Genomic DNA, 64,572 nt, shown 5'->3' with positions numbered 1-64,572 from the left:
GATATACGAGACAACGAGAGACGATGAAGAGGTAGAAAGGGAAGAGGAGAGAAATGAGGAGAAAGAGGAAGAAGAAGAAGAATGCGAAGAAGGAGAAGACGATGACGAAGAAAAGGATGACGAAGAAGGGCAAATAGAAGAAGAGAAGAATGGGGAATAGAAGGGAGAAAGGGCGTCGAGGGCGGCACCGGTTCTTTTTTAGGGGGGTGCATGGACTAGGGGTTCACAGGACCTCAGGGACGAGGAGAAGGGTCTCACGGTGGTTTCCGAAGCTTAGTCAGAGGCAGTTGCTGATTTGGGAAGAGAACATAGTGTACAAGGTTGTCAGACTACTACGACATCACTGAGACACATCGTCCTAGTACATCGGTCACGCTCGTTCATGTACTTTGATGCCCGCGCATTTTCCACAGCCATTAATGACATCACCAAACGACCCGTGACCAGTTTATATTTTGTATAGCAAGCCGCAGCTTAGGCCTAGGCCAAGCCGAGCCTAGCCTGAGCCGTCAAGGAAGGCCCGGACTGTGATCTCAGTGAGCCTGAGCCCCATCAAGCCGAGCCGTGGCCCCGGCTTTTGAGCCGAGCTGGGCTGTGCACATCACTAATCTCCACGCATCCACGCATCTCTGCATCTCCTCGCATACCCAGCTGTTCTGTCTTTAGCGCATCACTTCCTTCTTCACTGTTCCCCTCGCTCATACTTGAGGAACTGCTCTCAGAGCTATCCCCTTGGGTCGACTACTATTCTCGCACCCAGCAGGATCGGTACACTATCACTATAGCGGACTTCTACGATTTCTCCCACACCAATACACCCCCCCCTCGAACGAGCTCATGTACAGATCAGGAATAACTCAGAGACAGCATAAGTGTGAATGAGGTGATATACCCCTCGAACAAGCTCGCATGTGGTATGGCAATAGCTCGGAGACAGTGGGGTGCAGTGAACTATCGGTCCACATCACGTCTGGTGCGGTTGGAAAACCCTCGGGCTTGGAGGAAGGCTGAACTTCATGTAGCACGGTGTAAAAATTGACCGAAGCAATTATGCAGAGAGGGGCAAGCTGAGCGGGTGTGAGGGGAGAGGGATGTGCACTGAGGAAATGTGTGATGGAAAAAGTGGAGAGTTGGTTACATGCGGTATGGTATCAGCTGGGGGTGTTGGTGGCAGATCCACTGCCATTGGGGTATCTTGGTTGTATTTTCTAGGGCCTTGGGGGGAAGGATGAGTCTAACTTAGTGTGCCGTCTGTGAGTTGTTTGAAGATTGTTTGACAGTGATGATGCCTGCTGCACCTGTTAATGCTGATTCAGATAAGTATGTACCTATTACGTACCATCGAACTGGCCAGCACGATGGAGTGCAGCATCTAATGTAAGATGAAGCGTTTTGCACGCGTGTGGCAGAAGGATGCCCGTCAAACTCAATCTTCATTCCCTTTGTGTTTCAAGGTTTTGTTGTCTATTGCAGCGGTTGTTTCTCTTGCACTTGGCTTGTTTCAAGATTTTGGCACACCACAGCCTGCAGGTGAACCTCCAGTCGATTGGGTGCTGTGCGCACAGGAAGTCGTAGTCGGCGACATAGCATTATTAGAACCCGGGGAAATTGTCCCCTGCGACGACATCTTCTTATCCAGGCACAATGTCAAGTGTGGTGAATCAGCGGCAACTGGCGAGTCGGATGCTATTAAAAAGGTGTCCTATGCAGATTGTCTGGTGCTGAAGCAGGCACTGAAACGGGTCGTCCGAAATATGGCGGTCGTCGCACATCTAGATAAGATTAAGGCTGTAACAAACGCATGGGAGTCGAGTCGTGAGTGAAGTCCTGGACCCTGGACCAAGCTTGTGGTAGGTGTCGGTGCTTCTATTGTCAATGCGGCTGTCAAAAATTCTCAATTAGTCAGACTTCACATAATAATGAGCATTCAGACATGATGATCAACGGACCTGCTCTTGATTCTGAATCAGACAATGGCAGCCGAGATATTATAATAGTTAGTAATAAGTTTGGGCAAGATTGAAGGGAGACAGATTCAACAATCATTATGATGAAGTTGACATTGGAGTTTGAAAGAGAAAAAAAGAGCTGAAAAGTGTGCTTCAAAGCCTTGCAATGCTGACATAATTACCACACACAGATTGCAAAGTCTTTTGTAGGGCGGCGGCATGAACTTTGTATTTTATTTGTAGTATACTAGCTAGGAGCAGACAATTTGATGTTGTTACGCTGAAAGCGTAGACTCAGGTAATAACTCTGTACTAAGTCTCAGCGTGAGACAAAGATAATGCAGAGGTTCGTTATCGTTATCGTTTGGTATCAAGACTTGGTGACAAGAGTCGTCAAGTAATGATAAGGCTGATGGTATCGATCGAGTAAGACACTAAGACGAAGAGTCTTAAGTGAAATCGTATACGAGAGCGATCCTGCTCAAGGAAGGTCTATCAGAATACTGAGTAGATTCAAGTTAGAGAATACAGGACAAGGTGATCAACTACTTATAGGTAAAGGTCACTTCAGGGTAAGGCTACCGAGGCAATGGTAAGGGTACAGGGTACAAGATAAGAGATACAAGATAAGACAGTGATCAAGGATGCTGTACAAGAAGATGATAGGACGTCATAAGGCAGTACAAGATAAGAGAAAAAGATAGGGGGTATGGTCCGAAGTATGTTATCGTAACAGACGTCGGGATAAGAAAATGTAAAAAAAAATCTAGCATAGTGGGACACTTCATATCATTATGATACCTATTTCTTCGAACGGCCGCGTCGCTGGGGGACAGATTCACCTGGACCATTATCCCCTTCCCACACCACCTTCGACTTTTTGGGCCGACCTGCTTTAGACTTCATCTTCTGAATATCAGTCTCTTCAATTACTATCACCTCTGTTTCCGCTACTGGTTTGTGAAAAACCGGCTGACTGCTGCTGACTGATGAAGAGTGGCTTGCTGTAGTGAGGGCTGACACTGTGGTGATAGTCGATGGTCAAGTAGTAGGAAGTCCTGGACCAGGAGCCCCGTCCGATTCACCTATAGTTATCATTCCCGCAGCTTTAGCGAGGACATCGATACTCGTGTCCAGGTCAGGGTCAGATGGGTCCTCTTCTGCATCTGCCGCCAATCCAAGTTGAGCAAAGTGCATCTCTTCTTGAAGATCATCAGTGGAATCCCTGCTATTAAGATCGTGAGAGGGGCGAGAAGCATGTTCAAAAACGAAGGTATTGATATGCTTTGTAATCTCCTTTAGGTGAGGCTTCTCCCAGTCGCAGACCAGAAGTTCTTTAAAGAACGCAAAGACCGTGCTGTAGTTAATTCTCGAGGTCTTCCCCTTGCCTTCTTGGGGAAATTCCTGGTCAGGTGATAACATAAAGATGTTCTATAGAAGTGTGCATTGAAGATCAAATCAGCCAAGATGAGCAGGGTGAAAAAGAGCCTGGACTTACTGCAACGAGCGCCCAAGCCATAGCCCCGGGCGTTACCGCCATAACACCCCACTTGACTGCATTGGGTGGAGCACCGCCCTGTTGTCTGCTCCCATTAGAGAGTGATGTCCTGCCCTTGAGGCAGCAGGCCAGTGTCTGTTAATTTAAATATTAGTGTAGTTTAGATTTGAAAAAATTAAATGATGGCGCACCTTAGCTATAGGTTGCCAGTTACCAAACAGTGTTTTACGACTGCGATCAATAATATTCCCTGGAAACAATAGAGGTGGCAAAAGGGGATATGACTTGCCGGCCTTGCCAGTGATACCAAGGAGCTGCTGGATCTCAGGTTCTGTGTCATGAGTGTGTGAGATGGCAAAGTAATGTTGGGGAAGTTCAAAAATCTGGCCAGTGACACTCCTGAGCTGTTTAAGCTCGGAGGCGCGGCCAGCACAGACTGCCTTGGAGAACTGTAGATAAAGTTAAGTAAGATGTGGCATGTTAATTACGAATAAATAGATTATTACCACATTGAAAAAATGATTCATCGGCACCAGATGATGCAGGTGCTGAGGGAGCATGTTGTACAATTCCGCCAGAACTGCGATCTCCTGCGAACCTTTCGTGGTGTACCGAGCAGCTGTATTGAATGGCAGTGCAGGGTTGGGAAGTGTCGTTTTGAGCAGGGCTGCTGGTGGAGGGAACATGTTGACTGTGAGACCATATCGTTTTGCGCAGACCTTGAGTTCCACTTCAAAGGCTAGAATATCTTCGGAAACAGAAATGTCCTTCTTGCGGCGACCCTTATTGGCCAATAGTACCGTATTCTGTTCCTCCACAGCGCGCAGTCTTTCCTTCAGCGCCTGGTTTTCAAGCTGTGCATTCTTGACCCCCTGCAGACATCAACAGCGCTTCAGTTAGCAACACGAGATGGGATCATGTACTTTCACACTCACTTCCACTTTGTGAGTGGAATGGCACAGTCTTGGTTCAGTCGCACTGGTAGCCTGACATTGAATAGGATTAGAAATTGACCCTTGAATGACACTGCGCGTGGATCCAGTCCTCTCATCAGATGAAGATTCATCAGTGCGGTGTTGAGTTGCTTCGAGTTGAGACATGATGACAAGTCTAAAGGGAGGCAACAAGATCAGCAACACTTATGATCAATGTGGTGCTCGTACCGACAGCACAACACCAGCTACAATTTATACTATGCAGTTGGGATGACAGTCAGAACATCTTGGACCGGCATGGAGGACATGTTGTGAACACATGACTATCATTGTAGTCATACAAACTGCATGTTGATGGCAACTTCGGGACCTTGACGAGCTGCTGGAGATGTAATTAGAGCAAGAGTAAGCGCTTCTAATGAGTATCAGCCAACACCACATAATGCACGTAAAATCGACCAACCTTGATATGTGCTCAATGACATCAGATGACCGGCTGTGGACTCAGACCATGAGAATGGACTCATTTGAATGGTTAATTTAAAACAAGGACGCTGCAATATTACTCTCATCTGCACCAAAACCAGTGTTAGCGGCGCAAGTGCGGTTGATGGTAGGAGCAATTAAACTCAATGTGCGATGTGAAGGGTCTTGGTCTTGGTGTGGATAGGGTGCTATGATGAAACAGTAGTGTCGCGGCATTTACGTGGTTGTGTTGTGAACAGGCCCTCAAGCACAACATGCGTAACAGGCTGTGGTTGGTGCCGAGAGGCGGCCCTGTTGAAGATAGATATTTGAGTGGGATATATGGTAGGTAATAGAACTAGATGAGACTCACCTGGGGGCTGTGGTTGGTGCCGAGAGGCGGCCCTGTTGAAGATAGACATTTGAGTGGGATATACGGTAGGTAATAGAACTAGATGAGACTCACCTGGAGGCTGTGGTTGGTGCCGAGAGGCAGCCCTGTTGAAGATAGACATTTGAGTGGGATATGTGGTAGGTAGAACTAAATGAGACTCACCTGGGCTGTGGTTGGTGCGGAGAGGCGACCATGCTGAAGATAGACATTTGAGTGGAATATGTGGTAGGTGTTACGACAATGGTCGTAGTCGGACTGGGATTGGTAAGCGAAGGACAACGGTCCTAAGCTATCATGTCATGTATCGTTTGAACATCAATATACCTGGTAGCCTAAGCCATCAGATTGTGACAGAACGGGAAAGGGAGGTAAGCTTCTAAGGCAATGGCTGAAGATGGGTTTCGTGTTCGACGGTTAAGTCTAGACGAGGGATCAGTATCGACTCAAAGACAAACGGTCTAAGAGAAGATGTATCGACTCAAGGATAGCGATCCAAGAGTATAGAGGGTTCGTGATCAGACTCAAGAGAGTTAACTCAAGAGAATATACAAGTCAAGGTTAAACCCAGTAGAATCAAGTTAAGGAATAATAGTACAAGTGGATTGACTATATATAGGTAAAGATCACAGTGTTTAGGGCAGGTCTGGTAATCGTACAAGAGTCAAGAAAGATATATCGGGTAGGCAAGATCAGGCAGGAGTCCATGAGGTCAGGGTCAGGGTTCAGTGGGAACATCAAGGGAAAAGGAAGTAAGGCCATGAGGCCATAGATCAAGGGTCCAGATGGAAGCATCTAGCTTCTATCACAGAAGGTCAGGGTCGGCGGGGATCAGGAAGTGCGTCAAGCATCATGGTGAATCGTGAAAAGGTGAAGGTGTGATGTCGTGATGAGGTGAAGAAGTGATAGGGTCAGAAAAAAGATAGGGGCTTCATGTTACTGTAACAGTAGGTAGAACTTAACAAGACTCACCTAATAGGCTGTTGGTGACACCCCCCCCCCCTTCAAAGCTGGTCACAACCTTCCTTTGACAGCAAGCGTTCAGCACTCAGCTTTGTTGCTGAACAGATTGACCTGGAGTAACCGTTGACAATTTGACGTCACGAAGGCAGATCTGAATAACGTGATACCACCCCCCCTCCCCCCAAGCGCTTGGCTTTGTTTCTGAACAGATTGACCTGGAGTTACCATTGATGGTTTTGCAGCAAGCGCTCAGTATTGTTGCTGAACAGATTGACCTGGAGTAACCATTGATGGTTTTGCAGCAAGCGCTCAGCTTTGTTGCTGAACAGATTGACCTGGAGTAACCATCGACGATTTTGCAGTGTTGCTGAACAGATTGACCTGGAGTAACCATGGACGATTTGGTGCCATCCTCAGGTGAATCCCATCCTTAAAACAAGTTAGAAATACGAGTGAGATAGTATCATGAGATAGGATAATGATACAAGGATCAGTGCCCGGCTGCAAGGTGCATTTGCTTCATGCGCAGAAAAATGTCGCTGTCTACTGTGTCCATAATGAGAAAGTCACCAGGTGTAGTGGGATCAGGAGTGAGAGCAACTCCTCGGATGATTGATTCTGCTAGTATGAACTCGCTAGCGGTTTCTCTTGGTTGCGATCTAACACGCCAAAGCTTTAGGTGTCTGTCCTTCTGGTAACACCTCCCGATTGGTGCATCGTATGGATGTATAAGGGCAATGGGATAGGATGTGTCATGAACAACACATGTAAAGAGGAAGAGGAGGTGTGAAAAAAAATGCCAGTTGTGGTGTTAATGATGGCACAGTCATATCGGGGATAATTGTGGAAGCTCGGGCTGCAATGAAGATAGTCTGTGGCCTAGCAGAAATCAACTAGTGACTCATAGTTAACCTTGAGGAATTGAAACTCTGTTATCTGCTCAAAATCAGTCATGTGTGAGCGCTGACATTTACATTTGACTTACTGTATCCAAAGGTAACATGTTCACCTGCTGCGTAACTGCCGGTAAGGCGTTTAAAAATGCATTGAGCTTTGTGTGGAACCGCCTGAAGGAAGGATTGTCAATATGTTGTTCCTCGATGGTCTCAAGCGGCTTTTTCGGTTGCTTCAATCCGAATCTGATGTGAAAGTTGGACGGGAGGTCATTATCGGGGTTGTGTTACGATAACATGCTTCGGACTGTACCCCCCTATCTTTTTCTCCTATCATGTACTGCCTTATGACGTCTCATCGCCTTCTTGTACAGCATCCTTGATCCCCGTCTTATCTCGTACTTCTTATCTTGTGCCCTGTACCCTTACCTTTGCCTCGGTAGCCCTGCCCTGAACTGACCTTTACCTATAAGTAGTCGATTGTCTTGTCCTGTATTCTTTAACTTGAATCTACTCAGTATTCTGATAGACCTTCCTTGAGCAAGACAGCTCTTGTATATGATTTCACTAAAGACTCTTCGTCTTAGTGTCCTTACTCGATTGATACCATTAGTCTTGTCTTCACTTGCCGACTCTTGTCACCAAGCTTTGACCTCAACGATAACGATAAACGAACCTCTGCATTATCTTCGTCTTACGTTAAGACTTAGTACAGAGCTCTTACCTGAGTCTACGCTTTCAGTGTAACAGGTTGGTCTCATTGGTCCCATCTTCGGCCATCTGAGCATTGTATGCGTCCAGTGCATCCAGTCGGTCACGAATGAACTCAGAAACAAGAGACCAATGGTCTGCACGTAAAATCTGTATGTAATAACCTAGATTAAAACAACAATATCAAAAATAGGATGACGAACCTGTGGTGCAACATCTTTGAAATTAGTCCGTCGTTGATATGACTCCTTTAGGGGACCGTGACACTTCTCATTCGGCTTCGTGTTGTAGTTCTGGGTCGCTCCCTTGGCCTTGATGTCGTCAAACAGGTGGGCGGCTAGATGGTTTTTTGGGAATGACCAGTTCTTGTCTGGCCGCACAGCTTGTGACTTTCGAATATATTTCTAACAAATCAATCTGAAAGTGAAAGGGTCGTCAAGAAAGTCTACTATAATGTACATTCATTAGAGTTTAAAAGTCCGGTTAAGTCCGGTCTTTTGCCTTATTTGGAGGCAACCGGACCAGGACCGGTCTTTTTATTCCTACGATATCAGCGAACCATAAAGACCGATGTTTGTGGTCTTTTGCAGTCCTGCAACCGGTTTTAGACCGGTTGCCACCACAACTGGTCCTGTGGCAGTGTAGTACCCCTTCCCACGATTCCAACGGTCTAATTCTTGTAGTAAACGGTTAAGATCTGAGCAAGATATGAGCATTATAAAAAAGGGTTCCTAAACTCCGCCCTGCATGTGAGTCAAATATGAAATGTCATTACTATGCTTAAGTTTCTTGACGAAATATGTGCTGCTAGTCAAGGCGATACTATAGCTAGTCTTATCTTGTCAATAGGGTAAGATATAAGCAAGATATAAGCTTGACAAAAAATCGTTATCAGGCTTGTCTTTGAAAAATAAAAGTTGTTATAAGGGTTAGGTGTCTTGACAAAATATGTGCTGCTAGTCAAGGCGATACTATAGCTACTCGTACCTTGTCAAACACTCAAGATTTGGGTAAGTTATGAGCCAATCAGTGATTTTGACTGACTTTGACTCGCCATTCTAACATGTCTGATCTTTGTGCTAGTCTTGGAGCATGATAAATCATCAAGAGTTATCTAAATTTGATGTTCCATACCATTTTTGAGGTCTACGAACACACTGGTAAAGGTTTTTAAGCTTGGAAATCAATCCCTGGTTCAGTGCCAACAAGCCTAAAAACACGCCCCACAGATTTATACGAGCCATTCTTAAAATGCTTGTAACTTTCCCAAATCTCAACCGATTTTGAAGGTCAGACCACCGATAGAATTGCCTAGATGAGTACTACCCATATATAGGCAACCGGTCCCACAATGGACCGGTCTTTCATTTTTCACAAAAGTTAGGCAACTGCAACCGGACTTTTCTGGACCTGAGGCAACTGGCAACCAAGGTCTGGTCTTTTTTGGTCCGGTTTTGGTCTGGTTGCGGTCTTTTTTTGGTCTTGCAACTGGACTTTTAAACTCTAACATTCATAAGCTCTGAGAAGTCCTGAAGTGCTTCTCGTCCTGCAGCAATCGTTGTCGTGGTATGTACCTCTAATGCTGCATACAGGTCCACCTCGAGATAGGCATGGATACATCGAAGGAGAAGGTAGGTGATTTTAGTTTCACCAGCGTTCAGAAGAACATTGTGAGCTGCAAACGTGATCAGCTGATTCAACAGCGTATAGCCCTAATATTAGTAGAAGACACTCGACTTAATAGATAATAGATCAATTACCTTGAAAATGTCTTTGTATTTACTTCCATCAGTGAATGTTATAGCCATCACAGCATCAAAGTGATTCAGATTGCGCCAATGTGGCAGTGCATCAAAACTATTAGATATAGAGTGAAAAGTGAGACTGGATTGTGTTGTGAAACTTAACAAGCTTACTTCTCGTCAATTTTCGCAACCAAGTTGCGTCCCAAAGGGCCAATTAGTAGCTGCATTTCCGGCCATATGTGGTCCCCAAAAAGACCTCGGAGGACAACATAGAGGTGGTCATAGCATAGTGCGCGGTGAACATCAGTAGTCTTGGGGTTCATATTGTGAAATGTGTTCTAAAAGTCAAGTGAGAGACAATAAATTAAATTGAATGCTATCATACATCAACCTCGCAAATTGACTGGCTCTTAAGTATCACCTCCCACTGTCCTTTACGGTGCTCTGCCCTTGCCTCGATCAAAAGGGTTGCCGTTGCCTGGCTTGTGCGAAGAGTATAGTTGTGGGGCATGACAGAAGACAATTTGTCCTTGGGGATCAGACAGATCGGGCATGGAAAGTTGCTCATGATGCCTCGAGTGAGTGACATTACACTCCTAAAACATCAAAAGTTAAATAATGTATCTATAAACATAAAATGAAAGCCTACTGCTCCTCATAGTCCGCAGACAGTATCAACACCAGCATATAGAAGAGTCTCGCAATATTGTCCCAACAATTCACCCATTGGCCATCTTTCGAAGGTGGTATAATCGATGCAAGCACCTTCTTGATAGCTGTGTGCCATACAGCGACTTTGAAGTTGGTGAATTGTGGTGTGCCTTTGTATTTTGGGTCATCTTTGGCCTAGGGAGTGATGGTTAGCGCTCAATGTAAATTTGTAATAAATGATGTTGAAACGTACCAATGGGAGCCATCCAACTACCCGTCCCCCACCAACCCCATTTCCATTTCTGATGGCAATGGGGAGGTTTGCTAAGCGAGCAATTACAGGATATCCTTTATCGCGCCCAAATGATGACAACTTCGACTTGTCGGCGTACAAGATGAATGCTAATGGTTTCGTGTCCAGAGGGATCTGGGACTATGAAATATTCATTAAATCAATAGTATGTCATGATACAGCATGAAAATACATACCTGGCATTCCCAGAATGCATCTGTGGTCCATGGTTCATCAATGAACCTAACGAATGAGTCTCCATCGAATTTTGATAGTCGCTGGGCATCGAAAACGCAATGAGGGCCGAGGTTAGGGTGTCGCAGGAGATCTACCCCCCAATCCCAAAGGGAGCGAAAGTACACCGTGTATTCCATGTTGTTGCCATTTAGCGGCACCATAATAGTATCCTTTTCGAACTGGACAAATCAGATGACGTGCAACAGCAAGCATAGATACTTACCGGTGTCAAGCAATGTGATGCTGCTTCCCAAGTATTCCGAACATCAGCATAATTCTTAAGTGTGAAGTCTTCAGTTCTACCGCGCCGAACCAATGAGATGAGGCGTGTCGTTTGCTCGTGGGTGAGTGCAGCTTCATGTGCCAACTCTGCAACCTTGAAGTCAAGTTGACATCGAAACGGGAGCCAAGGCTGGCGATCTGGGCGGGGTGGCTCATAGTGGCGCTGTCGTGTGAAATTGGAGAATGCTTCAATGCGCGTTGTGATCCTTGCGTGCGGGTGAAACTCAGTGCGAATATCATCCACAGCACATTCAGGGACATTATCAAACTCGGAGCGATCTAAGCAACATAGTCAAGATCTCAGCACACCATATACTGACTGACTAATGGAAACTTACCTGATGACATATCAACATCAGCGTTATCTTGATTGTGGTCATTATCATCATCATAGCCGTGGTCAATCCAGGCTTGTTCTATTGTAGGCCATGCCGCAGCAACCTTGAATTAGTTTTAAAATGTCCAAATTGAGATAGAAAACTCACCATCAATGTTTGCGATTTGTACAGACAGGGCCAGCACAGCAGCTGTAAAAAGCAGAGTTACATTAGTATTAGTAGAATTGTATTAGTATTGATCCACTCACCTTGTACAGGTGGGATCGAAGCCCATAGGTCCATGTCTTCTTCTGACTCTCTCGCTCGTTGCTCGCAGGCTCTTCGGTGACTGTTGAAGCCTTTGGGCCTAAAACTGCATCCACAGGTATCACATACTTGCTGTTTGTCATCCAGCACATATTGCAAGCGGGCAGACATGCTGCAGTGGTGCTCCGTGCAATGCTCACAAGAGTTTGCAATGTTAGGCACGTAGAGTACTGGTAGAGTACAGTGAGAACAATGTGAGAGGTGTTTAAATTATGGAACTCACACACGATTACAATGCGTCAATCTGCCTGCATGACTGCATCATAATAAGACACGTGGATGAGACTAATAATCTGCCACTGTTGACCCGACCTGACAGAGGCACATTTGGAGGCCAGAGGGATACATGCGACAATGATGTGTTGATGGCGGCTCAGAACAAGATGGAACATAATGATGGTGCAGGTGCTATTACATTCAAACTCAATAGATTGTGTTTGCGCCCTAAATGATTAAAATAGACCACACTTACGTTGGAATAACATATCAATCTTATCATATCTGTGGCGAAAATATGGTCATGTGAAGGGGCCAGCACGCCGCAGGCGCGCAGGAAGCTGCGAAGGGGTCGCTCTGTCGGAACTCGGAGATCTCACGAAGGGGTTGTTTGAAGCGCAATCTCCAGGTATGTATGCTCTCTTGTTTATTCTCTATTTGACGAATATTCAGACCTCCAATGGACTAAGGAGAAAGGCTACTCTATGATGCTCTCCAGTCTTCCAGGTGGGTGAATTCCAATATCTGCAAGGATCCCTTCCTTTTCCTGCCTGTTCAACGACATTCTCGTCATTGCTAAACCTCGCCCTGAGGATTCCAATATGTTCCTCGAGGTGATGAAGCCTAATCCTGCTGATTGGAAGTTCACCGTCAAGAATGTGGTTTTGCTGACAACTCTTCTTCACCAGTGAGCGTGAGGAGCTGTGTTCAAGAACCATCCCAAGAACCCCTGTGGTGCAAGCATTTGTCGAGCAGTTCTCAACAGACCTGGATAATGCAGTCGCATTGCTCTTCCAGCAGCATGACGACCCTCGGTGATTATTTGTTGCAGCATTCAAGTCGTGTTGTGCTCAAGCATTGCCTTGACGCCTTCAGATTCATTGGACTGAGGGTGAACAAAGCCCTTTGGTTGTTCCTTCAGTCCGTTCACATCCCAGAACGGGGCAAGCATGGTGTCACTCCTCTCGATGTTCTCCTCGAGTGAGTCGTTTGCAAATCGGTGGTATGAGGCTAATTCAGTTGCCTGCGCTGGGCATGATTGAGTTATTGATGCCTGGGGTTGTTCCTTCAGTCCATTCACATCCTGGAATGGGGAAACCATGGTGTCACTCCTCTCGATGTTCTCCTTGAGTGAGTCGTTCGCAAATTGGTGGTATGAGGCTAATCCAGTTGCCTGTGCTGGGCATGATTGAGTTATTGATGCCTGTGCTGTTGATTGAGTTATTGATGCCTGCGCTTGGAGGAGCCATTGTGCAGCTGAACGACGTCCTGCACGGTGCTATCTCTCATGAGCCGGGTCAAATGGGGCATCCCAAAAGAAACATTACTGCCAGAGACTTCCTTGAAGCTTTCCGATGTCATGATAATTGCTTGTCGGACGAGTTATCGGGGGATGTCTATGATTCCATTCGTCGCGAGCATCTGTGTCAAGCGCACACCCCAACGTCTGGTGGCCCACCAGAGATCACTGTCAACTTCAAACACCCACTCCCTCCATGGCTTACCTATTGAGTCCAGTCAGAGCCGGCCGTCATCCATATCCCACAACCAGATCCACATTCCATGGCTTACCTATCGAGTCCAGTCAGAGCCGGTCGTCATCCGCATCCCACGACCAGATCCACATTTCAGTATCAAGTTATTTGGACACGGTCTGGTGTTTGACCCACCTGTGCTGTCATTTGCGGAGTCAGCAGAAGCTTCTTTCCGGGTGACAGGGCGCTTTTTTGGACATCACAAGGCGGTTAACTTGTTCGTCAAATCCAAACTACACACACTAATATCCTTGGTGTGAATCTGTGGGTCCAGGTGAGCTCTGACAGATACAGCATCTGCATTGTTGCTAATGGAGTTGGATCTGATAGTTGTGGGTTGCCCCCCAGTTGGTAGTAGACTTTGACGGATGGACTTGGTGGAGACGCGGAGCCACTTAGTAGTTTTGAACTACATAGTATGCGGTAGTACCATTTCTTAGTTTTGAGCCTTAATTGAATTTGTTCATCTCACCAATCACGCTTGATGAAATAATTGATTTTGACGGCGACTTGGCACAGCAGTTACACAAATATAGAGTGAACTCAAGTTCGGACACTAGTGTGGTGGAAGTAGTCAAGCGCAAAGAGCATCCGCCTCCTAATTGCGAAAAAAATTATTGTCATTGCCCTTCCATTACCATCACAGTACTAGTTACATTTTCTATCTTCCAACGCACGCAGAGCCTCGCAGACTTTGAGATAATCATGTCTGTCTATGAACCGGACGGGGTACGCAAACTGCTGTCAATGCTGGAGCCAAAAGACATGCAGAAAAAATTCGAGGCAAACTGGAAAGATGTGGTATGCACTGGCATACAGAACTTCACATATTGACATTGACCTGTTGCGCTATAGGTGAAAAAATGTGTTGGGTCGTGGACAGGACATACCGAGTGCATGACCCATCCAAGACCCAGGCGCCAGTGTGAATGGGAAGCTGAAGTCATTGAGTACATCAACTATATCTCAGAGAAGACACGAATACAATCAGCGAAATCACTCATGCGACCATGCCTGGACAGCAGGATTCCAATACTTGGCCCTCACTTTTTGCCACCATCCTATCTCCATGCCCAAAAGCGCAATCAGTCCGAGCCTCCAGTTAACCCAGAGGTCTTGTACTTGAAGCCTCTTCGTGTCGTACATCCATTCTACCACCCCGAGCTTGCAAGATGTCCACAGTGCAATTGTACAGATGGTGTTTCGTGGGATGGGTGGACTGGGACCGGTCCTCGAGATGTCCATGGATTAATGCTTGATGAGGCAGCGATAGGCATGCAGCTCCGCTGCGAGACTTGCAAAAATGATGCGTCAAGCAAGAAGGGTCTGGAAAGCGAGTGTGAGCGTGACGACAGGAAGACGATCAAAGGACACTGCTTCGCAACAACAAGCCAAGACTTCTGGCGCAATTGGTCCCACTGGTCCATTCCAGGTGAGCTTGATCAAGTTTGGCTGGTGATTGTTCAGCGGCTGAGTCACATTCATTGCGGCAGCCAACGTACCAATATTTTTCTACAGATGTGCTGTTACTTGCGAGTTGTTTGATCTAGTTATCGAGTTACGCCCATCATCTACAGTGGGAACTCTCACTGAAAACATCCAACATGAGTAGCACTATCTACTTCTCAAGCACAGGTGTAACATACCTTTCAAAAAGAACTTCATTTGCTTGAGTACCACAGGCAGAAGCTGGATTACCTTCAAGCTTGGAAATCACGTCGAATGACACAACATGGGATGGATTTCTTCAGCCCAAATCCACTTTGGGCGTTCTTGGGTCCTTACGACGTAAAAGAGTACAATGCGAGGCCGATCTCGCATGACATGGTCAGCGAGATCTTCCAGGAGTTTGTGTCAGTAACGCGGGAAAGGGAGTCTGAGGAATATCTTCGCACACTCTCTGGTAAGACTTGGGAATTGCTCTGCTATCGGCAATTGACGCTCACCATGAATGCTGAACAGGCATAAGTATTTTGTTCGATAACACATTCCGTGCCACCACAAAAGCAATCATAACCAGCCGAGAGAAACAGAAGTTGAAGGTCCTGAAGGGAGGGATCATAAGTCTGATGAATGAGAATGGTGAGATTGTGGGCTGGGTAGGCTATTTTCGCAAAGTGTGAATGCGACGGTGCTGATTACTAACTACATCAGCGCTTCTGTCATGGCCAGTCAAATGCCGAGATAAGCGAGCTTCTCAAAGGCCTCAAGACACGATGTGAGGCCCTTGATGTCCCTCCGCCTGAAGTATTTGTTGCCGACAACTGCTGCCATGTGCACAGCGCTGTGGATATTGTTTTTCCTGATGCTACAATGAAACTGGATGTCTGGCATTTCATTATGAGGCGAGTACATCTTCCTTTGTCTAATAATCTACAAGCTAATCCTAAAAGCAAGATACGCGACTGTGATCCTTAATCCCTCCAAGAATCCCCACCAGAAGGAAGTAGTCGCGGAGATTTCTGCCTGTATCCTGAAGAAACATGCTGAGGGTGGGAATCCCGCAAAGTACTGGGAACGAAACAAGCAGGAGACGAGACTCACCTCGACATTTGAGAAATGGGCACGCGAAGGTACAGTTTGGTCAGTGGGGGCATGCAGAGTGAGTACTTATCCCTGGAACAGCCTGTTTCACACTAAAATCAATTTTAGGTTCATGACGAACAGCTCAAACACGTACGGAAAGGCTGCCTTGAACGTCAGCGGCAGGACATACAAACAGATGGAAGCCGTGTGGAGGGGTCCCACAAAGGCTGGAACTCCCTCCAGCGTGCGCACACCAGCGGAATCATGACCTTCACAGGCCTTTGCCACGACTTCGTTCTTCGACAAAATGTTTGTGTTGCCTTTTCAAGGGCAAGCAAATCGGACTTTATCACATCAACTCACAGTTCTCATCACATTCACCTTGTCGACAGGATCGCGAAGCAATTCAACAACCTCCGACTCGAAGAGAAGACCACTAGCACATGCTGCCTACCAGACCTCCAAGATGTCCCATCGAATGAGCACTTTGGGCTTGTTGAATCAAGCTTCGCCTCCACATTTGGTGGGCTACTGGACATCAAGGCCGAAGACACGCCTGTCGATCTCAACATGTCTGGAAACAAGATGCTTGAGGCACTCAGCGATGATGGTGATGCTGTAGACCTTGTCCTGCGGTTGACGAGGGCTGAAATCCTCGAAGAATTTGATATTGACCCACAACTCCTTTCTATGCCGGAGGCACCTGTATCTGAGTCTTCGCCTCATATTCCAGCCCTCATCACACCACTGCCTCACCCTCCTCATCCTGCTACTGCCAATGTCAGTGACACCACTTCTGCCAGTTCAGCCAACGTCGGAACCAATACTCAGCCACATGCAATGAAGAAGCGCAAGGCAGATGACACCATTGTCATCTCCGACAGCGAACCCGACGACTCAGATTCTGGCCAACCAAAGGGGAGTATGGCATGCAAGCTGCCGCCCCGCAAAATCATGCGGCATTTGACATCTCCGAGTCAGGTAAGTTCTCTGCCGCTTACTTCACTTACCTCGCATATCCACAGCATATCCACATATTCCCCTCTCCAATTCATCATCGCACGAAAACCGCTTCCTTTCTTTACTGACCCGCATTGCAGGGGATTCCACCAGCCACATTGGACTGCTACCTCAAGCCCAGGAGCAGGTTGCCATACTGCAAAGCTCCTCTCTCGCGGCCGCTGATGGCCATCAGCACCGGCACTCCCAGCCAACCTCAACCCAAGGTCACATCCAACTCCACTCCACAGATTGCAGTGACCAGCCCTGCCACAAACGATCTCGCACCCATTGCAGTGACAAGCCCTGCCGCAAACAATCTCACACCCATCCCGAGGCCTCCGGGGATGACACGTTCTCAGCATTTCTTCACGATTGCATCAAGAATTGATGCCCATGCCATGCAAATCTCTGGCGACATCGAGTTTCATTTGTTTATGGACATGAGGGCCGAGTTTGTGTGGATCTCTTTCAAGATGACACCAAAACAGTGGGCTGTAGCTACCGAGTCCTATAACTACCGTCTCGAGGAGAAGAACCGCGCTAACAGGTTCGAAACAGTGAGGAAGAACCCCAGGCCCTTCTCCGAAAGCTCGGCGAGATCGAAGTGGCTGTCATGAACCGTGTGGCAAAGAACGACTTCAAGTGTGAGTTCAGCTGCTCTTCAGGCCTGCGTTTTTTCACGCACTAACTACTTGCTCCAATTCACAATACAGCTTGTTCCAGCTCAGAAACATTCTGGAGAAGGCACTGTCACACTATCAAGCTCATCAAGGCCGAGCCTGGGAAGAAGGTGCGCAATTCTTTCTCAAAAATTTTGTGTTCACTCACTCTCTACTACCCTTTGCTTTCCCAGATCTGCAAGGCACACACATGCTCCCGCTGCAAGACAATCATGTACCCCGGTCCCAAGAACTCGGGGTACAACCACAGATGGGGCTTTTGCGCCGACGGCGCCAAGCAGGTGTCCAAAAACGAGCCGCCTCCACCCTGGCCACAGCCACCAGGCATATTCTCTGAAGGCAAGCGCTTCCATCCGCGTGCGTTCCTCGAAATCGTCAAGCAAATATACGAGCAAGTATTCCTCCGGCCATCTGGTGAAAGCCCTGCACTCGAGCAGGAGGCATTTGCAATGATGCTTCTCGACCAGTCGATGACACTCGAATCAGGGACTGTGCTGTTCAAGCTGTATGAGGAGCTCGAGATTGACGAATCGACGCCGGACGCACTGCTGATTGTGCACAATGGTGTCAAGCACCTTCGCGTCGAGTATCTCCAGGAGCATTGGGCCTCGTAGTAATTCCGATCTTTCAATTCAAGTGCTCTTGTGCTCGTCTTTTTAAGTACCTCGCAGTCTCCTTTCCCCCTCGCTACTAATGGTTCAGATTTTGTGTATATTACATTATCACGCTTCTATCAAGCCCCGCCGTTGCTTCGCATCATTCTCCTTCCCCCCCCTTCCACATGTTAGTCTCATTCTTCCATCCCTCTGTTTTTTTAACATATATCACGTGACTTACGATTGGTCTCGCAATGGTCGTTCACGTGCACGACCATTTTGGCGTCACGTGAGACCAAAAATGGTCCACCCCTTCGCATGTCGATGTTGCCTCTGCGGCTGCATTTGCAAAGGATTAAGCTGTGTTGCAATTCGGTCACGTGCATTGCATTGTTCAAATCAAATCTAATCTCAATCGCTGGTCATTGCAATGAGGGTGGGAAATTTCCGACAGGAGTGGTGGGCGGGTGCGAAAAGAACGAGTGCTACGACTATGAGTCGTCGAGTATTGAGAGTTTGCGCGTAGTAGTACAAAGCAAAGAAGAGATGTCCCAAAAAGGACATCTGCCGCGTAGACGACATTCTACGTTCGTCCTCGTTCCTCGGACTCACTTAGAATACAATTCTACACTGTTGGTTGATGAGCATCACATGAAAGGTCCTAGCGGAGTTCCAAACCACCCGGACTGTTCCAGCTGCCACTGGCAATATTACTAATCAACGTCCAATCTCCATAATCCGTGTTGTGGAATTATCGATATCTGACCCGCTCGGCAGAAGTGTGCTGTCCGCATAGATATGCATACAGCTCACCCCTGGAGAACGGCCCTAATTTTTTTTCACAATCCCCGTCTCAACTTTCAGCGCCGGATGATCACTAGCAGTGATCGTTGATATTGCCATGCCCGTATTTCCGCTTTCCAAAAATCCCGCCTTCCCCAATCACCTTACCTGCCTGGAAGTCCCATTGTGGAGCAGTCTTTCCCTAAGACCCGCCAATCACTCACTGGCCGTCGGGAAAATTGTTGGAAGTAACCAAGCGTGCGCTGCGTCTAGCAACGCCAGGACAATCTACTTTTGTTCTATTTATCGTTCGTTCTCTACATTGTCCGCTCTTGTGATATGTTTCACTTATTATGTCAACTGAATCTTTTGCTGGCTTTGGCCAGCGCGATATCCCATTGTCTCGTTCTGACTAATATAATCGCAGTGCCCGGCCTGCACACCTCAGACGTTTGCGTTATCGTGGCCCAAGATATTTTTTGGATACGTTCGGAGGAGCTGTGGTGAGCTGTCCTCGTACGCTGTAGGCCTGACGCAGAGAGTTATTATAGCATTTTCCCTGCTGAACCTGATGGTCACTTCGTCCGCGCTGGCAGTTTAGATGGGAGTTCGCCATTCGTTGCAGTTCTGCTTTCGGCGCTAGCTGATGAGTTTCCTCATATCATCGTCTCAACCGTCCTCGAATATATGCTCACATTCTCTGCACTTCAGACCAACCCATCCACCATTGTAGATGCGTGTGGGGACGAGTACAAAACCTCGCACTCCTTATCAGCCCGCATCGATGTCCACCCCAGCGTCAAAAATCCAATCCGTCACTTTCATCGACTTGTAACTACACATCCAGCTCGACTGCTTTCGTCTCGACATTCACCACGCAAAACGTAGTGGACAATTCCGGAAGCCTGAGACCCTCACCAAATCACACCGAACGCATACTTCCTCCACTTGAACACAAACAGATACATCCAATTTATCAAGATGCAAAATACGTGAGCAGAGACCATGATACAATATATCACAGCACAACGATAATCGATCAGAAGCAGCAGCACATGAATCCAACAGCGCTATACACCTCTGTCAGCACAAGACTTACGTCAGTGCATGAACGACCGCTCTGCGCCCGCACTAGAATTCCCAGCAGACTCCCGCAAGAGCAGCACAAAGACGCCAGTGATGCCATACACAAAGACGCCCGCCCACACCGGGAACGCGCGGTTCAAGACAAGAAGTGCGCCGCCAACTAGAGGAGCGATCATCCCCCCTCTGACGTGAAATTAAGTCAATGGTATTTTGGTATTAATGAGACGACGTACATTCGTGATAGCGCGGATGCGATGCCACATGCTGTTCCCCGAACCTTTGTCCCGAATATTTCTGGCGTCCAGCTAGGAAGAATTAGATATGTGACACTGGGATGTGATTCACTGGGGCATACCCATATAGTACTGCGTACATGGTCTGTATGGCCTTTTAAGAAAGACAAAATACGTCTTTGAGGAGAGTCACGCACCGTGGCACTAAGGCTGATCCCAACCGAACTTATGCGCACCAAAAACGCGCTTCTGACGAGCACAAACACGATACAAAAGAATGCTGTGATGAACGTGGTCGCAGCCAGCGAGCCTCTCCGGCCAAGAGGACTTTCGACCATATAGGCTCCGAGCTGCAGTCAGCCATCAACATCACCATCAACACATGAAACAAAACAGGAAAGACATACGATAGCACCAGGACACCCTCCCATAGTAAATATTAAAACATCCCACAAGCTAGCTTCTAGAGACTTCGTCGAGGTATCATCACTCGATCCAGTTTCGAGCAGCTTGGGGAGGTAGACATTAAACATCGTATACGCTGGGTAGATCCCAATGAGCCTCTCGTACCCTGCAAGACACGAGACAACCCACCTAATGACATGAAGAACCACACGCCCCACATGAGTATCGTCGTCCGGAACCATTCAGGAGCCAAGACCATGCCGACACGGTCTAGCCAAGCAAGCAGCGGCCGGCGCACCCATCGCGGAAGCACGCTTCCAACACGCTGTTTCATCTCAAAAGAGACGACAGATGACGTCCGCGGGTGTATGGTACCTTGGCAAGGCCGTGGGCGCGCCTCAGGGATCGAGAAAAGGTGTTTAGAATCGGACTCCCAGTCTCGAGAGGAAGGACGAGAGTTATGTCCACGTGCAAGGCTTTGCCCACGTGGAGGTACTTCTCCTACGGGCGTTATGAACGAGTGTCCATCTAGTGCACCATGAGAGGCTTCGTCCATAGATTGGTAGACTTTTGTTCCATTCTGATTCGGATCGCTTGATGTGCTACTGTTATCTGCACCTGCGTCGAATAGTGTCTCCCCATTTGTTCGAGGATCTTTGGAGTTGGAGTTAGGGAGGAATGGTACACGCTCCCCTGCAGATCCATGTGCTTCGGAGACGGGCGGAGGCCTGTCATCGACGTCTTCTAGCTCTAGTGGTAGCTCGGAGCCATTGAATCTAGAGATGAGCTGGAGACTTTCTAGTGCTTCTTGGTGTCGCCCAGCGTGTACGAGATACCGCGGGGACTCATGCAAACGGAAGAAGACCATACGTGCGAGGAACATTGAAAGTGTCTGTAATGATCAAGGTCGGAGATAGTTATAAATCATCTGAGGAGTGGACGTACAATGATACCGAGGCATACGAGCATGTATTTCCAGCCTGTATTCTGGGTAGCGACATCGCAGGGCTCGTTAGGGGGACATGAGCGGGAAGGAATGACTATCAACGCAACGCCCGCGGATAGAACAGAGCCTAGGGAGAAAAATACGGAAAGCGCAGTGACAAGATATTGCTTCCCGTTAGGCATATGTTCGAGGAGAAGGGTGCCGTCAGTTGGCATTGAACCCTAAACCGAAGACGCCCAATAAGCACAGGAAATCTACAAGACGGGATATTAACGTACACCAACTGCGCTACCGAGGAAAAATAGCAGGATGCATAATGACCAAAACGACCATGCGAAAGATGCAAGAATGCCGAATATTGCAGTGAAAAAGAGAGTTGCGTTAAACGCAGCACTGCGCCCCAGGAGGTCGGAGCAGGTTCCCCAGCCCACAGCGCCGAACATCATGCCAGCGAACATGGACGATGAAAGAGTCCCACTGTAGGTGTCAGAAACTGGGAGAGGGTTATATTATAACGCACTGTGAGCGTAAAGGGAACGTACCTGAATAATGTTGTTGTACTCTAGGGAGAATTATTGCAACAGCTTGAATCCACATCTGAGCGATATGTCAGGGAAATCGGGAGTGTTTCCGTGAGCTACTCACATTATCCGCCATCCATCCTGATGGAACATACCATAGTCAGTCATGATTGACAAGATTGTCAACTGACGAGGAGATGGTACTCACCAAACCCGCATAATGACAGCAGCGTCCATTGATAACTCCCTGCTTGACGTAAGTACCAAATCAGAAACGCGAGCCTGAGAATACGACGTACCCATCCCGATTCTATCAATAGTTTTGTCCAACGGCGTCCTTTTATCATACTCAATGTCCAAATCCACCTCAACATCGTCCATGCCCTGTTCCGTATCCCCAAAGTAGCTCATCCTATCCGCCCAGAAACCGGATGCGCGGTAGGTGACAGAAGCCATCTTTGACTGCAGGTTGCGACCGCTTATATATCTGGGACTGACAGATTACGCGAGTAAGACGCCAGCAAGTCAATGAAGCACTGCTTGCAGATTCAGATGCGTTGCTATGTTCGTTAGCGGACGGCTTGTATTAACTGGACTCGATGGAGCAGAGACCAGTAGCTGATAAGGATAAAGTTGGATGAAAAGATTGGACAAGTAGAAAAGGGTGTACTTTGTACTTTTACGCCGTGCCAAGACTGCAGGTTCGAAACATGATTTCATTTCATAACTGACTGCAACAACCGATAGGGTTTCAATCTGGTACTATCACTTTTAAACACAAGTCCGTTTCGTCTATCTGTCTAGGCTGACAGTCCAAGAAATGTACTAGCGTGCACTGTACGCCGGCAGTTCCTCCTGCTCTCCAACATCATCTCCAAGCTTTCTCACCTGCCTATCAACCCTCCATCTCCACTCATTTCCTTCCAGCCACTTGAAAGAGCTACCACCAAAATTTACAGAAACGTCACACTCCCCAGACACACCCACAGCGGCGTACACATCAATCTCGCAGCGGTTCTGCAAATATACCCCGGTAAACGCATCTGGCAGGCGTTGACCGTCGATTGTGAAGAACATTGTACCTGTGTGGAAAGAATATCCGCAACCGATTGTGTGGCCAACGACAGACGTAATGGGTGGGGAGCCTGGGAAGTAGGGGCGTCCGCCCTCTGGATCCTCAAAGAATTTGTGGAAGTCGTCGAGGTGAAGCCCTGCACTCAATCGATTCCAGCCAGGGAGCCTCCACGAGGGGTACGGTCTGCAAGCAGTGCCTGACGGACAAAGAATGAGATGTGGTGGAAGGAGCGACACCGTGCATACCAATTGCGATTACGCCTCCTTTGTTTGGGTCTGTCATTTTGTTTACAGTGATCTCAAAGTACACTCCACCATCGTTGGGAAAGTGATATTGACCAGCGACTATTGGCAGGTTGCTGAGGAGACATGTATCTGGGCAGCCTGTCCTTGAACGTATTTGCGAGAGTCCGCCCTTCCCGTCTGAATTATGGACTACGGCGACAGGGGAAGAGTCGTGAACTTGGATTCGCCATTCTGAGCATCCATTGCTATCGATGTCCGCGATGGTCCAAGAGGGTAGAATTGTTGACGATTCAACAGGATGTCTCTCACAGAATTCCAGGGCTTTCTCGTAACTTTCATCTGAAGCTTCGTTCTGAAGACCGTACGTGCATGATTGCTCTACTGCAGGTGCCCATCCAGGGGGAGCACCTGGCGGAGCCTCATGCTGCTGGTCAGGATGCCGCTGACGGTGTTTTTTGAACCAGTCCATGGGGAGTTGGACGTTCACGATTTGGAGTTGGAAGTACGCACAATAGGAGTGGCCTTCTTCTGCCACAATACAGCATCTGAACATAACGGAGTTTGAAAGTGACATCTCAACATCGCTCCAGCTGTAGGTTCAATTTGAATTTGCCAGAGTATTACTACGATGATCCAAGATGCATGTATACTCTTCTGCCCGACATCCGCCAATATCAATATGAAGATATCCATCCTCGGAAAAAGGGTGGAATACGTGCCAGACGGCCCGTCAAGATCCAGAGTCTTGTTTGTCATTACCTTTTCAATCGCATTCGACCGTTATCATGATAACGCAACTCGCTGTGTTTGGTTTACACATATCTAGGGCCTGCCAGCGGACACGGGGTGCTGGCAAACGGAAACCGAACTGTTGTTTTGTGGGCTAACAGCACCTGGCAGGGGCAGTGATCCCATCCCGTGTCATGTTTGTAAAGCTAATTTCCGTTCAATTTTAATACCGAGGGCGGTACTTGCCGCTGAGATAGCGGGTGTCCACAGCAGGCTTGTAACTTCAACGTAGCTCTGCTGTCCTCGACAGAGCGTTTGCTATCATCGTGAATTGATCGTAGTTCTATATATATACAGATTTACATGCGAGCATGAAGACAAGCCTATCTACATTGGCAGGGCGCTGAATTTGAATCAAACGGGAATGAAGCCAACGCTGCGCCAGTATCCAATCCATTTAGCTACATCCTTCGCTCCCAGCGGGTTTGAAACAATTGATCGCATCGTCGGAGATTCTCGCAATGACTTAGCACACGAGAGCTCCGGCCCCGAGAAAACCTCGGTATTCGTAGCGAGATTCTTTCTGCGAGCAGTAAACTTGAAAAAGTCAAGCAGTCTCAGCGCAGGATTGTCCTGCGACGTTGTTGCCGTTTGTGACGACGCCTGTTTCTCCAAAGAAGCGAGCCACTGAGCGTACGGGACCAGAGGAACATTCATGATGCGAGCAGCTTCCTGCATCAGAGTAGTCCATGAAACAGGACTTGGATGAATCAAGTGATACACGCCAGGGGGTGAATTGAACATCTCCACCATCGATGCCGCAGCCACATCAATCGGAAGCCAATTAATAGTCTACAAAGGTCAGCGACAGTCGGACGGCAATGAAGAAAACTCACATCAGAACGATTAGGCAAAGAACCAAGGGGGAGGCCTGAACTGATCATGGATGGGATCCATTCCGTTGTCTTCCAGTTGCCATTGCGCCCCCCAGTGAGTTGCCCCACGCGAATAATAGTTGGCTTCAGTCGCGTGGCATCAGCAGCAGCCGCCAAGACGTGCTCTGCAACCCATTTGCTTTCGATATATCCTGTGCCAACAGATATACTGGGGTCATGTGTAAGAGCCTCCTCTACGGCACTCGATGACGCCATACCTACCAAAACGTCAGCGATTTAGTGCAAATTACTCCCGAAGTACCTCACCATTCAGTACACCGAATGAGCTTGTGAAAAGCAGTTGAGGCGGAACTTGCCAGGGCGAGGAGATGGCGAAGTCCACCAAATTCCGCAGACCGTGAAGAGCGTGATCAAATGCGGAGAGGGGAATGGTGAAGTCCACTGGCCAAGCTACAAGCCTTTCAGTATGAATAATAATTACCGTAAGAAAATTCCCACCAACGTGCACAATGTGGGTGACGTTTTGCGCCATCTAAGACAAGATGAACCTCACGAAATTCTCATTTTGAAAAGGTAACTGCTCACGTCGTTGAACGTTTCAAGTGACAATCCAAGGTAATCTTTGTCCAAAATGCCTTCCAAATACACGACCTTGTCTGTGTTCAGTCCCGTCGGGTCGAGAGACTGTGCCTGAAAAATCTCTTGATGACGTTCCAACATGGTCGGAGTTCCGGACTTGGCACGGTTGAGAAGAAATATGCGACTGATTTCTGGTGCGCGGAGCAAGCATTCCAGAAGGTGTGCGCCCACGATGCCTGTGGTACCGGTAATAAGAACGACGCAGTCTCGTGAGCTCAGAGAGGAAGGCAGCAGCGTCTTGGGGCTCTTGAATCCAGACGTGTACTTGGAAACCAAGGACCTCATCTCAGATACCTTGTGAAGCAAAGATGCACTGCTTTGCTCTGCTTCAGAGAGGGAAGACGGCCGCTGGTCCTCTAACCGGGCTTCTAGACTCCGAAGGGTCACGTTTGCAAGGAGTTGGGTTTGGCTGATGGCAAAGAAGCGGTTCAAGGCAAAGGATAGCCTCGCAGCTGATAGCGAATCCAAACCATACACCGTTAAAGGAACGTCGGGAGATAAGTCTTCGCGCGCAATGTCCAGGGTGGCACACAGTACGTCACTGATCGAAACACTATCCTTTGAGGTCGACGTTCCGTATTCTGCGACCGTCCGCTCGGGCAATAAGTGAGTATACATCTGTTCATTTCCCAGCGTGGCGCGGACCGCTTCCCAGTCGAATTCCGGAATATAGAGCCAGAAAGGGCCGTCAGCGAGCTTTTGGATACCTTCCCCGATGAATTGAACAATCCCTGAGGAAATATAAAGTGGAGTCCCGTATCATGGTAAGGGGACAACTCACTCTGAGACGACATCCCCCAATCTGCCAAGCGTTTCAGCTTTGTGGGATTCAATGTAGCGACGAATGAGTCTGTGACTGCGGGAGTCACAATAGAGAACGCGTTGGGCATGGCGCGCAGTCTGCCATCCAACACGGTGTTCGCTCTGAGGAATGTGAGCCGTCGATTTACGCACACAACTCAAAAGACCTACGCAGCATAATTAGTTTGGCCCGCATTCCCGAAAAGTGCCGACACCGAGGAGATCGAAATCAAGAAATCCAGCTTGCTTGTGTCAATGGTGTTGCATAGCACCTCGAATCCTCTAATCTTTCCGTTGAATGGCGCATCAAAGTTCTCAGTGGACAGACCAGAAAAGAGGCCATCCGCCAAAACCACGGAGAGTAACACACATCCCCCGAGCGGATTCTGGAGTTCTTGCACCAACGCTTTCATACCATCCTCGCAGAGGGCATCGACTGCCTCGATGCGTAAATTCAAATCTGGTAGGCTGTCGAGATATGCAATGATGCGCTGAGACGCAGTGTCTCCCCTGCGCAGAATTCCAGCGCGCCCAGACCGAGAAGTCAGAGCGATTTCCCGAGCCCCATTCTAATCAGTCGACTTAGCATATTAAGTGAGTTCGGTGAAAACGGACGTCCTGACCTTGTACATCCACTGGGCAATCTGAAGTCCAAGGCTGCCGACGCCTCCCACCAGTATATAAGCTTTCTTGTCGCTGAAAAGATGCTTCTTCACAGGGACGAGATCGCCGGGCTTTGTAGTAATAACATTGCTGAGGTTGCGCATGGGAATCTTAAGCTCGTTGCCAGCTATGCTTAATCCAAGACAAATGGCGTGACCGACCAACCACGGGTCGCAGGCGAGCACCGATTGCAAGCCTTTCGTAGAATGCTTCCACGGGAAGGTCCTCCCGTTAGCCGTCAAGAGGCGCGATAATAGATGAAGCGTTCCCGCGTCTCTGTATTCAGAGACGATGATGCTAAAATGACCATTTGGGAGACGGCTGATTTCGGAGGCCGTAGCATGTTGCGTTAGAGTAACGACGGAAAAGCCTCGGAGAAGGTAGACTTGAGCAATCAGCATGCCAGTCTGAGTATCTGCATGTGTCACAAGGATCTCTCCACGGAACCTTCCCGGGTTCTCAATATATGCAGGGCCAACAGCAAGGACTGCTATAGCAAGAGCGAGAACCGGAGGACCCGTCGACGCATCAACATCCACGGACGCAGGGGCATCCACCAGGCTATCAAGCGGCGAGGTGATGATGTTTCCAATGGGAGAAGCGGATATCCCCATGACACCTTTGCGGGAACTGCCCAGGGAGCCAACGAAAGTCCATATCTGATCGTCCGACCGGCTGACAGTGTGCACATGCACGACAGCCGAACGACAATCCACAGGAGGCGACGAGCAATGAACGACTTCCGACTTCTCGAGCTGCCATGGTTCGTGGAAGTCGAAAGGAGAGACGTTCTTCGGACCCTCGCACAATGTTATTCTTGGGACATGCACCGATCCCGATGCGTCCACCACAAGTTCCGTCTCCGCCTCGGGCATCGTGGATACCACTTCAACAGCCCGTCTTATGCTTTCGTCGTCCCAAGCCGGGTCGAACACCATGACGCGAATTGTCCATGAAAGATATTCCTTCCGTAATGCACGCACGAACCCGACAGCTTCGTCTCCGTCCACACCAGCGAGTGCCGTGAAAAAGATGGTGCGAGGAGCAGCAGTGTCCTGTGCGGATAATATCGGCTGAAGTTCTATCCCTTTTCCGTGCTCGTAAACGATGACATCGAACGGAGCCGGCAATGTCGTTCCGGCATCTGCCTCGACGAGTTTACGGGAGCTATCTCTGTTCTCGTCATCCCCTGGCAATTCTTCCCGGGTTGACTGACGACACGAAGACAGGTCGAGTAGCATGGGTTCATACGCCAAGTCGAAGCGACGTCCCGGCTCGTATAGAGAGGACTCTCCGTGAAGGGCAACTTCGAATGATTCCATCGTGCAGAGACGATTTCCGTCCTCATCCAGGAGGGTGACATCATATGTCAGAGATTCTTCTTTTTATCAGTCACCGATCAAACTGTCCATCATAAGAGAACTCACGAGGCGTCCACTGGCGGAAAACAACATGAGTATAGAGAGACCGCGGGAATGGGGACGTAACAAGTGTTTCATGGATCGTCAGATTTTGCAGATGAGACGGAAGATAATACAACGATTTGTCTGCGAGACAGGTGAACATCGGATGGACCAGAGCATGTATTGCGGAGTCGAAGATGACGGGGTGGATCTTGAACTTCTCCAGTCTGTCATTTTGTCGCATGAACACCTCGCCAGGAAAAAAAACAAACAATCGCACCCTGGAAGGTCCCCAACATCCCCACGGATCTGTATCAATGCTTCGTCATGCCCTCCATCAGTGCCTCGGTAGCAATCCAACATTCTTTGGTAATCTGGTCCATATTGAGCGAAGTGCTCGAACCCCTCGTAAAACCCTGTGACAGTCAGGTGAGTGACGAAGCCCAACAACGACTTGTGACGGACCTTCAACGCTGACTTGCTTGCAACGTGCCTTGATCGCCTGGATGTCAACTGCCGGCAAGGTTGACCACTGAGAACCCAGAGATAGGTAGCCATCAGCATGCAGACGATCAAACTAAACCGTCGGTGAGTCATACAGCGAAGACGGGAACACCCGTTTCACGTACTTGGGGCGGTGCACCGGACAATTGCGATGGATTTACTAAAGCAGAGCGCACCGACCAACGAGGTCCTTCGATGGTAACATCAACCGGCACCGGTTGATCCCCAGATAGAGAGAGCATGAATAAGAAGTTGATGTCCCATAATTGTCGTGCGCCAAATTCTAATGCCTGGAAAATACAGGTTTAGTGTACTACTCTGGGGTCGCGCGGGTGAATGCCTACCATTTCAATAAAACCTGTAGCAGGCATGATGGGCTCGCCTTGGATCACATGTTGAGCCAGGTAAGGGTGCGTCTGCGAGTTGATACGAAGCGGAGAGTAATTCAACGGCCCGTTGCGAGGCTGACGAATTCTCTGCATGGAAGAAGAATTTGGGTACAAGAAGAGCTTCTTGCGGGAAAAGGGGTAGGCGGGTAGTTTTGGGACGTCTGCTGCGGTGCATCCATTGAGGACATTGAAGTCGATACAGCAATGTCCAGCAACCGCCAGCTTCCCCAATGCTTCGAGAAAAGAAACCACTTCCCCTTGATTGCCCTTGGGTCTCCGCAGAGGACAGACAACAGTGGCTGTCTCGCCCCCGAGAGTGACCAGATAACCAGCGAGAGCTGGGTGAGGGCCTATTTCCAAAAAGCTCGGAGTACCGATGTCGTGAATCATACGCTGGATTGCTCCTGTGAACTGCACTGGGCCACGCGTGGTGGACCAGTAATATTCTGCGCTGAATCGGTCGTGTTTCAGCATGCCGCGTTCGGTGGAATATGTTGGGATTTTAGGAGGCTGCGAGGGATAGCGATCGAATATGTCTGTCACTAGGCGCAGAAACTCGTCGCGACAAGCGTCCATCAGTTTGGAATGCACAGGAATGGTAGTATTTAATCGCTTGGCCAAAAATCCTGCAGCCTTCGCGCGTTTCACTGCGAGGTCGATATCGGCAGATGATCCCGACAGAGTGATGGCGTCAGGAGTATTATAGCAGGCAAGATCCAAAATGACATTCCCCCGCTCGGCGCACACCTCAGATATAACTTTCTGGGCCTGTTCGGGGGAGCATGCAACTGCCGCCATCGCGCCTTCGACGATTGACATAGCCCGTCCGCGCGCAATTGCAAGCTCCACAGCCATAGCTTTGGAACCTGACCCAGATGCATATAGCAACGCGGTCTCTCCTGCAGAGTGACCCACGATCGCAGCAGGCTTCATCCCCAGACTCACAAGAGCGTCGAAGGTCGCTATCTGAAGCATGGTAAGAGCAGGAAGTGTCAATGAAATAGGCCAGACGTCCCCGAGTGCTTCTGCACAAGGAGCGTATTGAGTGAAAAGACCAGTCCGTGCGATGAGCGAAAATCCAGTTGTACGCTTGTGCACTTCGTCCATTTCAAGAATGCTCCTATTGAAGACAGTGCAGGAGCTGAAGAACTCTCTGCCCACTGACGAAAATCAGCATCAATTCATGAAACACTTGGGATCATGTCTCACTCTCAAAGTGCTGAGGACCTTGTCCCGAAAACACAAACACGAGCGGGGGAGTGCGGGGAGCGAGCACCGGCTCAGTGAAACGAGGGGGAGAATTTGACGAAGTGACCGCATAAGAACGCCAAGGCGTGGACCTGGATCGACGTCCGAAGGTCGCTGCTACAGAAGATAATGTTTCGCTGTCCATGGCTTGTATAGATTCTCCTATGGCTACTGTTGAACGAGGAGAAAGGCCGCCCGCTACCAAAAGACAAGGTGCACCAATGACATCCGACCGCCAGAACGGCGTTACAGGCTTGGCTGTAGGAGGACCCTCGACAACACAGTGACCATTGGCACCGCCAATACCGGAGCTCGCTAACGAGATCAGCGAGCGTCCAGTAGTAGATTGACAAGGTAACGAGGTTGGCGATGAAGCGACGCGAAGATGGAAGTCTTCCCAATGAATGGCCGGATTAGGGTCGATCAAATTGACGTTGGGAGGGATGATTCCTGATTGAAACATGGAACAAACCTTGCAGAGTGACGCAAGAAATGCAGTAATCTCGAGGTGACTAGGTAGAAGGACAATGAGACCACGCTTATTATCGTAATTCTAACAACATACCCTATGTTTCCTTTTACGCTTCCTATAAGGAGCTCCTCGTTGTTAACTTTCAGGAAGCTCTCTCCAACCCAGTTCGCTTCCGTTGGATCCCCGGAAGCAGTCCCTAAAGTTATACACATTTAACAAAATTGACGGCCAATGAAGCTCGACAAACTTGCCTGTGGCATGAAGCTCGACGAAATCGACTTCGTGTGGTTGACGGCCGGCTTGCTTGAAGGCTCTCAGCATTGCATCCCTTTGAGCATATGCTACAGGGGAGTTTGCAGGAGCCAGTGAACCGGACGAATTGATGCCAGTGCCCAGAGCCTGTGAAAAATGAGATCGGCATATGTATCCGATCCGGATAAGAGCGCACAGTAGCGTAGATGTGGTCGTGGTCGAGGAGGGCCTGGTCCAGTGGTTTGAGGACGACAACAACGGCGCCCTCTCCCCGAGAAAATCTTGAAATGATTCTCAATTAACGTGTCGTGCAGACTCAAAAGCCGCCTCACCCATTAGCAGAAGAGTCGAAGGGTTTGCATTTACCGTCAGGTGCTAAAATCCCAGCTTGACTGTACGCCAGCCAATCCACAAACCTGGTAGATTAAGGCATTTCAACCTTCAATTTTCTGAAACGCTGCTGAATAGGAATCCTTGCCTGTGATTCAGCTGACAACCACCCACAAGTGCCGCTTCGCACTCCCCATTGCGTATGGCTTGAATGGCGAGATGAAAGGCCGAAAGACTAGAGCTGCAAGCAGTATCGGTGGGGATGGATGGTCCGCGTAGGTCCAGATGGTATGACACACGATTGGCGATCATTGCAAGCGAATATGCCAATGAACCGCGAGCTTCGGTTTCATCCTAAGATACTAGGAGTGAGTCAGCGAGACACAAGACAGGTGTCACCAACCTCTCCAGAAATCATCCAGGCGTCATGGGCGACACCCGCCATGTAAGTGCCGATGTTCTTTCCTCGATAATCAATTCCAGAGTCCAACAAGGCAAGGAACGACAGCTCAATGAGCTTTCGCGTTCCAATTGTCATCATCCTGGCATCTTTGCTGCTGATTCCGAATTCGATAGGATCGAATAAATCCAAATCTTTCAAAAATGCACCATGTGTGGCAGCCACTTCACCGATATTCACTCCCTTAAGACTGAGCACGCTGTCAATAAGTGACGGGTGGCATGTTTTAAGCGAGACAGACGCACGCATCTATGTTGAACCTATCCTCTGGAATTTTCTCGTAGGCTTGGTGCTCGTTCATGAGGAAGTCGAAAAACGATTGATAGTCAAGGTTGCTTGTTCCATGAGGACCACTTGGGAGCTCTGCAGAAATGCCGACCTAGATGGATGAACCACATCAGCCCAGTACCCAATTAGTCGGACGCGAGTTTACCAGTGCGACAGGGAAGTATTCATGCGCAGATATCATGGTATTTCATGTAGAGATGGGTCATGTTGAACTATGAGTACCTTTTCAACATACGCCAATCACTTGGAGGCCCGGACGGTCTTCCGTCCTTGGGAAATTCCGGTGGTTTCATTTCGAAATTCCAGACAGGACTTTGATTCGGAGAACTCTGGCAATCCTAGAACAGGGAGTATTTCGTCGCTTCTATTTCAAGGTAAGAAAGTATTCGTAGCAATGTCACATGCACATGATACTATTCTCTGCCTCTAGTAGTCCATTGGTCGTCAATGATTAAGGTTTGGTGCGGCGGCATTGGTGACGCAGCGAGTGACGCAGCATGGGTGGGGTTTGACGTGCCGTTGACGATGCATGAATGGGGTTTGACGCGACATGGATAAGGCTTGGTGACGCAGCGGGGATGATGTTTAAACCTGCTGCCCAACGCACGAATAATCTAATATCCAGTGGAGTCGGACCATTATCAGAGTCGACAGAAACAGCACAGGCAGCGATGTGGACGTACTACAACTTGCGCTAGTAGTAGACGTGTTTCAAACGCGTTCTGAAATTTGAAGTGCCGCGAGTACTTGATAGGGCGAATTAGTACTTTGTCTGACACTGCACCCGTGTCAACCCAGCCCATGGGACAACATCATCATGGGTTGAACGTTAACGTTTTAACGTTCATCCCCGGGTTCCGCCGTCACTGCAGACCCGCAACTCATAAAACAGTAATTTATGGCCCAATCGACGTGTCCCTCCCCATAATCCGGCGCCCATTATCTTTGGCGTCTCAGTAACTCACTCCACTGCTCGTGTACTCGCAATCAAGGTCAACAGTAGTCATGTAGACGACCTCCTTTACTGTTTTATTGATGGGTGGCGACAATACGCGATGCATGTGAGCTCTTTCTCTCGTCGTTACATCCCTAACCCTAACAGTACTACTAGGGTAGCCGACTATGGATCACCTACCAATGCTCTGAGACGACCCGTTCGGAGTCCCCGGATTTACTGCATACTGTATCATACCACCTTAAACCCATCTCACATCAGCATCTATCGACATCCAATCACCCCACAGTTCGCTTGTGGCACCTCCCCACAGGCGCAGAAGTCGCGCAATTTGACCACTCAACTGTGGTGACACGTGTTACGTTCTCGGTAGACAGACATTTTGTACGCAACTCAAGTACATATTGCTATGATTCGCCAGCATTAGGGCTTTGAATTAGATACCATCATTGACGAGTGGACGGTATGGGTTCGTAACTTGAACCAGCACTCAGTTCGACGCCAGTTCCCCCAGATGACCCAAAAGCATTTGGTCTCGCGCGGTTTTAGCCAATGAGCACTGCATGCAATGAACAAGAAGAACTGATAATCTACTGATAATTTAAATTCACACTATTCGACATGCTTAAGACCATATATATAACACATAAAACACCCCTGTTGTGTTGGGCACAAAGTGCACTTGCGTCTTTCATCTTCCGCTTGCTTAATCTGCACCAACGTTATCTACTTGAAGTTGTCTCCTCTTGTGCGGAGAGTGATGCCATGGACATCGTGCTGAAGGGGAACTGTGTCCCGACGATGCTCGAGAAGATTGCGGGAGATTCGAATGTCTGTCCGGGATCGATGGTTTCCTTCCAGCAAACACGATATGCCAAGGTGATGATCACCAGGACGTTGCAGATGACGAGACTAAGGGCGGCCTAATTTCCATCGGATGTTTGCAAAGGTATGTGGGTATGGGTATTTGTGCTTACCTTGACGTGTGCAATAATGAGCGTAGCTTCTGTGGTGGACTGGAAGAGCATTATCGAGTGAGGGATTGCGATGACAGTGATTAGAAGTGATGCGCCGAATGAGGCGAGGATCAATATTTTCCCGTTACGCGAGAGCCCTACATTTTTCCATAACTGCACCGGTACGACAATGAGGGAAACATCCGCGATTACGTCCGCTGCAGGAACCCATAACTTGAGGATCATAACATGCATACAAAACAGAAAGGGGTACTGACTGATCATTTGCGAGACCGCTACCGACTGGGTCATCTGGCACGCGTAGATGCACGTCTTGACCTTCTGTACAAGCATCGCAGCCCACATGCACGCGAAGGACACTGCGATGAAATAGGTGATCCACTTATGAATCTTGGAACATGAGGGGTGGGCAATTCGGATGATGGAAAAAATGATGCTCATGCGTGCAGCCCTGAACTAGTGAATTAGAGATGGAACTGAGTGAGCTTTGATACGCACCACACGACGGAGGCAAAGACCACTCCGAAGGTCCAGGCCGGAACTGATTTGAATGTAAAGTAAATCTTGGAGTGCGAAGCCAAGGACTCTGAAACTCACAATGTACGGGGGTATGGATCCAGATCCACATCAGGCAAACAGCTAAGGGATACAGTGGTTGGTTACGGAGTAAGGTAGCAAGCAAGGAGATCTCTACTGTCTGAGATGAGTGCCAATGCAGCCCACGCATCTTCCCACCATAAGTGACGCGTCCAAGCTCTGTAAACAAGCCTGAAGATGGTGCAGAGTATAGCAATCCCATGTGATACCGACCCCGCAACTTCCCAAAGGGTGGTTAACAAAAGTGTATAATATACTGGCTACCTTCCACTTACCTGCTAGTCGAAGGAAGTAGGATGTCATTATCAGATAACAAGGAAGGGTGATCTCTACATTCAAATGGTAAAGATCAGCTATATACGCGCTGCAGGAAAGCCCTTTGTGTATGTCTCCTAGATTATCTGATTATATTAGGTATCATGCTCTTGGAAGCGACGACAACCTGCAGGGCCGACTGACAGAGTCTTACAAATGTTGGTGCCTGTTGGGACCATATGTCAGTGATGCCACCCAGTTCGGATCAGGAAGCCAATGTACAGCAGAACGCACTCACATGACAGCCTTGAGACATAATAGCATTGAATGCTGAACCAGTGTGGATCATAATTGCAGACGAAGACAGGATCCTCGGTGATACATAAGCTACTCGGGCTATGCATAATTGCTAATTATCAAACCATCTTTAATGATGATCGGATCCCCCTCCTCATGCAAAGGGTCGAGTGACAAAAGGTGACAAGCTGAGCCCCACTCGCGAGAGTAGAATTGCTGAGGGTGTCTGATTCTGAACCTACCCTTCGGAAGACTGAGGCGCGCAAGGTACGCGTGGAACAACTTAAAAATGATGACATTGATTACGAAAAATGAACGTTAACCGTGACTGCTTGGTGACTGCTACAAACAACGCGTCAACAAAGGACTCCATCGAATTGCAATCGTGCAGCACGTTGAACTTGGATGTGCAGAACACGCTCGCATGGGGGATATCATGGCCAAGAATGTCAGCTCCCTCGAGAACGAGGTATGCATCTACAAAGTGAGTCTCTTCATCAATGAACAATAGGTGGCAGACATTTACAGTCTCCGTTGTCTTGCCAAGGCCGGCGTTTTCATCTAAATCGTGAAACTCTGTGACCCTAAGTATAGATAGATTCGCCGACAGGTCGTATCAAAACTATAGAAGATTGTTCAACCCTGGCATGTCGGTGTAAACTGAGTCGGACGTGGGAAGCATGTACGTTGTATTGCACGTTACAACTTGAATGCGTGCGCCAGTATGTATCTAACAACACTTGATACCTTGTAGGCTTGTAGCAAGGCTAATACAATGTTGATGCGGCTGCCGGTTGAATCTAGATGAATTACACAGCAATGCATCTCGGGTACAAACCATCAGTTTAATGACAGGTGTTGCCTGCTTTCTCGCTTATGCCTTCGTTACCTTCCCGCTGGGCATGCCGAACATGACAGCTGCCAGATCTGCAGAACCAGTTCAGCACGAAAGACACCTCTTGTACTACACCAGGATCCTCTCAACATGCGGACAGCACGGGAATGATGAAATGGAGAGTGAATAAGATCGTGAGTCTGTGAAATGGAATGCAGGTGGATCAGCGCTGAGGGGCAGTCCTTGAAGACCATAGGTACGTAATTCCGAGACTTAGAAGGTCGCTATGCCAACTCTGGATTTGCTTTGGACATCCAGGGGACCGAACCGTCATTTCATGGGTCACTAGCACTGGGCAGTGGCGAAGTGAATCCTAGTGAACCCCCCAGAGGCTCATGCGTTGTGCTTGTACTAATTCCGCACAATTTTCTCCGTCCGCCCCGTCGCTACAACATTCAAACATGGGACTTGAGAGTCTTCCCCAACTCAACAGCCACGCCAACGTTCACAATGTATTGAGTATGTTGCTCACTTGGACTTCCAATGGTACTCGGCTCCTCTTAACAAGCAGCGAAGGTGGTCCTGCCATCCGCTCTTGGGATATCTCTAATTGCAAAAAGGCTATGGTCCATGGACCGATCGCAACGAAAAGGAGGATATCAGTCAACTCATCTTGAACCTTGGCATCGCCGTAGCAGTCGGGATGAGTGCATTGTGCGATGTTCTTGGTGGATGCATGACTTATATCCGGTGGCGGGAGGACAATCTCGCAGTGGATGATACCGCTGCGCGGTGATCCTCTCACTTGCTAGTTTACTCCTAGTCCGATAAACTCGTGTGCACTGGTCCTTTACGGGGCAAACGGAAGGTCCATTTCTACCCAGATATTCGATGTATACTTTCACTGAGTCTTCACCAGAATTGCCTACGTGATGTGGGTTGTTTCATGGCCAGCAGACCATTTCCCCCGTCAGATACTTACCCTTGGTCGGAGATCTGCAATATCTCGAAGGTGGTGAACTAGGAGCACATCGACAGGTCCCGTGACTATGTGGGTCCCCTCACTCCGCAATGAGGTGTAATAATGCATTTTGGCTTCTGCGTCTAGACGCCACAGGGCATTCCAGCCAACACCCTGAATCTAACCACACATAATATGAGCCGGAAAATGATGGCACTGCATGAAGAGGAAGCCAAAGTAGAAGAAAGGTATGAAATTCAACCAACTCAGACGTTGTCGAATTGCGGAACTTGATATGAATGGTGCAAAAAACTTGAAAATATAGCAAAACACAAAGTTGGAAATTTCAGGGTGATCAAGCAGGTGTCTTGGCCGGCACAATCATTCAAGCTGGCACAGTAAATCGTGCACCGCGTGAAGTGACCAACTGGCCGAGTATCCGGGAAACAGACGCTCTCCATAGCATGCACGCCTGCAGGCACGCTACCGCATTATTTCCCATGGAAGCAAGCACCCATCTTTTTTCCGGTTCCCTCGCCAGCGTCGCCTGGATTGTTTATGTAGATCGACAATACAATGCTTCTCTTAGTAAGCTTCATTCGATACGTTGCTGATGATATTGACTCGCTGGCTCTGAAACCACTGTTTGAGTTACATTCGAAACGAGTTACTCATGCCATGCCAGCCTGCGGCGTTTCCTTACACTTACAAAAGGAGACAAGCTAGGGCTCAGATCTAGGAGTGCTCAGAACCCCCCGGGCACTGCTTGGTTGACGGGCCGATCAAATCCGTTCTTCGGCCCAAGCCACGCATTTTCCCGGTCCCTGAGCATTGAGTAGCCAGCGCGTGACCCCAAAGCTCATTCGAACGTTCGAGCCAGTTTTATCTTGCCCTCGGCACCGTGCTTTTCATATCGGCCTGATCTATCTTCTCTGCGCAGATCCGGTCGCAGGTACATCACCACGTTTCCACTGCAAGCCCAAGAGAATATCAACTGGGAGGTCCCAATGGACGATCACACCACTAGTGACTCAGTGACTACTCGAGCTTTCTTGTCCCATGGTTCCGGAAGAATGAAAAACCTAAACTACCCGAGCCTAGTATGCGACGACAAAAACGACAAACTTAGGATTGATAGGATGAGGTCATTTCTCGATGTGATCATTACCGGTACGTTTGACAGGCAGCTGATGGCCGAGAGAGGATTGGAAGCATATCTCGTATCATTTCACATCAATTTCACACAGGCAAGAACTGCGCTTGATGGGTCTCAAGTTTTCCGACCCTAATGTGGGGAGTCCCGCTCACGAGCAGGCGTCGAAAAAGGCTCAGCAGTCGCAAATTGGAAGCTGTCACTGGCCTGTGCATCGTTATGGCATGCATAGTATGGTGTAATTCATGCCAGACGGACAGAAAACTCCCATCGTCAGTTGAGATGACCCACTTGCGGTTACACTCCGCGGACCGCAGTACGAGTTAACGGGTGAATATCCATGCTAACATTTCAATATCATGATTTACCACTTATTGGTTACAGTCATCAGCCAAGCAACGAATTTTCAGTATTCACTGCCCATGTCCGAACCGCCTATATCTGGAGATCCTACATCGCAGAGAATCGATGAGGTACAGAAACTCCAGCCATACCCTCTGGAGCCATGTTGCTAACCAATGCTGTTAGCTCCTGCAGCGAGCCCACGAGCTTTATACGAAAGCTCTGCAAGGAAACCCCTCAGATCTAGACTTCGCCATCGCACACTACCGTGGAGCGCTGGGCGTAATCTGGAATCTGTCTTCCGATGCACATAGCCAATTACTGGGCGATTTCGCAAATGTCCTGGTCATGCGCTTTCAGCAGCAGGGCAGTCGTGCAGATCTTGCTTGTGCCATGGAATGTCACCTTGCAGGATTGGCTCTTCGCCCAATTGGACATCCAATGCGAATGATCACCCTTATGGACTTTGCCACAGCTCTTCTTATTCGTTTCAAAGAAGACAGCACGCTCAGTGACATCCACCTTGCCATTGATAATTTCGCTGCTGCACTATCTCTTTGTCCCTTCGAGCACCCGGCCAGGTGTGCACTCATCATGAAATCCGCCAATGCTTTCCTTTCGCGATTCGAGAATTGCGGAGATGCCGAGGATTTAGAGCGTGCAATTGAGCAGTATCAGTCGGTCGTCGAATTATCACCTCCTCGCGAACGCTTGGCTCCCCTTAGTAACCTTGCCAACGCCCTTCAGTCCCGCTTCCATCGGTTTCATGAGCTAAACGACCTCCAATTGTCCATTCAACATTCTTGCGCCGCGCTTCATCTCCTTCCAACATACCACCCTGCCCGACCACAGATTCTCCGCACACTAGCAGGTGGTTTTTTCGAGCGTTTTCATCAGAAAGGAGACACTGTCGATCTTGAGACAGCCAGAAGGTACTGTCAGGCTTTACTCGACCTGTGTTCTCAAGAGCATCCCTACCATACTCTTGCACTCAACAATCTCGCCGATATTTTGCTCGCACGTTTCCAACATCAGGGTGATCCAATCGACCTTGATCTCGCCATTGGCCACTATCGGACTGCTTGCATTCATTCGGAAGGACAGCCTGATCAAGGAATGCATCTTGATCACCTAGGCAATGCGCAGTTACTCCAGTTTCGTCAATGTGGTGACATGGCTGATTTGCACCGCGCAATCGAGAACCATACTCTAGCTCTCGAGCTACATCCTCTGGGCCACCAGTGTCGACCAGCTACATTGGCAGCCCTGGCGAGCTGCCTTGATGTTCGTTTCGAGCAACAAGGAGAGCTAGCAGATCTCAAAACAGCCCTCAATTGCTACAACGACGCATTGACGTTATGCCCAGAAAACCACCGTCGACGGCCTGTCATACTGAATAATATCGCTGCTGCCTTGGAGATGTACTTCAGGCAGTATAACGATCTCAACGACCTCAACCGCTGTATCGCATATTATCGGGAAGCTCTTGATCTGTACCCCACAACCCATGTTGACCGGCCAGTTACCTTGACCGGCCTGGCTTGTGCGCTGTTGAGCAGGTTTGAGCTCCTCGGAAATGAATTTGATATTGACCAGGCCTTACTTCACTGCACCGTAGCACTGGATGCTCGGTCGCTAGGACATCCAGCAAGACCAGCTTCTTTGCTAACTATGGCAAAGATTCTTCGGTCTCGGTTCTTGCCCTGGGATGACCCCAAAAAGCTCGATGCCGTCTTCGAGCACCTTCGCGCAGCTAAAGATGCCTGTCAACCAGGGCATTCGCTGCTTCTCGACATCCACGCGGAGTTATCCATGATACATTTTCTTCGTTATCTCGTGTTGCAGCATTCCATGGATCTTAAAGAGGCCTTTGGCTATCACGAGCTGAGCATGGCTTTCGGTTCTGGAGGGATATGGGTTGCGTTCCGCGCATCGCTGTATTGGGTCCAGAGCGCCGAGATGTTCAGGCATGCTTCTGCCGTCGATGCATACCGAACAGCCTTGCGTCTTCTAGACCGTTGCGTTATAGTTGCGAAGGCTCCAGAGCTCCGACGGGAGCTAACACGACGGCACGCCGAGCTGATGCTAGATGCATTCTCTGCGGCAATCCGTCACAAACAACCTGACCTAGCAGTCGAGATGCTAGAACAAGGACGTCTGCTGCTCTGGACCCAGCTGGCTCTCCATCGGAGCATTCTAGATGATCTCAGAAGCTGCGGCGAGCAGGGTGCTCGTCTTGCAGACAATTTTGAGCAGCTCAATCACCGACTAGAGCGCGGCCAACAGCACCACAGAGAGGTACAGAAACAACGGGATGCGGTGATCACGCAAATCCGGCGCCTGGATGGCTTCAGCCATTTCCTCATGCATCCGTCCTATGCTGACATTCAGAAGGCGGCTCGTGATGGTCCAGTCATCGTGGTTAACGCTAGCCAGTACCTGTGTAACGCCATCATCATATTTACCACTGGACAACCAGCTCTCGTTCCCCTTCCAAAGATCACCCTAGCAGATGTTGCTCGTTTGGCCTCTCTTTTTCACGATATCGTACGATATTCTGGTGATCCCGACCCTGGTCGTGACAGGGAGAGACGGCTGATTAATTTGCTCACGGAGTTATGGGATCTGGTGGTCAGTCCAGTGGTTGACCGTCTTCTGCCACACACGCCAAAGGGTTCGCGGATATGGTGGTGCCCGACTGGCAAGTTTGCAGCCTTGCCACTTCATGCTGCAGGTCTGCACCATGGTATCGAGTTGAACCTCTCCCAGCTATACATATCTTCATACGCCCCGACTTTATTGTCTCTCATCAAAAGCAGAAGAACCAAAAGTAGCAACACACCGCGCCGGTCGTCATTCGTTCCTTCCTTGACCAATTTTCTCAAAGGCCGAAAAGGCAAATCTTCGAGACCTTCCACTCCAATTCTCACGTCATCTACATTCGCTGCTATTTGCAGTGATGAAAAGACGGAGGACATCGACATGCTCCGCAAAGTGCTTCCTTTGACGTGCACCATGACGCGCATCACGGGTGCCAACGCAACGTACGAACATGCCATTCGTGCCATTCGCGAACAACCATGGATTCACTTTGCCTCGAGAGCAGAGCCCAACTTCGACCTTCCATTCGAGTCGCATTTTCCCTTACATGACAAGCCGATGTCCTTGTTGGAGATAGCACAGACATTGGCGGAAGTGGAGCGGCCGCCTGAATTCGCGTTTTTATCTGTGAGCCACGGGTCCAGTGGAACGGAGAGACATGAGACCATGCACTTTCCCCATGCTCTTCATTTGGCAGGATTTCAAAGCGTTGTTGGCACGATGTGGGCTGTGGATGAAGAGGTCACGCGGCGGATAGCGTCGGCATTCTATCACTCTGTGGTTGTGGAGTCAAGAGGCGCGGTAAATTGTACCAACGCGGCAAAAGCTTTGAGCCAAGCCCTAAAGATGGTGGAAGAAGGGATACCATTAGAGCAAAGGATTGCGTTCGTCCATGTCGGTGTCTAAATGCGTCGTAATGAAGAGTAAAATTGTTTGAATCCTCGATCTCGAGATCCCCGTATGGCTTCGCTTTAGTAGGATTCCTCGAAGTAACGAACTGTACCAAGCTCGTATCGGCCTGGCCAAACGAATAGCAAGCTCCTAGTTCCATCGATAAGAAACCAATGGAACGTGTAGATCTAGGTTTACGGCACAAAAGACGTTGAAAGAACTCATGGCATGCGTCAAAGACAGATGTGCACGGGGAAGACGAGCTTACGATATCGACATTTGTGATGTGCACCGATGTCCATATGCATACAAGTGGGAAAAACCTATGTATGAGGTCCTATCAATTGATCATTAGTATCATACAAGAACAGCTGCCAGTGCCACAATCATGATGGAAGGGAGGCTGTGCAGCTTTGTTTGGCAAATCCTTTAGATCCAAACAACCGCTTTGTACTCTCAAGGTCAATGTACTAAGTAAAGTTGCCCGTTGGGTGTTTCAGGAGTAGAACAAGTGCACATGCAATGCTGAAGATAGGTGAACCGATACTCATGGGACAGAATGTAGTTACAAAGCCAGCTAAACACATGCGAGAGAAAATACTGATGTGGCAGAATGAGTTTCATAGCCAACGCGAGAAACAAAGTTTCAAAACGAAGGGAGGGTACAACTTAGTACTACGCACAGCAAGAAAATCCATACAACACTAAAAACCATTGTGGTAGCGTCCACAGGGATAACACATCCATACCAGAAACCTGTTGAAGGAGCCTTCAATGGTCGTGTGTGAATCTGAGTCGTGATTGGTGTGGTAGTTAGTCACGAAATACGACGGGGACGTGTGCGATGATGAAGCTCCAATGGCTTGCGAAGATTGAACTACATTGACGGCCACGATGTGCGATGGGGATGCGTGTGATGATGGACCTCCGGTAGCTTGCGAAGATTGGGCACCGCTGCCGACCACGGCATGCGATGACGGCCCTGCCTGTACGGTGACTACTTGCGACGATGATCCCGGCTGTGACGAGCTGGCACCTACGGGGGGAGCATCGCCCGTCACTGCCAATGGCTTTGTCTTGCAAACCCGCGGCATTGCGACATATCTCTGGGCGTTCCGTCTCTAATAAGAATAAAAATTTACAGAAGATGAAACTGAAGCTGACCTGAAACCCGCGCACAGCATATACCTCAACGACCTTGGGACGTTTCGTTGCTGGAGCAATGTTGGCGTCGGAGGGGTCCTTCCCTCGAGCATGGATCATACTTTTCCAGAGGTTTCGATTGTCTTTGCTATCGAGGTTGTCGGGGTGACTTAAATCATCAGACGGTGGGCTCTGCGCGTCCGTGGGGGTTTCGTCTCGCTGTTTGCCTTTATCCTTTTTGGCGCTAAGAGGATCATTCGTGGAACCGCGCTGAAAGCCGTCGTGTTGAGGTGACATTGTTGGAGAGCCGAAACACTACTTACATTATTGTCACATTGCTCGCCCTTTTCTTCTCCCGCTTTCCATTCTGGCTCTGGTTGGTTGGCTTTCATAGTTGTGAGCTCCAGGGATGACTTTGAGCGACGAGCGAAGAACTTGCGCTTCGAGCGTTCTTTTGGCACAGACTCATCTGCCGGTGGGTGAAGGCGAGAGAAGATCTTGAATAAGCGGCGAGCGGAAAAGAGGTGGAGGAGACGGGAGTCAGGCGTCGCCGACGGAAGAGATTGACGCGAAGACTACAATTACATGTTGTCAGTACTATGCAGTTGCATGAGAAACACAAGTTTTACCTGAAAGAAGTTGTTGTATGGATCATCGCGCCTCTCGTCAATGATACCATCATCCCCAGTAGCATCGGCCTACAACAGCACTGTGAGCAAGGAAGACAGGCGGTCAAATGTGAAAGTACTAACGTCGAGGCATGATGATGGGGAGTTGGACCGAGTTTCCTGCTGTATGCTTCGTTCGTCACTTTGTTGAGGGAGTAGCTGAGGTGCTATATCTTTGACAGACCAAAGAGTGAGTTTTTGGTTGTGTCCAGCACATGCTAGATGGTGCCCGTCTGGAGAGAACGACACATGGTGAAGTGTGTCATCCTGGCTGAATGGCTTGCCGGGTGGCTGGGGGGACTCTGTGTCCCATAGTTTGGCAACACCGTCAAAACCCACGCATGCCAATACGTTGTGTTTGGGTGAAAGTGCGACAGAATACAAAACATGGTCGTGCTCGATGGAATGTAGTAGTGTCCCTGATTTGCTGTTGAAAACACGAACAAATTGGTCGGATGCAGAGTAAAGTTTTGTGTTGTCCGACGACCACACCAAGGACGTCACATTGTAATCTCCCAGGTCTTTGATGGGGTCGACAACGAGCTTGCCGGTCTTCGTGTCCCAGATACAAATCGATTTGTCCCCACCTGATGCAATTCTGTCACCCAAAGGTGAATATGCAAGATTCCACACATGAGTTAGCACCGTCTTGATCGGGCCCACTACAACTGTTCCGTTTTCTGCGTTTCGAATCAGAATTGTTCCATCGTCGGATCCGCTTGCAAGATGGTTCCCGCGGGGAGACCACGAAAGGGACCGGACCGTGTCGCTATGACCCGCCCAAACGCCTGCGATCATCTCCCCGTCGGTATTCCACCGCTGAACGCTACCGTCAACCCTCCCACACGCAATCATGTTCCCATCCGGTGAAAGCGCCAGTGCATATATATTTCCACCCTCGCCCTTCCACGGCTTTCCGACCAGAAGTCCTGTGTCGCAGTTCCACTTCCGCATCGTGCCGCCCTGAGAATCGCTCACAATCTGGACGTTGTCGTGCAAGAAGACGAAATAATAAATCGGCGTGTCCTTGTGTCCTTCAAACGTTTGCTTTGGAGTTGGTCTTTTGGATTGTTTTGTGGCAGAAGCTTCCCCGATGGTGGGCTTTACGAAGGATTCAGAAGTCATAGCTCGTTACCGCAATCTGATAGAACAGTCTGACTCTCCTGCGGTCGGTGATCAATTATGGGGATGAACAAGTCGATCAGCACTCACTGGTTGGTCTGCTGGTCTGTTGTTTGGGGGCAAGTTGGCAAGATAGGCGAATTAATATGTCCTGTAGGCGAAAGGCATGCATTCCACGAGGCGGCGCTAATCGTCCATTCACAGGTTTATGCCGCAATACAGCATTTTGGCTGGTTTAATCTTTGCAAACCACGATCCCCACTATACACTTTACCCAATTCTAATCACTCCAGTATCGTGAACTACGCTTCGGTGTATATTCGAGGCAACACAACGACCGTTCAGCAACATAGCTTCCCGCGTCTATCTATCCATGTTCCTGCTCGTATGTACTCCGAACTCTAATGTTCTCTTACTCGTTTATAGGCCTACTACTGTACAGAAGACAATACAATAACTCATAGCCCCTCCCGGCATTCTCCAGAACGAGCCACAATAACATATGCGAGGCGATATAGCTGAGCACAGGTACAGGACACAGAGCGCGCAAGGGAATTTTGGTATACCAGGTGAGTACATTCTGCTTCCGGTGTATTCATCTGGTGCTGGATTGTGTCTTCGCCCTAAATCAGAAGTACTCTCAAGTACAGCCCATCATGATTTTCCTTAATTGCCCTCATGTAGTGCCCTACAGCCTCATGTTCACCCTGGGTCTATTTCTCGTGTCACTCCGAAACACTGATTACGCGTCTTTCAGCTCCATGCTAGCTGGAAGGACCTTATCGATATGCTTTGCAGCGACCTCGCCCGGCCGCTATGACCTATTCAAGCGCCTGCGATTATCTCCCCGACAGTATTCCACTACTGAACCCTTTCGTTCCCCCCTCGCACACACGAACATTGTCATCTGGTGAAAGTGCCAGCGCATATATCCTTCCGCTTTTTCCTTTCTACGAGTCTCCGACAGAAGCCCTGTGGCGCAGTTCCACTCTCGCATCGTGCCATCCTCAGAACCGCTCGTTGTGTGCACGTTGTCGTAGAAGAAGACGAAATCCCGAATCGCCCTCTCGTGTTCTTGACACTTGTGCTTTGGAGTTGGTCCTTTGGCTCGCGCTGGGGTTGAAGCTTCCTCGAGGGTAGACTTTGCAGAATATTCAGCAAGTCATAGCCCGTTACCACAATCTGGTCGATCAATATGACTCTGCCGCGGTCGGTGATTAATTACTTGGATGAAGAAGTCGATCAGCATTCACTGGTTGGTCTACTGGTCCGTTTGGGTCGCGTGTGATTTACAAAGGGTCTTGCATCAATGCTGCTTGCGAGTAGCATTTCGACGCTTTTCGGGATCCGTCACCGATGATCACTCGTCCGTGCCGTACGAAGATGGACTCCATATCATAAGCAACTCTGATGGAGTTTTCGATGTAATCGCCACGCACGTATGTAATTCGCTCGTCGCTGACTTACTGAACTTTGTTGAGAAATACAGTACTTGTTCGAAGTCGGTTTCCGACAGTCGTGCTCAGCAGATGTGCCATAATCGTGCGGAAACACTGCACTTTCAAATCTCACGTACTCTGCAGTGGATATTGAGAGGATATCAACGAAGAAGATTGGTCTTGGTGAAGTAGTTTTAGGCTGCTACCCGCCGAACCAGTGCACTGTCATTCCAAGGTGCATACGCCTTTTGTCTAAAGGAAAAGTTTCGTTGGTACAAGATACAGGTACGCGATTCCCGCTCTATTTCATGGAATCGTTTCACTGATATGTATGGTGCAGAGATCCATTGTGCCCCAGCAAGATTTGGCCACGCACAAAGCATTGATGCCCAACTCTACACGTGAAGCAGAATGGCGCCTGCCAAATCTGCGCGATACAACCATCGATCGCTGCAAGATCTACAACCATGATGGTCAAGTTCTTGATTTTCCCCGGCTCACTGATGTGTATTTATTAGCAGCGCTCATCACTTAGCCGCCTAGTGATTGGTTGTGGTCTCCGTGGTGGACAAATCATGCGCGGGTCATTCAGGCTCAGCTAACTAATCAACACTGTAGGATTGAAGGTGACATTGATGTTTCAGGAAGATTGGTGTAAATGACGCCATCAAAATTTTGTTTGACCTGCCGATACTTGACCCCAAGCCAAACGTGCGCGAGCGCTGCATGAAAAGTACAGCAAAGTATATTGTGCTACCACTATATTCATTTGTTCTTCGCCCTGAATCAGAACTTCAGAAGTGCTCGCGAGTACGGCCGACCTTCCTTTAATTGCCTCCACGTAGTACCCCACATCGTGTGCGCCCTGTGCCCGTCCCTCGTCATCCCGACACCCTGATTATGTGTCTCTCAGTTCTACGATAGTTAGGAGGACCTTATCGACATGCGTCGCAGTGGCTATCTGGGGACATTTTTTCAATCGGAAGAGAAGCATGACAAACACAGATGTCGATGTCCATTGTAACGAGTGTGATCGGTGCCATTCATGCAGCGCTATACACTGCAAGTCAACTGCAATGTGCCCTTAACCTTGAAAACGGAGGGATTTTTCGTGTTACTGGAAATGCGAGAACTATTCCTTTCTCGTCCAGAGTCAAAGTTGCATCCTGATCGAACAGAGTTTATTTCCAGGTCAATTCTGATAAGCTCTAAGGTACACCGCAACTTAGTTTGAATATGAATAGTGTGCACGTTGATAACGAGGAAATTAGAGCAATTGTGACTCTATCATCACGCTGCCTGGCGCTCGAACTGAGCTATTCTTGCTCGCATTTGGTCTATTTCTGCTTGGTATCCTATAACCTGCAAGAATCGATGAGTGAATAGTGTAATCACTCGGAAGTCTGGAAAGAACCTCACCCGCTGTGTGTTTTCATCTGCTTTCCTCATCGCTTCCTCTGTTTGCCTCGTCACTTCTTCTGTTTGCCTCATCACTTCTTCCCTTTGCCTCGCCACTTCTTCTTTTTGCCTCGCCACTTCTTCTTTTTGCCTCGCCACTTCTTCTGCATACCTTGCCGCTTCCGCTAGTGCTTGCTCAATCTCTGCCTGACCTTGCGCCCAACCTTCCATCCTCAACTGTGAAAATAAATGGGTAAATAGTGTAACTGATTCTCGGAGGAACCTCACCTGTCGAGCTTCATCTTCCTTTGCTTTTCTCCTCTCTTCTGGCGCATTCACGATGCGCGCCCACAGGATGTGGTATTGCTCGCAAACCACCTCCACACTATGTGCCTTCTCGATCTTGAGCCCAAGATAACGAGAGCGTCCCTGGCACCGCGTTGTCTCGCGCCAATCAGGGAAGAGTTTTTTCAGTGCCTCCCAGACAGTATGAGCGTACCAATAGCATTGATGTTGGTAGAGGTCGTATAGCGGAGAATGCTTGTTGAGAGCGGACAAGAGCATGGTCACTTGAATTGCGGATGGGCGAGCGGAGGCGGAGAATTCGAGGTCAATTAGTTTCTTGTACGGGCCATAAGTGTTGTGTAGGTATGATTGAATGGCACCTTTGCTGGGGGTTGTAAAGACGGAATCGTAGGTAGAGGATGGATATACTGGTGGCGAGACTATGGATGATGACTGCCTGAGCTGTTTCGACGAGCCATTGTTGTTCTGTGTATGATCCGTACGCAGTGGCACGCGGTCTATAACCAAGATCGAGACGGCGTGCTGTTGGATGGGATGACGAAAATGGAGAAGCAAAAATTCATGCTCTTTGTCGCCGGTGCATTTGCAGTAGACCATGCGGTCAAGCTGGCACCGGGAGGAAATATCGTTGTTCAAGATAATTATCTGCCATGTTCCTACGTCGTTCTTGCTAACGCCTAGGGTGAACACGCCCTGGGCGTCGGAAGGAGTTTTCTTGAACAAACGGGAAATAGCTGCAAGGAGACCACGAATGCTGAAACGATTTGTTCCATACTTGAAGCCTTTGAAGTCCATTGCAAGTTGACAAGGGTTTGAACATGAGGCAAGCAGTGGCTTATCGTGAAGAAAGGAACGTGGTCACCCCAAAATCTTCTGCTTCTTCTGGTGGCCCCTACCTACTTTCATGTCTTCCTCCACTTCCGCTCCCTCTCTGGTCATCTCGCAGCCATCTAGTCACTAAGTACGACTCATCAGTAAACAAGTGAGAGGGCTGTGCAGGTTTGTTTGGCAAACTTTAGATCCAAACAACCGCTTTTGAGGTTAATGTATCAAGTGAAGCCGCCCGTTAGGTGTTTCCGTAGTAGAACACGTGTAAAAATATCGAGGACAGTTCTGATGCCCATGGAACACAATGTAGTCACAGAAGTCAGCTTAACACATACGAGAGAAAATAATGTGATCACTGATTGCGGCAAAATGAGTTTGATAGCCAATGCGAAAAACAAAGTTTCAACACGAAGGAAGGATACAACCTACACAAGGCATGAAAACAGCTAACACTAAGAATCATTGTGGTAGCGTCCAAAGGGGAAACATATCATATCAAGAAACCTGTTGCAGGAGCCTTCGATGCTCGAGCGTGAATCTGAGTCGTGATTGGTGTAGTAGTTGGTCACAAATCGCGATGGGGACCCGTGCAATGTTGGACCTCCAATGGCTTGCGACGATCGAGCTACGTTGACAGCCACGGCGTGTGATGGGGGTGCGTATCGAGCTACAGTGACAGCCATGGCATGCGATGGGGGTGCGTGTAATGATGGACCTCTAGTAGCTTGTGAAGATTGAGTTCCATTCATGACAATGGTGGGCGATGGCGGCCCTGCCTGTATGGAGACCACTTGCGACGATGATCTCGGCTGTGACGAGCTGGCATTTACGGGAAGAACATCGCCGGTCACCGCCAATGGCTTTGACTTGCGTACCCGCTTCATTGCAACAAATCTCTGCGAATTCCGTCTCTAGTAAGAATAAAAGTGTGCAGAAGACCAAATTGAAGCTTACCTGGAACCCGCGCACAGCATATACCTCAACGACCTCGGGACATTTCATAACTGGAGCAATGTTGGTGTCAGAGGGGTCTTTTACTCGAGAACGCATCATCCTTTTCCAGAGGTTTCGATTGTCTTTGCTATCGACATTGTCGGGGCGAGTGGGATCATCAGATGGTGGGCTCTGCGCGTCCGTGGGAGGCTCGTCTCGCTGTATGCCTTTATCCTTTCTAGCACTGAGCGGATCATTCGCGTAACTACGCTGAAAGCCGTCGCGTTGAGGTGACATTGCAGGAGAGCTGAAATAGCACTTACATCATTATTAATTTGCTTGCCTCTTCCTTCTCCCGCCTTCCCTTCTAGTACTAGTTGGTTTACTTTCATGGTTGCGAGCCCCAGGGATGACTTTGAGCGACGAGCGAAGAACTTGCGCTTCGAGCGTTCTTTTGGCACGGACTCATCTGCCGGTGGGTGAAGGCGAGAGAAGACATTCAAGAAGCGGCGAGCGGAAAACAGGTTGGGGAGTTGGGACCCAAGCGTTACCGATGGAAGAGATTGGTGCGAAGTCTACAAGTGCTCGTTGTGAGTACTTTACAGTTGCACGAGAAACACAAGTTTTACCTGAAAGAAGTTGCTGTATGGATCATCGCACCTCACATCAACGATACCATCACCGCCAGTAGCATCAGCCTGCAACAGCACTGTGAGCAAGGAAGACAGGCAGTCAAACGTGAAAGCACTAACGTCGAGACATGATGATGATGGAGAGTTGGGCCGAGTTTCCTGTTGTATGCTTTGTTTGTCACTTTGCTGAGGAAGTATGGGTGGTACAAGCTGAGGAGCTATATCTTTGACAGACCAGAGAGTGAGTTTGTTGTCAATTCCGGCATATGCTAGATGGTGCCCATCTGGAGAGAATGACACATGGTAAAGTGTATCATCCTGGCTGAATGGCTGGCCGAGTGGCTGAAGGGACTCTGTGTCCCATAGTTTGGCAGTACCGGAATAGCCCACACACGCCAGAACATTGTGTTTGGGTGAAAGTGCGACAGAATTCAAAAAATAGTCGTGCTTGAAGGAATGAAGTTGTTCCCCTGATTTACCGTCGAAAACACGTGCGAATTCGTCGGATGCGGAGTAAAGTTTTGTGCTGTCCGACGACCACACCAACGACGTCACCCAGGTTCCCTGGCCTTTGATAGGGCCGACGACACGCTTGCCGGTCTCCGAGTCCCAGATGCAAATCGTTTTATCGTACCCGCCTGATGCAATTCTGTCACCCGAAGGTGAATATGCAAGAGCACACACACGGTTCTGCTCCGTCGTGATCGGGCCCACCACGACCCTTCCATTTTCTGTTTTTCGAATCAGAATTGTTCCATCATAAGATCCGCTTGCAAGATGGTCCCCGCTGGGAGACCACGAAAGCGACCGGACCGTGTTGTTGTGACCTGTCCAACCGCCTGCGATCATCTCCCCGTCGATATTCCACCGCTGAACGCTTCCGTCATTCCTCCCGCACGCAATCGTCTTCCCGTCCGGTGAAAGTGCCAATGCATATATGCTTTTCCCGGGGTGTTTCCAGGGCATTTCGACAAGAAACCCTGTGTCGCAGTTGTACATCCGCATCGTGCCGTCTTCGGAACCGCTCACAACGTGGACATTGTCGTGCAAGAAGATGAAATTCCAAATCCTGTCCTCATGTCCTTCGAATGTTTGCTTTGGAGTTGGACTTTTGGATTCTTCTGGAGCCAAAGCTTCTTCGATAGTGGGCTTTGCAGATGATTCAGCAGTCATAGCTTGTTGCCGCAATCTGGTGGATCAATCTGACTTTGCCGCGGTTGGTAATCAATCATTGGGTGAACAAGTTCATCAGTACTCACTGATTGGTTTGCTGGTCTGTTGTTGGGGGGCAAGTTGGCAAGGTAGGCGAGTCTCATGATCTGCAGGCGACGCTAATAGTAATTGTCCATGCACAGGGTTCATGCCCCAATATGGCATTCGATCTTCTCATACCATGATTCCTATCTAATGGAAAGCCAGACAGCCGCGCTCCTTTAGTCAGCGTCACGCGTCCACAAGAGGTAAGAGGACTTCGTACACCTTTGAGTCATCAAGTGAATCGGCCAGTTCGGTTTTCTGCTACAAATACTACATATCAAAACTTTGAATTCACGTCGTTCAAGAAACGAACGCAAGGGTCTAGAACAGAAATAGAGAGCAGAAGGTATGTGTGAGCACTAGAAACTGCAGAGAATTCTGTCCATCCCAGGTCCCCAGCCTCTGCCAGCCCTCAGGGTCGGCCTCTTGAAATCTGCTCCAAGCGGCCTCTCAAGACTCACGCAAGGCTTGCCCTCGCATCGTGCAAGGGCTGACATCTCTCGGACCTCTCACACCTGCTGATCCCCTAGTGATTCTGCTCGTCCGCGTATTTTAAAATGATATTAGAACCACCTGTCGTATGTGATACTCATTACGCGTCGCGTCTCTCCCCTTTTCTCAATTACACATTCCACGTTTGCGTTATGCGCGACTCCAAAGCATGACCCCACCCGCACTTGGTATACCGCTTTGTAGATATGGTCTCACTTATTGCAGTTCAACATTGCAAACCAGATCCAGGATCCGGAGGGGACCACAAGAACAAGCCATCCCGTCCGATTCCTGCTGGTCGCATTTTTATGGATGGCGCAGCTGATATGCCCTGGGTCACGGTGATGATCCCAGGAATCAACTTCCCCGCCCGCGACTCGCACCATGGTATTGGCGCATGAGCAACACACGCAGAATTGTCATGGCACAATCCACCCCTCGAGTTTGGTTGAGTGAGTTGGCACGCAACTGCTCAGCGTGCAGATCACTAACTGCTCCCAGTTACCGGTTGTTCCTCTGGGTTCGGCAGGGCGATGGTGGAAGAGGTCCTGCATAACGGCGAGATTGCGGTCACAATTCTGCGCAAGCCTTCCGTCCTTGATGACCTCGTCGCCAAATACCCGCACACCCAGCTCCTAGTACTTCCAATGGACGTGACGAACGAGGCACAGGTCAAATCTGCCTTCGCGAAGGCCAAGGACGCCTTTGGGCACATCGATGTCATGTATAACAATGCGGGGCAGGCGTTCTATCAAGAGCTGGAGGGGACACCAATGGACCGTGCCAAGGTGCTAATGGATGTCAATTTCTGGGGTGCGGTAACGGTAAGCTTCGAGGCGATGAGATTCTTTAGAGAAGTGAACCCGAAAGGTGCTGGGGGCATACTCGTGCAAGTATCGAGCGCGGCAGCAACCACAGGGGCCCCAATGATCGGATTCTATAGCTCTACGTGAGTATGTTGGTGCTGTTTGATAAAGCGTTAGCTGAAGTATTTGGTGTTCGTAGGAAAGCAGGTAACGTTGCATCTATGGCACAGTGCCAGTGTGTGACTTTGACTCACCACTATTTAGCCTTGGATTCGTTCACCGAAGTCCTGGCACAGGAAGCTTCCCGCTTGGAATATTCGGGTGAGTAACTGGACAGTGATAGCAGCCGCAGAGCGTTGAGTACTGAGTGGTTATACAGTTTATGAATGTCCACCCAGGTTGGACGCGCACACCCATTATATCAAGTGAAATGCTCGAGCCTTCAGCACTGTATGCATCGGAACCGACAGCCGTGACGACGAAGTTTCGTGCTGGGTTTGATGCATTGATAAATACTGATCTGCTGAATTCTGTCGAGGTTGTGACAAAGCGCATTTGGTCGATGACGAGGATGGACGATGAGGACCTGCACAAGGGTATGCAGGAGGGTCTAGTGCTTCATAAGATGAAGACTTTGAAAATAGTTTCCGGAGCGTGATCACATTGTGCTGAACGACTGACTTTGAGCGCTTGAGCAACGAACTGCGGGTGAGACATTGAAATTTATGAAGACCATTCCCAAGCTGGGCATTAAATATTAAGTACTAAGTCGTGATCAAAAGTAAAAGTGTTTGTAAGCCGGCATGAGAGGTCCACTGTGGGTAGTAGTTCCAATGAAATTCACTAGGTGAAATCAGAAGATAATTCGGTGAAACTAAGAGCATTAAGAGCTGAAATAGAGGTGCTGAAATTGCCGTTTTTTACTCTGAATCCATACTCTGAATCTGTACTCTGAAAGCATACTCTGATTCTGTACTCTGAAAGCATACTCTGATTCCGTACTCTGAAAGCATACTCTGATTCCGCACTCTGAATACATACTCTGAATACATACACTGAAAATACGCTGAAGTTGTGCTGGAATCACGCTCTGAAATTCACACCAAGGTAATGAAGGAAAACACAGAATTACATTAGTTAATGGACTTATAATAAAAATAAGCACGCCGTCTAGCATAGCAAAGGGACACCAGTAACATTTTAAAGGCACAGGCTAGCAAGGAGGCCAAGATATTGGGACCGCAGAATGGCAGGAGGACGTGAAAACATCGCACAATAGAGTGGGAGACAGTTGCACTGTAAGCCACCAGTAGAGGGGGGCACGGACTCTGCAGAGGTCTGTTTGAACCTGTGTATCAAATTTAGTACCGTTAAACCAGGGGAAGAAGCTGCGATGATTGGTATACCGAAAATTTGACGCCATAAAACCCGTTAACGTTGGGACAAAGCCTGACGATGGGTGTGGAGACTCAGTAAGTCCTGAACTGACTATGGACCGTATCTTGACTCACGAGACGAGCACTTCGCCGACATGCAGACTCATTAGACTGCTTTGAACTACGTTGACGAGCTGTCGGCTGAAAAAATCCGCCCCAAAAGATATCAGCAATGACTTGCTCAGCGTAAGAACATCATCGAACGAACCTTTCGGCCTTTCTCTCGCTGAGGGGACGCCGCTGGGAGATAGTCTAACTTGGTCACTTTGTTGAGCGTGATCTTCATGAGAACATTATCAAACCCCTCGTCCTTTCCTTCCTCATCGATGGCCTGCAGCGTCTCACCAACATCGCCAGTGGCAACCATAATGTCGAAGGCCTGTTCAAGCGTGCACTGCTGCTGATCGCCAGTGAACCCTCGATCGTCAGCGATAAGTCGGGTGGCCATGAAAGGAATGAGAACAAAATAAGTGTATTGTTCAAAGGAGAGTGGAGCAAAAGTGTCAGTGGGGATGGCCTTCCGCACCGGGTCAAACAGCTTGTTGATGGTTGTACGAAAGATTATACTGCCCTTCGGACCGTAGCTACCAATAATTAACATAATGACAAAAGAGTATGTCAGTGACTTACTATCCCGGCCGCGCCTTCTTGAAAATTGGTCCGAGCTCGAATATTTTCAACCGTGCAAGAAAAGACAGTCGTTTATCAACCTCGACTCCATAGCCTTGTTCGGCAAGATCTATCAGAAGTGCCTTGTAAATGACACAACGCTCCTTTGCTTCTTTATCAATGATGAGTCGTTCAAGATCGGGTTTGAGCTTCATAGCGGAATCATAAACAGCAAAGAAGTTGATCTTCGTTAACCACCCATTAGCGCGTGCAGATTGAAGGTGTTGTTCACGTTTCAGGTCATTCTTGATGGCGATGCAGAGTTCCAATTCTAGCTTGAGCGTCTGTCGGCTGAATTCGCCGCCCGGCAGATTCAAGCAGCGTTGGTATGCTGCGGACTTCACGATGACCACTCCTGAGGGATTTTGGGACACAATATCGTCACACCCATCACTAGGACAGACAACCGCCTTGTCCGCAGCAGGAGTTGAAACCACCTAATCATCGAGTGAGATAAATGAAAATGACTGAGGTACTCTTACCTGTTGAGGTGCGGTTGCCTGTCTCTTCAGAAGAGGACCTTGAATTTCTTCAGCTTCTTCGTCTGACATCAGCAAAACCCAAATGGGGTATGTGGCACTGCATATTGCCGTACAGTGACTCAGGGTTCGCAGGAAGGTCCCCCCATGTGCAGCCGAGCCGTAGTGTGTGCTTCGGATGTGTCATGCTGTGCAGTCGGGTACAGCTGGCACAGCGCTGCACAATCCTGCACAACACTGTAGCGCTGTATGACGCTGTATAGCACAAACCTGCTATGCAGTGTCATACAGTGGTGTATGGTGTTCCATAGCACTCTTATTACACTACCAGTACTGCTAGTATAGTTTTTGTTCTTGCATGCTAGCAGCGCATTAATACGAAGCCAATGATAATTCAATTCAAAATAAAATGATAGGACTAGTAAGTAGTAGTATGTAAAACTACGCGAGATCAACATCCCACTCTGAGCTGTCGTCACCTTCGTGATCACCAAGGCCGGCGCCATGTACATTCCTAACTCGATGGTCAATATACTGCTACTGCCATGAAAAATCATGCCGAAACTTACATGCCTTCCAATGCCCAAGCTTTGAGCATTTGACGAAGTTTCGGCCCGTGATACGCGTCTTTGTTCGTGCGGTTGAACAGCGTAGAAATGCGATCGTATGAATTCTCCGAATCCTCGATAGGCGTCTGCTTGGTGCGATTCACCTGGCCATATTTACTGTAGATGCAGATGACATTGCGAATCTAGGATAAACTCAGAATCAGTGAATGCACTTCAAGTTTAAGCATACTACAGGCGCACTCACAATAGTCCCAACGAGGAAGAGCGCTGCGGGCGGGATGGTCTTCTGAAACTCGGCGAAATGCTTTAGCGATTTGGATCCATTGTCATAAAATGACTTATGGCAAACGATGCGAACTGCGTCGTTTGCAAAGTTAGATGCACGACCCTACTAGATGTTTAGAATCGAATATCAAGGACGACGAACAATGTACCTCAGAATCAGGCTCGCCATGCAAATATATTGCTTTCTTCAGCAAAGCGGTTGCCTTGAGTTTGACGCTATCAGTTGTATTCCCGTTGATGCCGAGGGCGAGTTCATATACCATCGGAACGACAGTAAGTACAATCTGTTTGATCTTGCTGCGGAATGTCGCGGCATCGTTAAAGACCTAGATCCGTGTGACTTAGTTAATGGAAATATATCTTGGTAAAAATCGGAGCACTCACCACGGTAGCCATCCCCGTTTTGAACTCAGGGTAGTAGCCTTTGTATGTGTGTCAGTGGGCAGTAACACTGTAATTAGAGAAAAGAAAATACCTTTCTCGAGTTTGCGTTTCTGTTCTTGCCACTGTACGATCGCTTCCGCGATCACTTCACCACAGACTCCGGTACCACCGATGGATTCCTCTTTGTCGGGGAATGGGACTGAAGTAGCAATATAGAGCCTGAAATTAGCCTTCGCGCGGTCAAGGAGTTTTTGCCAGAGTGATGGGTAGAACCCAACATTAGTTGCATCACGATTGGTAGCAGCACCCTTCGCGTTCTTGGTGCGGTGGCGCCTCCCACTATCGATATCGACCTCATTGAGATCCTCCAAGTTGTCCTGCTGGTCAGAGTCACGGTCATCGCTTGACTGGGAGTTTCTTGTGCGAGCACGCTTGGTCTTCGGGTGGTGGTTCCGTGCACTGCTCAAATACGTAGGGGACGGAGAACGTGGTCGACGATTTTTCGTGTGGTGAGCCTGGAGGATATCATAATCGATATTTGGCTGAAAAACAGTGTCAATACATGGCGATAGTATGGGTGAGTACTTACGACTACGGGAGCGTTCAAAAGACTCGGAACTTGTTTGTTAGTACTCTGTAGACCGGATCGCTTTGGCGCCGTCCTGCTAGTGGTGTGGTTATTCCGATCATGACGGTCCATGCCAGCCACTCCCGCGCCATCCTCATCCTCATCCTGTGAACACACGCTATGATCAGGTGCTTGCGTAGGGTGTCTTGCTTGCGTGCTGCCACGATAGGTTTGATCACCGTGATGTGGGGGGTGCATGACGGTGTCACTCCCGTAAAAATCCTCCTCGTGCTCCATAATCTCATCCAAATCATCGTCTTGCACAAAATCTCCACCCTCAAGCTCGTTATCAACGCCATCATCTTCTGCAAAATCTCTGCCCTCCTCAATGTCATCTTCATTCTCTTCAATGTCATCTTCATCCTCTTCAATGTCCGCCTCTTCATGACCTTCTTCAGTTTCAACGATGGACATATTTTGACTGACGAAGGAACCGAAAGCAGGAGGAGTGCGAGCAACGGTATGGTGGGGTGTCATGGTCGCTGATGGCTCCCGCTGAACAGCAGTGTTGAGAATAGGAATAGATGAGCCCGAGCGTTGGTTGACGACAGAATGAGAAACACTACGAGAAACAATACGAGCACCAGCAGGATGCTGGACAGCTGGAATTCTACTTTCATCAGCCTGATGGTCATGAGGAGCGCCATAAGAGGCGCCGTGAGAGACACTTCGAGAAGCACCGCGAGAAGCACCACACCGAGAAGCACCACGACGAGAAGCACCACGACGAGAAGCACCACGAGAAATACCACGAGAGACGCTGCGAGAAGCACCTTGAGAGGTACCATGATCATGGACATAGGGCCGGGCAGGAGATATCGTTAAATCAGGCTGAGGATCTGTTTGGTGGGACTGGAGTGGTTTGGAACCAACATATGTTGAGGGAACTGGATGACCCTGCAAACCAAACCTTCCCGTATCCGCGACGTGTAGAGCAGGTGTGGGACCTGCAGCACTAGGGTTTGACTCGGATGCCTCCTGCTAAATACCAAACATTAGTACCGCCGTGATGATGCAGTTTCAGGAATGAACATCAACCAAGCAGGTACTTACTATTGCACTTAAGTTTCTCCGAGTCTCAAGCTGCCGAGGAGCTTTTCCTCCCCTCTTCTTCTTTGCCACCGGAGCCATCGCATTTTCAGGTTCATCAAACGGGACAACGACGTTCTGAACCTTTGATTTTCCAGGTGCTCTGGCCGGAGTCTGAAGAGCATTTCCTATCTTCTCTAGCTGAGAATTCCTTCCTCCAGCACCAGCACCAGGTCGGTTGGAACGACGACGGGGAGGTTGGACCGACGTCACTGGTTCATTGTCGATGTCTGATTCAACGACTTGAAGCGACGGGACTCCGACTTGTTGCCCCCTCTGTCGGCCCATGGTAAGCACACGACTAGTAGGCGAGTGATGGAGAAGATGAACCTTCAAAATCAGGTTAAATAATAGTTACAGCATCCATGGGTAGGTACCAGCATGGTGCTTAATTACTAAGTGGTAGTACTACCGAATCCGAATCGTACCGACACGTTCACGAGTTACGTACTAGTACTACAGTAGCAAAGTCCAGCACTAGTACCTCCGTCCCGACTCCCTGCTCAATCTCAATGACAACTAATTGCCCTAACTGTTTGAAAGAGTTTCAGAGCGCTTGGGCTGTTTCACAACACCTGAGCCAGCCCCTTACATCCTGTCTACGATGGGTTGATCAGCTTGAGGATGCAGCGCAAATCTTGCAAGACTCACAGTTCGCGGACCAGCACGCAACTCTCGGCCCATCTGAGTCGTCATCCAACCCTCGTCATTCCAGAACACCAAGCCCTTTTCAAGTTCAAGTTGATAGTGAGGAAATGGTGCATGTTCAGGATTTGAATGACTCGGGCTATTTCTACGGTGACGAGGGAGGTGTGGTGGGCTTGGAGAGTGACCTGCCAGGGTCGGTTGAAGAGCCTTTGGGCAGCCAAGCTTCGGAGAAGCCTTACGTCGAGCGCTTCAGGAACACTGCGAAAGTGTATCGGCGCGGCCAGACCTTTTGGGACAGGTTTAATATGGATCCCTATTCAGCATATCGCAAGGACAACCTTTACTATCCATTCGCGTCCCGTCAGGACTGGGAGCTCGGCAGCTTTCTCCTGTGCTCGTCATTAAGTATGGCCGCCATAGATGAGTTCCTGGAGCTCGAATTAGTACGGCTTGAGTCAGCTGGCATGTTACCGTCACAAGTGCTGATTTCTTCGCAGATTAAAGCATTGTCTCTCTCCTTTTGTACAGCCAAGGAGTTGCGTGGTCGTGCTGAGCTGCTACCTCCTGTTCCGAAGTGGCAGTACCGCATAGTCTCAACCACTCACCCAACAAAACAGCCGCTATATTTGTACTGGCGCGATCCATTGGATTGTATCGAATCGCTTTTTAGCCACCCGTTGTTTGCTAAAGAAATAGATGTCACGCCGCAACGTGTATATCACACAGTGGAACGCACATCACGAATTTACAATGAATGGCTGACAGGTGACGCAGCATGGTCGATGCAGGTAATACATACCTGACTATCAATGGTCTCCAACTTGCTAACTCTCACATCTCATCGTAGTCACAACTTCCAGATGGTGCGACATTGTTAGGCATCATACTGTCCTCTGATAAGACCAACATCACCAACATGACTGGTGGACGTGTCGCTCACCCGCTCCTGATCAGCCTTGCCAATATCAAGATGGCAACTCGAAACAAGGCATCCTCACATGCTTTCCTCCTAACAGCGCTGCTTCCAATTGCTGAATTTCTGCATCCAGTGAAACGGATGCAGAGTGTTCTTGAAGCCCGCTTAGTCCACCAGTGTCTAGATATCGTGCTAGAGCCGCTCAAGCAAGCTGCACGCATCGGCCGGATGATGTCGGACCCACTTGGGAACCTCAGATACTGTTTCACTCCCTTAGCTTCGTACATTGTCGATACACCCGAGGCATGCATGCTCGCATGTGTCCGAGGAAAGACCTCACCGATCACTATGGCTATGTATGAAAACTTCGGAGACGCCTTCCAGCACTCCCCTCGAACAGCTAAAATGACTCTCGACCAGCTTTCGAGCATTAGTTGTGACCCCCTCGACGTCGAAGGTTACTTTAATGCATGCGCTCCATTCCGCCTGAGTGGCGTAGCCCAGCCATTCTGGCGTGATTGGTCACTTGCGGATCCGCATGTATTTTTCACTCCCGAACCCCTGCATCACTGGCACCGTGAGTTCTATGATCACGATGTTAAGTGGTGTCTTGCAGCTGTTGGCGAACAGGAACTAGACTTTCGCTTCTCCGTTTCGCAACCACTCACGACGTTCCGACACTTCAAGGATGGCATTTCCAAGCTTAAACAAGTCACTGGAAGAGCCCAACGTGATATGCAACGCTATATTGTTGCTCTCATTGCCGACGCAGCCCCCCGTAGTGTTGTGATAGCTGTTCGCGCGCTGATGGACTTTCGCTACATATCGCAAGCGACAACGATCGACGAAGCGCATTGTCAAAAGATTCTCGGTGCCCTCGAGGAATTTCACGAACACAAGCAAGAAATCATTGCTTGCGGTGCACGTCGAGGTGCAAAGAGCAAACAGGTCCTCGACAACTGGCATATACCCAAATTGGAGTTGATGCAGAGTGTCGAGCCCAGCATACGTCAAGTCGGCTCTCTCTTGCAGTGGTCTGCTGACACCACAGAGCACGCTCACATCACCCTAATCAAGGATCCCGCAGATTCCTCCAACAACATCAACTATGATGCTCAAATATGCCGGTTTCTTGATCGCCGAGAGAAATGTCGAAACTTCCAGATTGCAACATCAATAATCGCTCGTTCACAATCACAGTCACAAGCTTCTACTTCTCGAATGACGGACGCCAGTTCGGAACATCATGACGAGTCGCACGACGAAGATCCACACGCCGACAAATCAAACTTGCAGACAGGTTTGGATGATCTCTGGGGGCCGAAGCGTGTAGTGACCGATTTCTTCAAGAAGGCAGAGCAACTCTCTTCAGATATTGAAGTAGCCAGACCTCTCCGCACATTCGTGGTCGGTGCAGCAGCAATCCACCTGAATTTCGATCCTTCGATACGACGCATACCAGTCGATGTCGTCGCTGAAAAATTCTCTCTACCTGACTTGCGGGGAGCACTCGCTGACTATATTCAACGAGAGGGCATGGCTCAGAACGTCCACTCGCTGAGGGGACAACGCCGAGCATTGCCTGATGCACCTCTTCCTTTTAATGACCTTATGGTCTGGTTTAAAGTACGCGTGCAGCAGGCATCGTACCACAGCCCATCAATCACTCCTCCTGCTCTCACAGTCAACGCGCATCCTCCGAGCGCAACTTGGAAGTATGGGCGTTATGACGCTGCTATTTTCACTGTTGATGACACCGGACGTGAACAATGGCCTACTAGTGGGCTTAAAGGTATGTTTCTCAGATGTCCATTTGTATACTTGTGTCCGAGTTTGACATCCGAGCAACTTGCAGGCCATGATGTTGTTGAGGTGCACCTTATCATGCAACCGCTTCCTCCACGAGGAAAACCTGGTAGTGCCCCTTGGGCCACGCGTTTTCTTACTTATGTTCAGCGCCTAGATGTTATGCCTCAGCGTCATGGAAGCTTGCTGGAATGCACAACACAGATGCATGTTTTAAAACGTGCAATGCGATCAGCAGGGACTCCCTTCGGTGATATCCTCCCACTAGATCAACTTCGTTCTTTTGCTCAAATTATCCCCCGCTTTGGTCGTGTTGCTGATTCTCGTTTAACAGCACAAAATAGTGCTCACTTTGCTCAGACATTCTTCCTAAATAAGTACATCAACAAAGACTTCTACTATGCTATCTCAAACTAGTGTAGTCTTTTGCATTATGATTCAATGGTATGAAGATGATAGTTGATATTAATTATTGAAGCACTCTGCGCTCGATGTATGATACTATGCGTCACTGTAAGACACTGCACAATCCTAGACTGTACGAGGACCTGCTGTGTAGCGCTGTATAGCGCTACCTTACGACACGTGGCTCTCAGCTGACTAATAAACTCCAGTCATCAATGGAGATGATTGACAGGCCAACCCCCACTGGTTGTCAGCATCATACTACCTCTCTCAATGCCTGTCACCAGCAATCTCACTGGCATGGCTCTTCCAGCTCTTTATTCTAAGCTCTCACAGAGTTCAAAATCTTGGCTCTCAAGATCACCCTCAATGAATTTGATCCTCCCTCCTCAATGTGTACAACTCGAGAAAATCTCCTGTTCCTTGTATAATCATGTTCCAACGGAAACAGAACTTCAAGACAAGCAAATCCTTGAAGACCTCAAGACAGCAATAAAGACAACACTCGGGGTTCAATTTACAGACTTGGATAATCCCGAATTCTTTAAGCTTAGGTTAGTATTTCTCAGATCGCTTACTACACATTCAAATCTTCTTCCTGACCATTCATCAACACAAACTTGAAGACCATTGCGCCATTGTCCTTGAAGCACTCCAACATCCTCAACCTCATACAATTGTAGGCCGATCTACACGTTAAGTATCGTAGATTCATATTTACCGTTATCTGAGGTCATCGCCGATATCACGCCTGCAGAGTACGCGGTGGTGGTAGCATTTACATCGGAAGAGCGAGATTTTGAAGTCAGAGCAAAGTAAACACTAGAGTAGTAGCTGAGTCGTACGCGTACACTGACCACGTCTTATTTCTTACTACAGATTCGTCTACTTCGCGGATACTCAAGATATATACATCATGCCCCCCTTCCCGTCCATGAACAACCAGCTGCGCACCTTGCGAAGGCCGTGAACAAGTTCATGGAAGCCATCCCTTACGACAAGCTCCTGATCGACACCACTGTACACCTCAATCACCGCATCCAAAACAAGGATTCGACGAATATACCAGATCTACACCTTACCGTCACAGCACAACCCCCGGAGGATATAGAGTCAGATGAGATGGTGGTAGCGAAGCCGGTGTCCAAATGGGTTGGAGAATGCGGGCTTTCCTCAGATACCAACTGCATGGTGCGGAAGCTAAGCAACACATGCGACGGCCATCAAGACATTGATTACGCTTTCATCATATCCTTCAAAGAGCGAATTAAATGGCAACAACCGAAACGAAGGGGATACCACTATTCAACAACTTCGCTCAGCTCTCCCGCGCTAGATTAACGAAGACTTCATCCCATCCCGCATCAAGAAGAGCTTGAGGTTTGGGGACCGGTGGAGATCAAGTCTCACCCTGGATTGATATCAGCGAGGTCCGCTATAGCATATACAAACGTGGCACGGACGGTCACTTGATTTCAACAACAAGGATGCTTCTACTACCTTCGCAGAGGGGGTACGCTACTATGTGTTCACCTTATTAGTATCTACTAATTTTTTGGCCTCAACTCGCCCCCCACAGACCCTTTACCCCCGTGTTGCAGATGGGTGATGTTGAAACGCATGTTGGATAAACGCCGCAGATAGCTTGAAGGATTACATTGTAATCGTTGATGGAGGGTAATGGGTCTTGAGGAGAGTGCAGTTCAGAGTGCGCGTGATTCCCATCCCGTATTCGAGCCCAGTTTGGGGGCAGCCCTCAACTCTATCTCCTCCGCGATGTACCAAACATTC

At 48.9% G+C, this 64,572-nt stretch overlaps 20 protein-coding genes across 20 annotated transcripts; 9 read left to right on the top strand and 11 right to left on the bottom strand.

Annotated features, from left to right (window-relative positions):
• Positions 1–909: 909 nt before the first annotated feature.
• DEU56DRAFT_932624 (uncharacterized protein) lies at positions 910–2,023 on the top strand (the record flags this gene model as incomplete). Its single annotated transcript, XM_041358738.1, has 6 exons — positions 910–973; positions 1,057–1,190; positions 1,213–1,242; positions 1,317–1,320; positions 1,474–1,815; positions 1,932–2,023. The coding sequence occupies 6 exons, from the start codon at positions 910–912 to the stop codon at positions 2,021–2,023; spliced, it is 666 nt and encodes a 221-aa protein (XP_041201692.1).
• Positions 2,024–2,750: 727 nt separating this feature from the next.
• On the bottom strand, positions 2,751–4,547 carry DEU56DRAFT_761629 (uncharacterized protein; the record flags this gene model as incomplete). The annotated part of the gene is made up of 6 exons (XM_041350567.1): positions 2,751–2,971; positions 3,035–3,380; positions 3,448–3,582; positions 3,639–3,896; positions 3,954–4,319; positions 4,383–4,547. The coding sequence occupies 6 exons, from the start codon at positions 4,545–4,547 to the stop codon at positions 2,751–2,753; spliced, it is 1,491 nt and encodes a 496-aa protein (XP_041201691.1).
• A 3,285-nt stretch (positions 4,548–7,832) lies between these two features.
• Positions 7,833–11,767, bottom strand: DEU56DRAFT_919346 (uncharacterized protein; the record flags this gene model as incomplete). The annotated part of the gene is made up of 13 exons (XM_041358260.1): positions 7,833–7,955; positions 8,009–8,209; positions 9,314–9,517; positions 9,566–9,662; positions 9,722–9,888; positions 9,936–10,146; positions 10,200–10,396; positions 10,455–10,634; positions 10,691–10,909; positions 10,954–11,291; positions 11,351–11,428; positions 11,498–11,539; positions 11,599–11,767. 13 exons carry the CDS (start codon positions 11,765–11,767, stop codon positions 7,833–7,835), a joined length of 2,226 nt encoding a protein of 741 aa, XP_041201690.1.
• Positions 11,768–13,346: 1,579 nt separating this feature from the next.
• On the top strand, positions 13,347–13,880 carry DEU56DRAFT_840676 (uncharacterized protein; the record flags this gene model as incomplete). The annotated part of the gene is given in 2 exon segments (XM_041354958.1): positions 13,347–13,428; positions 13,443–13,880. Coding segments are annotated over 2 exon segments (205 nt in total), but the record flags the coding sequence as incomplete, so codon positions are not given.
• Positions 13,881–14,032: 152 nt separating this feature from the next.
• Positions 14,033–15,527, top strand: DEU56DRAFT_840672 (uncharacterized protein). The gene is made up of 5 exons (XM_041354957.1): positions 14,033–14,248; positions 14,298–14,859; positions 14,910–14,930; positions 15,055–15,294; positions 15,354–15,527. The coding sequence occupies exons 1-5, from the start codon at positions 14,211–14,213 to the stop codon at positions 15,363–15,365; spliced, it is 873 nt and encodes a 290-aa protein (XP_041201688.1). The 5' UTR covers positions 14,033–14,210; the 3' UTR covers positions 15,366–15,527.
• Positions 15,528–17,653: 2,126 nt separating this feature from the next.
• Positions 17,654–18,229, top strand: DEU56DRAFT_748514 (uncharacterized protein; the record flags this gene model as incomplete). The annotated part of the gene is made up of 2 exons (XM_041349364.1): positions 17,654–17,725; positions 17,798–18,229. Coding segments are annotated over 2 exons (504 nt in total), but the record flags the coding sequence as incomplete, so codon positions are not given.
• Positions 18,230–19,988: 1,759 nt separating this feature from the next.
• On the bottom strand, positions 19,989–22,899 carry DEU56DRAFT_174615 (MFS general substrate transporter). Its single transcript, XM_041344914.1, has 12 exons — positions 22,485–22,899; positions 22,394–22,432; positions 22,310–22,326; positions 22,207–22,261; positions 21,943–22,157; positions 21,664–21,885; positions 20,908–21,610; positions 20,721–20,854; positions 20,511–20,663; positions 20,436–20,458; positions 20,314–20,385; positions 19,989–20,263 (listed from the first exon to the last, which is right to left on the bottom strand). Exons 1-12 carry the CDS (start codon positions 22,639–22,641, stop codon positions 20,095–20,097), a joined length of 1,959 nt encoding a protein of 652 aa, XP_041201686.1. The 5' UTR covers positions 22,642–22,899; the 3' UTR covers positions 19,989–20,094.
• A 14-nt stretch (positions 22,900–22,913) lies between these two features.
• On the bottom strand, positions 22,914–24,066 carry DEU56DRAFT_840658 (uncharacterized protein). Its single transcript, XM_041354956.1, has 2 exons — positions 23,506–24,066; positions 22,914–23,456 (listed from the first exon to the last, which is right to left on the bottom strand). Exons 1-2 carry the CDS (start codon positions 24,056–24,058, stop codon positions 23,011–23,013), a joined length of 999 nt encoding a protein of 332 aa, XP_041201685.1. The 5' UTR covers positions 24,059–24,066; the 3' UTR covers positions 22,914–23,010.
• Positions 24,067–24,648: 582 nt separating this feature from the next.
• Positions 24,649–32,891, bottom strand: DEU56DRAFT_932582 (uncharacterized protein; the record flags this gene model as incomplete). The annotated part of the gene is made up of 22 exons (XM_041358737.1): positions 32,725–32,891; positions 32,537–32,670; positions 32,235–32,481; positions 32,022–32,185; positions 31,834–31,917; positions 31,698–31,782; positions 31,543–31,648; positions 31,343–31,445; positions 30,739–31,289; positions 29,485–30,689; positions 29,266–29,430; positions 29,102–29,213; positions 28,917–29,052; positions 28,661–28,863; positions 27,194–28,611; positions 26,742–27,139; positions 26,551–26,693; positions 25,716–26,500; positions 25,629–25,662; positions 25,437–25,580; positions 25,131–25,387; positions 24,649–25,086 (listed from the first exon to the last, which is right to left on the bottom strand). Exons 1-22 carry the CDS (start codon positions 32,758–32,760, stop codon positions 24,649–24,651), a joined length of 6,948 nt encoding a protein of 2,315 aa, XP_041201684.1. The 5' UTR covers positions 32,761–32,891.
• A 1,260-nt stretch (positions 32,892–34,151) lies between these two features.
• Positions 34,152–35,585, bottom strand: DEU56DRAFT_174474 (uncharacterized protein). Its single transcript, XM_041344913.1, has 7 exons — positions 35,384–35,585; positions 35,206–35,328; positions 35,109–35,150; positions 35,010–35,052; positions 34,769–34,962; positions 34,512–34,708; positions 34,152–34,457 (listed from the first exon to the last, which is right to left on the bottom strand). The coding sequence occupies exons 1-7, from the start codon at positions 35,409–35,411 to the stop codon at positions 34,257–34,259; spliced, it is 828 nt and encodes a 275-aa protein (XP_041201683.1). The 5' UTR covers positions 35,412–35,585; the 3' UTR covers positions 34,152–34,256.
• A 3,264-nt stretch (positions 35,586–38,849) lies between these two features.
• DEU56DRAFT_174443 (CHAT domain-containing protein) lies at positions 38,850–42,909 on the top strand. Its single transcript, XM_041344912.1, has 3 exons — positions 38,850–38,939; positions 38,994–39,082; positions 39,138–42,909. The coding sequence occupies exons 2-3, from the start codon at positions 39,032–39,034 to the stop codon at positions 42,456–42,458; spliced, it is 3,372 nt and encodes a 1,123-aa protein (XP_041201682.1). The 5' UTR covers positions 38,850–38,939; positions 38,994–39,031; the 3' UTR covers positions 42,459–42,909.
• A 23-nt stretch (positions 42,910–42,932) lies between these two features.
• Positions 42,933–45,379, bottom strand: DEU56DRAFT_984995 (WD40-repeat-containing domain protein; the record flags this gene model as incomplete). The annotated part of the gene is made up of 5 exons (XM_041360026.1): positions 42,933–43,564; positions 43,632–43,856; positions 43,910–44,161; positions 44,216–44,284; positions 44,339–45,379. 5 exons carry the CDS (start codon positions 45,377–45,379, stop codon positions 43,148–43,150), a joined length of 2,004 nt encoding a protein of 667 aa, XP_041201681.1. The 3' UTR covers positions 42,933–43,147.
• Positions 45,380–46,489: 1,110 nt separating this feature from the next.
• DEU56DRAFT_174384 (uncharacterized protein) lies at positions 46,490–47,240 on the top strand. Its single transcript, XM_041344911.1, has 2 exons — positions 46,490–47,100; positions 47,156–47,240. Exon 1 carries the CDS (start codon positions 46,606–46,608, stop codon positions 47,005–47,007), a length of 402 nt encoding a protein of 133 aa, XP_041201680.1. The 5' UTR covers positions 46,490–46,605; the 3' UTR covers positions 47,008–47,100; positions 47,156–47,240.
• An 865-nt stretch (positions 47,241–48,105) lies between these two features.
• DEU56DRAFT_895932 (uncharacterized protein) lies at positions 48,106–49,531 on the bottom strand (the record flags this gene model as incomplete). The annotated part of the gene is made up of 2 exons (XM_041356408.1): positions 48,502–49,531; positions 48,106–48,450 (listed from the first exon to the last, which is right to left on the bottom strand). Exons 1-2 carry the CDS (start codon positions 49,312–49,314, stop codon positions 48,106–48,108), a joined length of 1,158 nt encoding a protein of 385 aa, XP_041201679.1. The 5' UTR covers positions 49,315–49,531.
• A 25-nt stretch (positions 49,532–49,556) lies between these two features.
• On the bottom strand, positions 49,557–52,243 carry DEU56DRAFT_174362 (WD40-repeat-containing domain protein). The gene is made up of 6 exons (XM_041344910.1): positions 52,172–52,243; positions 51,033–52,114; positions 50,910–50,978; positions 50,604–50,855; positions 50,302–50,550; positions 49,557–50,243 (listed from the first exon to the last, which is right to left on the bottom strand). The coding sequence occupies exons 2-6, from the start codon at positions 52,083–52,085 to the stop codon at positions 49,800–49,802; spliced, it is 2,067 nt and encodes a 688-aa protein (XP_041201678.1). The 5' UTR covers positions 52,086–52,114; positions 52,172–52,243; the 3' UTR covers positions 49,557–49,799.
• Positions 52,244–53,082: 839 nt separating this feature from the next.
• DEU56DRAFT_919335 (NAD(P)-binding protein) lies at positions 53,083–54,125 on the top strand (the record flags this gene model as incomplete). The annotated part of the gene is made up of 5 exons (XM_041358259.1): positions 53,083–53,113; positions 53,163–53,610; positions 53,667–53,702; positions 53,764–53,788; positions 53,847–54,125. The coding sequence occupies 5 exons, from the start codon at positions 53,083–53,085 to the stop codon at positions 54,123–54,125; spliced, it is 819 nt and encodes a 272-aa protein (XP_041201677.1).
• Positions 54,126–54,575: 450 nt separating this feature from the next.
• DEU56DRAFT_840600 (uncharacterized protein) lies at positions 54,576–56,080 on the bottom strand. The gene is made up of 6 exons (XM_041354955.1): positions 56,055–56,080; positions 55,534–56,009; positions 55,112–55,487; positions 54,979–55,044; positions 54,874–54,916; positions 54,576–54,815 (listed from the first exon to the last, which is right to left on the bottom strand). Exons 2-5 carry the CDS (start codon positions 55,725–55,727, stop codon positions 54,899–54,901), a joined length of 654 nt encoding a protein of 217 aa, XP_041201676.1. The 5' UTR covers positions 55,728–56,009; positions 56,055–56,080; the 3' UTR covers positions 54,576–54,815; positions 54,874–54,898.
• A 412-nt stretch (positions 56,081–56,492) lies between these two features.
• DEU56DRAFT_761615 (uncharacterized protein) lies at positions 56,493–59,294 on the bottom strand (the record flags this gene model as incomplete). The annotated part of the gene is made up of 8 exons (XM_041350566.1): positions 56,493–56,565; positions 56,621–56,802; positions 56,865–57,008; positions 57,055–57,231; positions 57,290–57,327; positions 57,381–57,831; positions 57,879–58,898; positions 58,971–59,294. The coding sequence occupies 8 exons, from the start codon at positions 59,292–59,294 to the stop codon at positions 56,493–56,495; spliced, it is 2,409 nt and encodes an 802-aa protein (XP_041201675.1).
• Positions 59,295–59,518: 224 nt separating this feature from the next.
• Positions 59,519–62,793, top strand: DEU56DRAFT_919332 (uncharacterized protein; the record flags this gene model as incomplete). The annotated part of the gene is made up of 4 exons (XM_041358258.1): positions 59,519–60,097; positions 60,152–60,442; positions 60,502–62,362; positions 62,426–62,793. The coding sequence occupies 4 exons, from the start codon at positions 59,519–59,521 to the stop codon at positions 62,791–62,793; spliced, it is 3,099 nt and encodes a 1,032-aa protein (XP_041201674.1).
• A 261-nt stretch (positions 62,794–63,054) lies between these two features.
• Positions 63,055–64,122, top strand: DEU56DRAFT_919331 (uncharacterized protein; the record flags this gene model as incomplete). The annotated part of the gene is made up of 3 exons (XM_041358257.1): positions 63,055–63,335; positions 63,465–63,585; positions 63,661–64,122. 3 exons carry the CDS (start codon positions 63,055–63,057, stop codon positions 64,120–64,122), a joined length of 864 nt encoding a protein of 287 aa, XP_041201673.1.
• Between the last annotated feature and the right edge of the window lie 450 nt (positions 64,123–64,572).

This window comes from Suillus clintonianus (assembly GCF_016758775.1).
Source record: "Suillus clintonianus strain FC179 chromosome Unknown DEU56scaffold_163, whole genome shotgun sequence".
NCBI lineage: Eukaryota > Fungi > Basidiomycota > Agaricomycetes > Boletales > Suillaceae > Suillus > Suillus clintonianus.
This window is presented reverse-complemented; position numbering and strand designations above follow the sequence as displayed.

What these genes read in the sequence shown, in the direction of transcription:
- DEU56DRAFT_840672 (XM_041354957.1), top strand. Translation starts at nt 14,211, where the DNA reads ATGCACTGGCATACAGAACTTCACATATTGACATTGAC. An exon ending in CTTCACATATTGACATTGAC is followed by an intron (nt 14,249 to 14,297) that starts CTGTTGCGCTAT and finishes GACAGGACATAC; the next exon opens with CGAGTGCATGACCCATCCAA. An exon ending in AATATTTTTCTACAGATGTG is followed by an intron (nt 14,931 to 15,054) that starts CTGTTACTTGCG and finishes GTGTAACATACC; the next exon opens with TTTCAAAAAGAACTTCATTT.
- DEU56DRAFT_174362 (XM_041344910.1), bottom strand. Translation starts at nt 52,085, where the DNA reads ATGACTGCTGAATCATCTGCAAAGCCCACTATCGAAGAAGCTTTGGCT. An exon ending in CATCATCATCATGTCTCGAC is followed by an intron (nt 50,979 to 51,032) that starts GTTAGTGCTTTC and finishes GTGCTGTTGCAG; the next exon opens with GCTGATGCTACTGGCGGTGA. An exon ending in ATGCTGTGCGCGGGTTCCAG is followed by an intron (nt 50,244 to 50,301) that starts GTAAGCTTCAAT and finishes CGGAATTCGCAG; the next exon opens with AGATTTGTTGCAATGAAGCG.
- DEU56DRAFT_840600 (XM_041354955.1), bottom strand. Translation starts at nt 55,727, where the DNA reads ATGAAGCTCAAACCCGATCTTGAACGACTCATCATTGATAAAGAAGCA. An exon ending in AAGAAGGCGCGGCCGGGATA is followed by an intron (nt 55,488 to 55,533) that starts GTAAGTCACTGA and finishes AATTATTGGTAG; the next exon opens with CTACGGTCCGAAGGGCAGTA. An exon ending in AGCGAGAGAAAGGCCGAAAG is followed by an intron (nt 55,045 to 55,111) that starts GTTCGTTCGATG and finishes GGATTTTTTCAG; the next exon opens with CCGACAGCTCGTCAACGTAG.
- DEU56DRAFT_174384 (XM_041344911.1), top strand. Translation starts at nt 46,606, where the DNA reads ATGAAGAAGTCGATCAGCATTCACTGGTTGGTCTACTGGTCCGTTTGG.
- DEU56DRAFT_174615 (XM_041344914.1), bottom strand. Translation starts at nt 22,641, where the DNA reads ATGGCTTCTGTCACCTACCGCGCATCCGGTTTCTGGGCGGATAGGATG. An exon ending in GTGGTTCTTCATGTCATTAG is followed by an intron (nt 20,855 to 20,907) that starts GTGGGTTGTCTC and finishes GGATCTACCCAG; the next exon opens with CGTATACGATGTTTAATGTC. An exon ending in GCATCCGCGCTATCACGAAT is followed by an intron (nt 20,264 to 20,313) that starts GTACGTCGTCTC and finishes ATTTCACGTCAG; the next exon opens with AGGGGGGATGATCGCTCCTC.
- DEU56DRAFT_174443 (XM_041344912.1), top strand. Translation starts at nt 39,032, where the DNA reads ATGTCCGAACCGCCTATATCTGGAGATCCTACATCGCAGAGAATCGAT. An exon ending in CATCGCAGAGAATCGATGAG is followed by an intron (nt 39,083 to 39,137) that starts GTACAGAAACTC and finishes CAATGCTGTTAG; the next exon opens with CTCCTGCAGCGAGCCCACGA.
- DEU56DRAFT_174474 (XM_041344913.1), bottom strand. Translation starts at nt 35,411, where the DNA reads ATGACATCCTACTTCCTTCGACTAGCAG. An exon ending in GATCCATACCCCCGTACATT is followed by an intron (nt 35,053 to 35,108) that starts GTGAGTTTCAGA and finishes CATTCAAATCAG; the next exon opens with TTCCGGCCTGGACCTTCGGA. An exon ending in AGCGGTCTCGCAAATGATCA is followed by an intron (nt 34,709 to 34,768) that starts GTCAGTACCCCT and finishes GGGTTCCTGCAG; the next exon opens with CGGACGTAATCGCGGATGTT.
- DEU56DRAFT_840658 (XM_041354956.1), bottom strand. Translation starts at nt 24,058, where the DNA reads ATGTTCAGATGCTGTATTGTGGCAGAAGAAGGCCACTCCTATTGTGCG. An exon ending in AGGAGGCGTAATCGCAATTG is followed by an intron (nt 23,457 to 23,505) that starts GTATGCACGGTG and finishes TTTGTCCGTCAG; the next exon opens with GCACTGCTTGCAGACCGTAC.